This window comes from Aegilops tauschii, chromosome 2 (genome assembly GCF_002575655.3).
Source record: "Aegilops tauschii subsp. strangulata cultivar AL8/78 chromosome 2, Aet v6.0, whole genome shotgun sequence".
Lineage (NCBI taxonomy): Eukaryota > Viridiplantae > Streptophyta > Magnoliopsida > Poales > Poaceae > Aegilops > Aegilops tauschii.
In genome coordinates this window covers 620,167,751-620,239,839 of record NC_053036.3, presented here as the reverse complement: position 1 = coordinate 620,239,839, position 72,089 = coordinate 620,167,751, and the positions used below count along the sequence as shown (strand labels likewise).

General features: G+C 45.7%; 2 protein-coding genes and 1 pseudogene across 2 annotated transcripts in view; 1 reads left to right on the top strand and 2 right to left on the bottom strand.

Moving 5' to 3' along the window:
• The first annotated feature begins 47,292 nt into the window (after positions 1–47,292).
• LOC109753625 (uncharacterized) lies at positions 47,293–52,199 on the top strand. Its single transcript, XM_020312542.4, has 4 exons — positions 47,293–47,770; positions 47,853–47,992; positions 50,974–51,056; positions 51,252–52,199. The coding sequence occupies exons 2-4, from the start codon at positions 47,929–47,931 to the stop codon at positions 51,411–51,413; spliced, it is 309 nt and encodes a 102-aa protein (XP_020168131.1). The 5' UTR covers positions 47,293–47,770; positions 47,853–47,928; the 3' UTR covers positions 51,414–52,199.
• Positions 52,200–63,498: 11,299 nt separating this feature from the next.
• On the bottom strand, positions 63,499–65,343 carry LOC109753593 (cytochrome P450 81Q32-like; annotated as a pseudogene).
• Positions 65,344–66,532: 1,189 nt separating this feature from the next.
• The window catches only part of LOC109753592 (protein DETOXIFICATION 29), a 7,842-nt gene continuing 2,285 nt past the window's right edge, over positions 66,533–72,089 (bottom strand). The window contains exons 2-8 of the mRNA XM_020312515.3: positions 68,070–68,611; positions 67,883–67,969; positions 67,690–67,746; positions 67,331–67,569; positions 67,136–67,254; positions 66,942–67,028; positions 66,533–66,818 (exon numbers count right to left, since the gene is read on the bottom strand). Coding sequence (XP_020168104.1) covers positions 66,720–66,818; positions 66,942–67,028; positions 67,136–67,254; positions 67,331–67,569; positions 67,690–67,746; positions 67,883–67,969; positions 68,070–68,611 — 1,230 coding nt within the window. The 3' untranslated portion in view covers positions 66,533–66,719. The remainder of the gene's footprint in view (positions 66,819–66,941; positions 67,029–67,135; positions 67,255–67,330; positions 67,570–67,689; positions 67,747–67,882; positions 67,970–68,069; positions 68,612–72,089) is intronic.

Here is a 72,089-nt window from a genome sequence, read left to right as displayed (position 1 = left end):
GAGAGGATGGATGACCGGCCGGGAAGTTATATGATTTTGAATGATGAGGGATGATTAGAGATTAGAGGTTAAATTAAGCAGTGATGAGAGGTGATTAAAGATTAGAGGTTAAATTGAGCAGTGACGATGGGTAATTAGAGATTAAATTATAAAATAATTCAAAAATTTGAAAATCAAAAAAGAAAATCATTTTTTTGTAAAATTTATTTTAGTCCCGATCGTATAAGAACCGGGACTAAAGGGGGGAGGGGGCTTTAGTACCGATCCTTTAGTCCCGGTTCCAGAACCGAGATTAATGAGCCTTATTCTACTAGTGTGAATTCAGTGCCTACCTCCAGAGCTCCAACTACAGCATGGGCCAAGAGTACCACTATGAAGGTTATCTTATCAGGACGAACCCTGTTAGCCGCATGGTGTGAAACCTGGAAATGGCTTAATCTGAAAAGGAGGAAGGGAGATTTTCTGAATGATTAGATGTTTTGACTTGAATCTCCTGTGATTAGGTAGCCAAAATCAATCGTGTTTCTAGGTTGTTCGTGAACGTGGCAGAGACTAGTCAGATTAGCTAGAAGCCACCAGATTCTAACGCAGTTATTTCTTTTGTCATCTGAAAACTTTGTCTGTGATATTGATTCACCGAACATACTTTCGTAACATAAGTAATAAAATTATGTTCAAATAATTGTGTATTAAAAATACTATACATATGAACTATGATTACTAAATAAAAACATTTAAATATAAACATGTGTATTATATAAAAATATTTAGTTAATGAGGACATTGTTTTTTTAATTAAATAAATATATTTAATGAATCCAAAAACGATATACACTTGCGTCTTATATTTAAATTATTGAAAATGATGAATACAAATATTTACTAAACATTTAAGAATATTTACTTGTGTATAATTTTTTATCATGACTTACATTCAATTTTTTTCTTAAATATTAGCTATGATTGAACATTATACTAATAGTTTAAATATTATATTATGAATATTTTTAATTATACAAACATTGAACTATACAAATGTGTGTATAATTATTGAAATGTTTGTATAATTACAATAATTTAGAAAACCAAATTGTACTACACACATCCTATATACCTAAGAGATTCATCCCCACTATAGGATTTATCTCAACATGCAACACATCCACGTCATCATAGGTCCCACCTCAACGATTCAGTTGCAGCGTCATCCTTTTCTGCCCCTGCCGCCCCGCACGATGGAGGAGCCAAGGAGGAGTCGCTGGCTTTGCCTAAATATTTTTCCACACCGGCTCTATGAATCCCGACCCAATCATCTCCCCAATTAACTCCCCCACCCTTTCCCAATTAACCACCCCGCCAATTGATTTCCATAACTGATCCTATTCATCTTCTCTGCATATTTGCAGGAGTAACAAATGGAGCGATTCCTCTCCTATAAGCTTCCATCTTCGTCAGAGTTTGTTCTTCCCTTTAAGCTTCCGTCCACACCACATCAACTATTTAAGTAATCGGATTTCTCCCTTAGCATACTGGAGATGGCGAATTTGAAGTCCCGACGGTCCACGCCTTGATCCACGCCCATCACCTCCTGGTAAATCTCGAGGAGGAGGAGTGTGGAGGCTTCTATAACCAGTCGATGGGAGACGCTTGGCTCTGCCGCGCAGCCACCGTCCGCGTTGTCGCCCTCCTTCTCCTACCTGGCCGAGTTTGACAACTGTCCGCTCGTCGTCACCGTTCTTGGATCTCCATGGCCAGTTCATCAATTTCTTCACCACACGGTATGCCTCACCTGCCCTACCTTGGCATTTGCCGCCGGCTAGATCTGATACATGTGTGCATAGATTGATCCCATCCCTTGGCGCCACGAGCAATGAACAAACTCACGCTGCCACAAATCCCCACGAGGAATGACTACCTAAAGGGCTAGCTCCTGAAGGAATGAATAAGAGTACGTATTGTCGTTCATGTACTCATGTTTCCTTATTGTATTATATCAAATCTTTGCGTGCGTGCATATCCTTCCATGCAGGTTGATTCCCCAAATTGATTTTTTGTGTTTTTTAAAGTTCAAGTATCAACTTTGCTTTATTTAGATGGTAACCTCATTGCAAATTTGCTACTGATCTAATTTGCTTTAGCAGGTTACGTCTATCACTTACTGAAGAGATAGGCGATGCTGCCATTCACTGGAGATAAAACATGCTCCGTCATTCTGTTGGTAGATTTGGATCAATTTTGCACAGATTGTAGTATCGTCCATCGTAAAAATAACCTACGAATAAATTAACAAAGTACGCCAATGTTTTCTGATGGTATGACACCCCTAATCTTCTTTTGCTGTTCAACACATCTACTATTTGTAAATATTTGTGTGTGTTGAATGTATTTCTGAATAATCAAAATAACTTAATGTTTGCAGGTAACTCTTTTCTTATATCCTCGAGTTGTCTCCCAATCATTCTCGTATGTTAATGCCATGAGTTACTTCAGCATATATGCGGACCCGAGAATTTTGACAAGTATAGGTCTGAAAAGTTGAAGGCTGTGATAAAAAACAGTTGAAGGAATATCAACATATTTTTTCATGCATTCTCATTAGTCTTTCATGGACCTAAAGTTGTATTGTGAAACAAGATACAAATTCGTTGAAAATTGTCAAAACTGCAATGGATATGAATTAGTAGTGATCACTACTTATTTTTTTCTAAACTCTATTCAGTATTTTTCCAGTACGATTTTGTATTTGTTATCTACGATGACAACTTTGGTGGTTGTGCTCCCAAATGCTAATTTCCCTATCTATAGACAATCGAAGTAAGAATATGTCCTCCTATAATTTTCATTGCAGATTATTATTCTTTGATTGCTACTGAATTGTTTCAGTTCGACACCTTCAATTCGGCTTTGTGCAATTGGTAAGATTTATTTTACTAATTCATCTTCATTGTCATAGTTGTTCGACTTAACATGCATACCGTTGTTTTGGACATGTTATCCCGACTTACCAAACCATGACTGTTATGTTATTAATTGGAATAGAATAGACAAAATGCTTATGGAATGCCATGTTTAGTCATTATTACCTAAATTCTTCACCGTGGTAAATTTAACACTACTTTATTCCATTCCGAAACTTATTTTTCTAACTAATTTTCTATAATATTGCTTTCATGGAATGTAGTAGAGGTTGAATCCATACTACCAGAAATCATATGTTTCTGTTTTCACCATCATGCAACTCTTCGTACAAACTATATCTTTCCAATTTTCAAGTGTGAGCACTGCGTCATGCAGGTGGCTGTTTGTTATCCTCAGTAGATGAAGAGATAAAAGGTGAGCTATGATGCGGGCAACTGAGAAGACTCCACCACCAAAGCAAATCTGCAATGCTTATTTGAATTGTGGTATATTTATTTGATCTTTGTGCATGAAATGTTTGGGATGTACAGATGGATAGCGGGGTCACTATATTTAGTAAATGGAAACTGAAGCACTATCTGAAGTTCATATTTTATTAAAAGGAAATCGTTTGTAACATGGTTAACAAGTGTATTCAAATTGTTTTATTTACATTTCATTTGTCTAACATAGATCCATTTTTCCTTACTACAATTCCCGCAACAACGTGCGGGGTGTCATCTAGTTTATATAACACACAGGTTTATTAAATACTTCCAAAATATTATTTTAGCTTAAAATATATGTGCAAAAATATATAATACACACATTTATAGAAGACACGGGTTTTACAAATATCTTAAAGAAGCAATGCGTGCAAAATGGGACGCAGTATATGTAGCCCATTTAAGCTCCACATGCGTCACCTTCGAGTACATATCTGGTCGTTATTGATATTACACATTAAGACATGAAAGGTGGAGTGACTATGGCGTTCCCTGTCAGAACAGTTGCTTGTTCGTTCAAGTCCAAAAGGATATTTTTGTTGTTGTTAATTTTCATATATATATGTGCAGAACTAGGGTTCGTTCTGCAAAAAAAAACTATGAGGAGGTTTTGTGCAAAAAAAGTCGCTGTGTCTGACTTTTTCAATGAAAAAAATACAAGGGTGTTTTCTGTAAAAATACGTCGCATCTAGCACCATTACTCATTGACAGGTGGGGCCATACTCCCGATGATACTGTGATTGTATTTAAATGCTTGAGTCAAGTTAGATGACCACAAAACCAAACTGAACATGCGACACAACTCACACAAATTCTATAAATCCCAGTGATAGTACCTCAACTGATTAATGAACAGTGAAACAACCCATCTTTTCCACGTTGGCGCCGGCTCGAATGGACGCACCCAGCGGAAGAACCAGAGTCATCCTCTGTTCTTTAGAGCATCTCTAGCAGACCCCGTATATCGCCGACCCGCAAAACTCGTATACAGTTTGCGAAAAAACTGTTTTGCGGGCCGGCGCAGGCGCGGGCCGGTCGAGCAGACCCCGCATAGCGGAACTATAAAACAGAATATTCGCGGATATTTCGTTTTACAGTTCCGCTATGCGGTGTCTGCGCCCGCATATCGGATGCGGTTTTATCTTAATTTGACACATATGCACATATTCGGAATTACTAATTTTGCAGTATAAGAAAAAAAATGTCAATATTACAATACAACAAGCATCCAAATTACAATAGTTATTTAAATCACCAAAGCAAACTAAATAATTCAATACAAACTTGTCCCGAATACATATCACACATGGATTAAATGAAAATGAATGAAAAATTGGAATGTGTTATTGTCCAGCCCTTTGCCAATGGTGCTCAATGAGATCCTCCTGAAGCTGAAAGTCGGTGTTTGCATTTTCAATCTTCCTATAGGTCTGAAGGAAAGCTCTAATGCGGTTAGGGTCTCTAAATACTTTGACACGGCTACCCACATTGTCATAGAAGAACTTCCAAGTTCATGCCTCTCTCATCTTCGAGAATTATATTGTGAAGAATAACACAATATGTCATGATGTTTTTCAAGGATCGCTTGTCCCAAAAACGAGCAGGACCACGAACAATGGCAAACCTAGATTGCAAAACCTCGAATGCTCTTTCATTGTCTTTTAGGGTGCTTCTTGTACACTTGGGAGTTCACATTGTTTCCTAGTTTGGGGTGTTTGATACTCTTGACAACTGTGCACCAAGGAGGGTATATACCATCTGCAAGATAGTACCCCTTTGTGTATTCATGCCCATTGATAGTGTAGTTGCAAGCAGGAGCACCATCGCTAGCAAGCCTAGCAAACAAATGAGACGGTTGCAACACATTAATATCATTGAGACTACCTGGCATACCAAAAAAGCAATGCCAAATCCATAAATCCTCACATACTACGACCTCTAGTACAGTTGTTGCATCACGAGACTTGCCACAATACATTCCCTGCCATGCCTTCGGGCAATTTTTCTAAGTCCAATGCATACAATCAATGCTACCTAACATGCCAGGACAACCTCTTCTCTCATTAGATGCCATCAAATTTTTTTTGTGTCTTCCTCGTTGGGTGACCGAAGATATTCAGGACCAAAGACACGGATGATCACTTTGGCAAACCTACGCACTGACTCAATTGTAGTATCTTCACCAATGCGAAGGTACTCATCGGCATAGTTAGACGGAATGACGTATGCAATTACCCGCATAGCTGCCGAGATTTTTTTGATATGCACTAAATCCCTTCAAGCCCACGACATTTCTTCTTTGAGTAAAAACCGACAATTAGCCTCACAAGCTTGAACTATTTTTACAAAGAGGGTTCGGCGCATTCGGTACCTTATCCGGAAGAGGTGCGGCGGATATGTTGGATTGTCCGCGAAGTAGTCTTGCATCAACATCTTGTTCCCAAGATGGAGATTTCGAGGAATGCAAAGACGGCCGACGGTCGATCCTCGCTGTCTCTTTCGGTTCTTATCTTCGTGCTCCTTCACGGCAAGGGCCCACTAGTAGAAAAAGGACCTAATGTGAGACACATTAGTCCCAGTTCGATTTTGTCCCGGTACTAATGGTACCATTAGTACCGGTTTGAATGGCTATGCATTAATGCCGGTTCGTGCCACGAACCGGTACTAAAGGGGTGGTGGCAGGCTGGCGTTTGGCCGGGGCCCCACGAGCCCCTTTAGTCGCGGTTCGTGGCACAAACCGGTACTAAAGGGCAAACCTTTAGTACCGGTTCGTGCCACGAACCGGGACTAAAGGGGTCTGACCTATAGTCCCGGTTGGAAAGACAAACCGGGACTATATGGCAATTTTCAAACTCTACCCCACCCCCCCCCCCCGCGCGCGTGTATCGCCATTTTAGTTTTGAAAAATACAAAAGAAAATGATAAAAAATTCAAAAAATAAAATTCTTCGAGATGTGGTTATATTACTACATCTACTAGTTAGGAGAATTAAAAAACTTAAATTTGGACATGTTTTGCAAAAAGTGTAGGGAAAAATGTAAAACGGCTATAACTTTTGCATACGATGTCGGAAAAAGTATAATATATCAAAATGTTCAGCACGAAATTCCGCATCCGATTTTGACGGCCTACGGCCTGTTTGCAAATTTTTAAAATCCTCAAATTCTAAAAGGAAAAAAAAGATACACTCAAATTTCAGTTTTTTTGAATTTTGGTCAAACTATGGTCAAACTACTTATTCAAGAAATATTAGTGTTACTAAATAATTATTCAAGAATATTACTGTTACTAAATAATTATTTCAGTTTTTTGAATTTTGGTAAAATCTGGTCAAACTATGGTCAAACTGTGGTCAAATTATGGTCAAACTACTTATTCAAGAAATATTAGTGTTAGTAAATAATTATTGTTTTTTAGAATAATAGTTTCAAACTCAAGCGGTGAAATGTGTGACCTAATGCTCAAGCTAAACTCCTGAGGGTTAATAGCATTGACACCTTACATTTGTCAGGAAAACAACAAGTGCAGACTTGGAAAGTAGGGGGAATAGAACTATGAAGTTAAGCGTGCTCAGGCTGGGGTAGTGAGAGGATGGGTGACTGGCCAGGAAGTTAGACGATTTGGAATGAGTGATCCACACTTGAGCAGTTAAGAGGGGTGATTAGAGACTAAATCATCAAATAATTCAGAAAATAAAAAAAATTCCAAAATTTTCAAAAATAAAAAATAAAAAAACTTTTAGTACCGGTTGGTGTTACCAACCGGTACTAAAGGTCCCCCATACCACGGCGCGAGTTCACGCGACGTGGTGGGCCTTTAGTGGTGGTTCGTGTAGAACCGGTACTAAAGGGGGGGGCTTTAGTCTCCACCCTTTAGTGCCGGTTGCAGAACCGGCACTAAAGGCCCTTACGAACTGGTAATAAAGCTCCGTTTTCTACTAGTGGACATGACCAACGTCTGCTGCCAATAGTTGACAAGCGGCGTCTCAACATCCGAGTCGTCCGAATCAGACGAATCCTCGAGCAAAAACTTCTCGCACGGGCTCAATTCCATATAATTCATAAATACGCACACCGTGTTAACCAACTATGCATACCACTCGGCACAAGCACAAGTACAAGTACTCCCTTGTGGCTCGGGGCGGTGGATCCCGGGTCTGTGGAGCCGGTGAAGCGGCTCGGTGGAAGAGGGTAAGGGCGCCACCGCGGCGCGATTCCGCTCGCAGATTTGGCTGGAATCGCCTACGGCGGACAGGTGGAACCAATGGCGGGCGGCGGCGGAAGTGGGTGGGGAAAGAGCGCGGGCTGAAATGTCCCTCCCGCCAACCACTTTCCTGGGATACGGGGCACCGTCGGGGCGAGGTGGAAACCTGCGTTTTCGCAGGTTGGGGATGGGATATTACCGCGCCCCTCAAAAAAATTTACGGTTCGGATGCGTTTGCGGGGTTTGGTTGGGCAACATTTTACTCGTGGATCCATATTTTGACGGTTATTATGCAGATCGGTGCATTATACAGGGTCTGCTAGAGTTATTCTTAACTAGTCAACACAAAAGGAGTGATGAGAACATACGCAGCCCCTTCCCTTCCACGTTAGCCTCCCCATTCGAGTATTTGACCCCTTCCACCCAACACTCACCTCGAACTTCCATTCTCCACTACATACAGCTCCACACCCAACGCAGATAAACACAAAAAGACCATTTCCCTTTCTTCTCCAAGATATCTCGACCACCTCGAAATCACCTCAAATTTGGCACACATGATCTCTTGCACAAGCAAAGCTAGGTTTCCAAGGTTTTATATTTTTTGATTTTTTTTAAATTTATAATGCCCTCTAGACTGACTGGTCAAAACATCGGTCTATACCTCAAGGTGGCATTGTAAAATATTCTTTTTCCAAATTTTCTTTCATAGCCATGTTTGGCACATGTGGGTCACCATGTACAAGAAAATTTGGGTGATTTGGAGGTGGTGGGAAAAATCACCTTTGTTCAAAAACTGGCTTAAGTTAGACCAAATGGCCCCTCCGGAATGCGATGATTTTTCGACCACCTCCAAATCACCTCAAATTTGGCACACATGATCTATTGCACAAAAAAGCTAGGTTTTCAAGGTTTTATATTTTTTGAATTTTTTATTAATTTATAATGCCCTCTAGACTGACTGGTCAAAACATCGGTCTATACCTCAAGGGGGCATTGTAAAATATTATTTTTCCAAATTTTCTTTCATAGCCATGTTTGGCAGATGTGGGTCACCATGTACAAGAAAATTTGGGTGATTTGGAGGTGGTGGAAAAAATCACGTATGTTCAAAAACTGGCTTAAGTTAGACCAAATGATCCCTCCGGAAATGGGGCATTTTTTCGACCACCTCCAAATCACTTCAATTTTGGCACACATGATCTCTTGCACAAACAAAGCTAGGTTTCCAAGGTTTTATATTTTTTTTATTTTTTTAATTTATAATGCCCTCTAGACTGACTGATCAAAACATCGGTCTATACCTCAAGGGGGCATTGTAAAATATATTTTTTTCCAAACGGTCCATCCAAAATGAGGTCATTTTTTGGACATCCTCTAAATCACCTCAAAATTTGCACACATGTTCTCCTACTCAAACATAGATACGTTACCAAGGTTTCACAATTTTTGAATTTTTTATGCCCTGCCCAATGCCGGTTCGAAACATGCGGCTTCACGGAGCCACTATAAATTGTACAAAAGGAGATCTTTCATATTACAAATAATCAACTTGCATTTCATGAAAAAACCTCCTTCAAATTACAAATAATCATTACATCTTTATTCAAATGTTGTTTTTTGCACACACACACACACCATCTTTAACTACTTTATTATTATTATTTGATGAAATGATGGAATATGTGCTCAGTTATTGGAATATTTGATCCTATGGTGGAGTATTTACTATTTTTGCTTACTCAAATGATGGAAAGATGTCATATGTGTGGATGAACAATTTCCACTTACTTCACTAAACAACATTAATTAACTTAACGCAAAGTTTTACATTTGGTCCGATTTGCTTATGGGCAGAGCATCTCGCACATGGCCACAGCATGGGAATTTATTGCACCATTGCCACAGCATGTTCCACATGGCCACAGCATGGAAAGTGTTTGCAGCATGCCTGATCAGTGAAGCAACACTGATGTGGCATGTCTGATCATTGCATCAGGTAAATTCAAACAAATCATACATCCGAGGAACCATACATCTAAGGAACCATAATGGCAAATTTAAGGGACACAAATATAGATAGCAATATATATTACTACCATAGATAGCAGCATCCACACAGCAAAATTGCTGATGCAAACACCTCCAAGTTCAGACCACTAGCATATTAGATAAGTTTAGACCACACATCACAGTACTACACTTAGATAAAGTTCATACTACATTACCACTTCAAGTTTCCACCATCAGACTACCACATAAAGTTCACCAAAAGAACTGAGGCTTCCTCCATCATACGACAACCAGGGTCTAGGGTAACTACATGTTAGGGTTTCTCAGGACCTTGTGGAGGGCAGAATGCTGAGCCCTGATCTTGTACTCATCACTGCTGATGGATGTAGCCCGACAATGTTCCATCAGATGCTCCAGCAACCCAGACCTGGGCTTGGGCCTGCTGCAGTAGGGGCAGCGGTACTTGTCCGTCCTCCAGTTGTAGTACATACCAGATCCTTGGGCCCTGATCTTCTGCACCACCTTCTCTTCAAAGGACTCGACGTTCCCCTCGACCACATCATCTCTAGATTAATACTGCACACATTAATGACTGACATTAATACGTTATGCATTCAAATACTATAAACATCTAAAACTAACTCAATGCACAAATAACATTTCAACTAGGCCTTACCTCGTACGGCTCATCTTCATCACTGTCATAAGGGTAGTACCCAGATGAGTCCCACTTCCTCTTGTTGCCAACAAGATCCTCCTTCTGCTATATTGTCAACCAAGCAAGTCATTTACAAGGAATTGAATTGCAGTTCAAATAATGTCATTACAAACGAGTTGATTTTGCATAATGATGGAAAGCTCCTAACTATATTGAAAAGGTGCACATGTTACACATGGTATGTACATTTGGACAACTAATTCATAGACTATATATGAAGCTATATAGATACTAAACAATAGGGTTATGAACATACAAGTTCATTCATATGGACATACAAATCCAGATTTTGCTTTTGAACATGCATATGAAGGTATAAATGAATATCATTCCTCTCTTATTAACCAATGAAATAGCAGTTTTTGACAGACAATGCAAATAGGACCTTTATATATAACTTCACAAACATGTCAGGTTTTCATTTCATTTGTAAATATTAATAAATATTTAGTTCAGAGCAGTTCTCAAGGAGCACTCATATGTCAGAATAAGTGAAATGGTGAAGCCTAACTCCTACATCTAATTAAAATACCCTAACTCCAGCATCTAATTAAAAAACACTAACTCCTAGATCCACTAGAACATTGAATCACAAAGTTTACTTACACTAGTAGAAAAAGGCCCATTTGTCCCGGTTCATAAGGCCCATCTGTCCCGGTTGGGGAACCGGGACTAAAGGGTCGTTACTAATGCCTAGGCCTTTAGTCCCGGCTCTTATACTAATCGGGACAGATGGGCCTCCACGTGGCCGGTGCTGCGAGCCCAGTCAGGAGGCCCTTTAGTCCCGGTTGATGGCACCAACCGGGACCAATAGGCATCCACGCGTCAGCTATTCAGGGGCTAGGGTTTTTGTTTTTTTTCTGAAAGGGGGGTGGATTTGGGGGTTTTGTATGGTTAATTAAGGTGTTTCGTATATTGTGTTAGGTAGCTAATTAATTAATAGAGAGAAGTGTCCTCTCTTATCTTTGTGCTTGGTCGACGCTACGTACTATACGTATAGAGAGGCCCTCGACACGCTAGCTAGTAAGAAAATGAAGGAAACCATTAAGTACAGAAGTTCGTCATGCATACCGAGAGAAGTGATCGACCTCTCCTTCTCCGAGAGATTGGTCGAACAACAAGTTTTTGTATTATCTATCCGACGCTACTGGCTACATACATATACAATATGTAAGATCTCTTACAATCCCCTGGCATTTGAACTCAACTTCCACATGGTATTCTCCGGCTTTATCGATGACATGGTCAAGAAAGAATCCCGCCAATTCCTCTTGAATTGCTTTCATGCGATCTTGTGGTAGGAGTTCATTCCGCATCTGCCACGTCTAATTCGAAGAAGGGGGTTAATACATATATATGAATGAAACTCAACAGACATGATGGTGTAATAAAATGAAATTGTGAATATTATTGCTTACGCACTTCATATTGTCTTTTAGAGTAGCCCCGCTTATCTTTGCAAGTCGCTTTGTAGATGAACTTGCACACGTAGTATCCACAGTAATCATTCCCTTGTTCCTGCCACAAGCACTTTATGAGAAATAGAGGTCAATCAAACTGATAATGAAGCATTATAAATGGCATTGATGAAAGTAGCTAGAATCAACGGGAGATGCGCGCAACTAGCTAGCTAGTAGTACTTACTTTCGGGTATGTATATCGCAGCTCCTTCGGCAGTCCCGGAGCTTCTGCGGTGAACTGTTTCCAAACCCTGCAAGACAAAGAAAATACTTATTACTTGAGATATCAGGAAATGAACAAAAAGTTGCCGATATGGTGCGATAATGATTGATTGAACTTACTTGTTGAGAATTTTAGTCATGTCTGCATAGGTCTCGGGATCTTTTCGTCTCGAGTCTAAGACGGTTACTAGTCCCCGCTCAAGCTTAATCTCCAGAAGAATATAGTGGAAGCTGCGCACGCATGCATAACTCATCAATTACATTACTATAACCTCGCTCGAGTAATAAGGGAAGCCGAATATGCACATGACAGTAACACTCACTTGAAGTTGTAAGGAAAGAGTATTAAATCTTTGTTTTGATTTATTAACAATGATTTGAGCAAGTTGGCCTTGGCATCTTCGGCGTTCTTTTTAACCTGAAATTCATCTATGAGATTTGTGTTAATGAACCCAATATCATACATTTCTGCTTTTCTGCACTCGACGATCTTCAATCTGCATAATATAGTGAGGATAATTATAAATACATGCAATGAAAGAGCTGAGCTATATATAGAGACTTAATGACAGAAGTAGTACTTACAGACAGTAGCAAGTGACCGTTAATTTATCGAGGGCCTTTTGATTGAAGAACTGGAAGAACTCCTCAAATGGAACATGCAACAGATCAATTCCAACGAGGTCGTGCTCCTCTTTAACTCTCAGATACAAAGTATTCGTCCCCCTAGACTCTCTGCAGGTTTTCATGTACCAATTATGGAATCTTCGCATCATCGTTGTTAGAGATTTTTCTTCTTTGACGAGAGGCTTCCCGTACTCGTATCTGTGTTCGTCCACCTCCAAGAAATCATAATGTACATCGTCGGGCAGGTAATCTCCAAGATTGCTATAACCGGGCACCATCCTCGGAGCATTAGCGACGATGTCGCTAGACACATTGAGCGGGGGGCATGATTGGTTTGCTTGTTCACCGAGCTGGGCAATTTTTTCCCAGCTGCTCGTCGTTCTTTTAACCTTTGATCACTGACAGTACTTCCCGACCGCTCCACTTCGAGATATGCCTTTTCAGTAACGTGCTCATAGTTGGTTTTCGGCGGAGACTTTGGTGGTTTCCTCAGGGCATCGATAGTGCGCTTTGCTTTCACCGCATCTACCTTCTCCTCCGGAGGTGGATGTCTCTCTGCTTTCGCCCCTTCAAAGAAGTCCTTCACTTCTTTTTGCAAGATCTTCTTGTTTTCTTCCATAGTCATCTCGTACCGTAACTTCTCTAGAGGCTTGAGAGGTGGACCGTATCTGTATTGCCTCCCGCCTCTGGCTGTACTGCTAGACGCCGGAGCAGACGGAGCGGCTGCGGCTGTCTTCTTTCGTGCTTGCTTACGAAGCGGAGGAGAAGGATTACGACACGCCGGAGCAGCCGGGACGGCGACGGGTCTCTTCCGCCCTTGCTGGTGAGGCAGAGAAGGAGGAGGCTGGTGGCTGCTCGGGCGCACCGGCGCAGGCGGAGATGGAGGCGGAGTGCCGTCACGCGCCGGAGAAGGAGGCTGAGTGCCCTAATCGTCACTCGCCGGAGGAGGAGGCGGTGGAGGAGGCGGAGTGCCCTGACTCGCCGGAGGAGGAGGAGGAGGAGGCGGAGCAATCCAGTTCGGAAGGTTGATGAGCTCCTTCCGCCATAGGCATGGAGTCTTCAGACAAGAACCCAGCCGAGTCTCCCCTTCACCTGTAGGGTGGTCAAGCTGGAGGTCCTCAAATCCTTCTGTGATTTCATCCACCATCACCCTAGCATATCTTTCTGGAATCGGCCGGCAGTGAAAAGTTGCGCCAGGTTCAGGAGGTGCAACAGAGCCAAGAGCCGCCTTGACTTTCAATTCCATCCACTGCGTCATAAGGTGGCAATGCTGAGACTCCGTGATAGCATCTACGGGGTGGCTAGCAGGAGCCGTGAAGACAGGCTCCTGAAGCAGCTCCGTGGAAGCCACGCTGCTTCTCTGCTGAGATGGCGGGGTAGCTTCGGGTGTAGCTTCGGCAGGTCACGTGCTGCGAACTGCCTCTCGTTCCTCTAGCGCTTGTACCCTTGCGTGCAGCGCCTGTAGTTGGGTCAACTCCTTTTTCTTCTTCCTCTCCCGGCGTTTGTAACCGCCTGCGTCGGGAAATCCATCCTTCCACGAAAGGGAGCCTGGTGTGCCTCGTGTCCGTCCGCGGTGCTCAGGATTCCCGAGGGCCTCTGTGAGCTCGTCGTTCTCTCTGTCCGGAACGAAAGTACCTTGCTGCGCCTTTTCGATATACTCCTGAAGCTTCTCGATGGGTGTGTTCAGCTGCTTGTCGGTCCAACCGCACTTCCCTGTTACAGGGTCCAATTTTCCCCCAACCCCGAAGAACCAAGTCCTGCAACGGTCCGGCCAGCGTCGCGTCTCTGGTTCGATCCCTTTATCAATGAGGTCATTCTCAGCATTGTCCCACAACGGCCGGGCTTTTAGGTAGCCACCTGACCCCGTGCGATGGTGATGCTTCTTCTTTGCAGCATTTTTCTTGTTTGTCGCTGACATCTTCGCTGCTCTCTCTGATTTCTTTTTGGTGAAAAATTCGGGCCACTGATCTTTGATCTTCTCAAATCGGCCAATGAATTCTAGTGTCTTGTCTTGGTCGACAAACGATGATTTCAGCTCATTCTTCCACCTCCTGAATAGCTCAGCCATCTTCTTAAGAGCATAAGCCTTGATCATTGGCTTTTTAACTGGATTCTCCGAATCCTCCTCTGGCGGGAAGGTGAAATTTTCCTGCAGCGCGGTCCAAAGATCAGCTTTCTGCCTATCGCTGACATAAGACACCTGAGAGTCTGTGTCCTTAGGCTTCAACCATTGCTTGATGCTGATCGGGATCATGTCCCTCACTAGAACCCCGCACTGAGCATTAAATTTTTGCTTGGTCAGGAGGGGTTCAATCGGTTGGCCAGCGCGATCAATTTCGATGATCGTGTACCTTTCATCCACGCGCAACTTTCTCTTCGGGCCTCGTCTTGTTACCAAAGTGTTGCTCGATCCGGAGTGCTAGAAAAGAAGAAAAAGAAGAGAGTTAATATGTGTACATACCAAAAATAATTAATGCATCAATTAGCTATAGTCAGCACATGCTTAATTAATTAATATATATACCTGGCCGGACTCCGTTCGGTCACCGAAGCCGTCATCACGATGTCCTTCCCCCTCCATTCGCTCACCGGAGCCGTCATCACGATGTCCTTCCCCCTCCATTCGGTCACCGAAGCCGTCATCACGGTGTCCTTCCTCCTCCATTGTTTGATCATCGTCGTAGCCTGCTTCTTCATCATGTCTTTCCAGACCATCGGTGCATGTGTCATTGAGAAACGACAAGACGGCATCACTTCCGTGTGTGATTATCTCCCCCAACACCGCTTCTTTTGCTTCGTCTTGGGGGTGCGGATCCATAGTTTCTGCAAATATTTACAACATGGAAATTATTATTCAAACATGACAGGTGGATATATTAGGCAAACGTTGAACTAGCTAGCTAAGCACAAAGGAATCATATTAGTGGCCTGGCCTCGACGCTTCTCTAGGGTTTGGGGTGGCCTCCGCAACGCTTCAAGGGTTTTGGGTGGCCTCAACAACGCTTCAAGGGTTCGGGGTGGCCTTGACGACAATGCTCTTTTAACTTGGTAAATTTGGGTGGCCTCAAGAGAGTTTGTCGATCGGGTAGGGGCGCGGCGGGAGGGGGTAGGAGACCGACATTGTTTTTTCTAGGGTTTGGGTGTCCTCGAGAGTTTTGGTCGAGCGAGAGGGCCGGGGGGTGCTCCGGACGTCCCCCCTCACTTTAACAAAGAACAACCTTAAAAAAAGACTTGCTTCGCCGCGGGTCCTTCTTCATTTTTTCCTTTGTTTTTTCTTATATGTTTGTTTTCGTTTTCATTCTACATTTTCGTACATATGAAAAAAATAAAGTTTCTATACAAAAGTGCACAATTTTTATGAACAAATTACAACATCTAAATTAACTATACATCTAAATAAATATACCTATACATCTGAAATTTTCCTAATCTTAAAACTAAACTAAACATAAACTAAAATAATCTAAAAACATCTAAAAAATCTAAAAATAGCATATAAAAACATCTAAAAACATCTAAAAATCTAATAGCGCTAGCACCCGGCAGGGGCGGAGGGGCACGGCGGAGGGGCCGGCGCCGGCGGGGCAGGGCAGGGGCGCGGGACAGGGGAGGGGCGCGGGAGCAGGCTGGTGCTCACAGGGGGCGGCGGGGCACGATGGGCGGCGCGTCGGGGCCGGCAGGGGCGCGAGGATCGACGTCGTCGTCGGGGCAGAGGGCGTCAGCGGCGGCGGCGGCGACATTGAGCAGCCTGACGGCGTCGGTGGCGGCGGCGACGGCGACGTCGAGCAACCTGACGGCGTCAGTGGCGGCGGCGACGGCAAGGTGGAGCAGGGGCGTCGGGCGACGACGGCGAGGAGGAGCAGGGGAGTCGGGGGAAGAAGTGATGGATTTGGTCAAAACTGGTAAGTGTTTTCTTATATACCTAGGGCATTGGTCCCGGTTCATAGCAGCAACCGGGACCAAAGACCCCCTTTAGTCCCGTTGGTGCCACCAACCGGCACCAAAGGCCTCTTTTTAGCAGCCCAGAGGGCGGGAAGCGGCGGCTTTTGGTCCCGGTTGGTGGCACCAACCGGTACTAAAGGGGTGCATTGGTACGAACCAGTACCAATGCACCCCTTTAGTACCGGTTGGTGCCACCAACCGGGACCAAAGGCCTTGTGCTGCAGCGCCCGCGTCGAAAGTTTAGTCCCACCTCGTTAGTTGAGAGGGGCGCGCAGTGGTTTATAAGCCCCACTGCCGCACCCCTCTCAAGCTCCTCTCCATTGAAGGATTACGGGCCTAATTGTGATTGCTATGGCTGATGGGCCTACTGGGCCTTATGCGGGCCTGAATCCTGGCCCAGGGATGGGTTTCTAGTCGTATTCAGGCCATGGTGGCCCAGTAGGCTACAATTTTTTTATTTTTTCCTAGTTTTGTTGTTTTCTTTTTTGCTTTATTTTTTTGTTTTGTTTCTACTTACAACAAAATACTTATTTATTTTATTTTATTTTGCTTGTACTTATATATTTTCTATTAAAGTTTCTAACAACCAAAGTTCTTTATGAAAATTCTTTTTGCTTTTAATGATTTTGAAAATAAAATACTTTGATAATTTTAGTTGCATCAATTTTATATAATTTTAGTTTCATAAATTTTAGAGGTTGCTTATAATGTTTTGAACAGAAAATACTTTGATAATTTTAGTTTCATAAATTTTATTTATGTTATTAAAGTTTATTTTATTTTATTTTATTTTGTTTCTACTTATATATTTTATTAAAGTTTATATTATTTTGTTTCAAATTACTTATTTATTTTATTTTATGATAATTCTTTTTGCTATTAAATTTTCATGCATTTAATGATTATTTTATTTTGTTTCTCTTTCAAAGTATTAGGGTCTCACACGGAAACTCGTCTGTTAGAAAAGGATTTCATTTTTTTAAACTTATTTGAACTCCATAGTTTTTTATGTTCAAAATGCACCCTTCAAAGCCACATCATCAATTTTCAACCCTTTCTGACTTCATTTGTTATTTTTCATGCATTTACTGATTTTTCAGCTATAAGACCCTGAAATTGAAAAGCATTTCAAATGAACTCTGAAAAGGTTAAAAGTTGGCATGGTATCATCAATTCACCCACATAGCATGTGCAAGAAAGTAGAGAGGCTTACGGCAAAAAACTGGATGCACTTCGTGTACAAAACGGACAATCTCTTTCGAAGAATCAGGGTTTCATACGGAAACTCGTCTGTTACAAAAGGATTTCATTTTTTTGAACTTATTTGAACTCCGTAGTTTTTCTATGTTCAAAATGCACCATTCAAAGCCACATCATCACTTTTCAACCCTTTCCGACTTCATTTGTTATTTTTCATGCATTTACTGATTTGTTTTCAGCTATAAGACCCTCAAATTGAAAAGCATTTCAAATGAACTCTGAAAAGGTTAAAAGTTGGCATGGTATCATCATTTCACCCACATAGCATGTGCAAGAAAGTAGACAGGCTTACGGCAAAACTGGATGCACTTCGTGTACAAAACGGACAATCTCTTTCGAAGTATCAGGGTTTCATACGGAAACTCGTCTGTTACAAAAGGATTTCTTTTTTTTTTGAACTTATTTGAACTCCATAGTTTTTCTATGTTCAAAATGCATCATTCAAAGCCACATCATCAATTTTCAACCCTTTCTGACTTCATTTGTTATTTTTCATGCATTTATTGATTTTTTTCCAGCTATAAGACCTTGAAATTGAAAAGCATTTCAAATAAACTTTGAAAAGGTTAAAAGTTGGCATGGTATCATAATTTCACCCACATAGCATGTGCAAGAAAGTAGAGAGGCTTACGGGAAAAAATGGATGCACTTCATGTACGAAACGGACAATCTCTTTCGAAGTATCAGGGTTTCATATGGAAACTCGTCTGTTACAAAAGGATTTCATTTTTTGAACTTATTTGAACTCCATAGTTTTTATATGTTCAAAATGCACCATTCAAAGCAACATCATCAATTTTCAACCCTTTCTGACTTCATTTGTTATTTTTCATGCATTTACTAATTTTTTCCAGCTATAAGACACTGAAATTGAAAAGCATTTCAAATGAACTCTGAAAAGGTTGAAAGTTGGCATGGTATCATCATTTCACCCACATAGCATGTGCAAGAAAGTAGAGAGGCTTACGGCAAAAACTGGATGCACTTCGTGTACAAAACGGACAATCTCTTTCGAAGTATGAGGGTTTCGTACGGACACTCGTCTGTTACAAAAGGATTTCATTTTTTTGAACTTATTTGAACTCCATAGTTTTTCTATGTTCAAAATGCACCATTCAAAGCCACATCATCAATTTTCAACCCTTGCTGACTTCATTTGTTATTTTTCATGCATTTACTGAATTTTTCAGCTATATGTGACGCCCCCGATTTGACCGTACACTAATCATGCACGCAAATGTGTACGATCAAGATCAGGGACTCACGGGAAGATATCACAGCACAACTCTAAAACATAAATAAGTCATACAAGCATCATAATACAAGCCAGGGGCCTCGAGGGCTCGAATACAAGTGCTCGATCACAGACGAGTCAGCGGAAGCAACAATATCTGAGTACAGACATAAGTTAAACAAGTTTGCCTTAACAAGGCTAGCACAAACTGGGATACAGATCGAACGAGGCGCAGGCCTCCTGCCTGGGATCCTCCTAACTACTCCTGATCGTCGTCAGCGGGCTGCACGTAGTAGTAGGCACCTCCAGTGTCGTAGGAGTCGTCGTCGACGGTGGCGTCTGGCTCCTGGACTCCAACATCTGGTTGCGACAACCAGATAGAAAGGAAAGGGGGAAAAGAGGGAGAGAAGCAACCGTGAGTACTCATCCAAAGTACTCGCAAGCACGGAGCTATACTACATATGCATGGATATATGTGTAAAGGGGCATATCAGTGGACTGAACTGCAGAATGCCAGAATAAAAGGGGGATAGCTAGTCCTGTCGAAGACTACGCTTCTGGTCATCTCCATCTTGCAGCATGTAGAAGAGAGTAGATTGAAGTCCTCCAAGTAGCATCGCATAGCATAAATCCTACCCGGCGATCCCCTCCTCGTCGCCCTGTTAGAGAGCGATCACCGGGTTGTATCTGGCACTTGGAAGGGTGTATTTTATTCAGTATCCAGTTCTAGTTGTCATAAGGTCAAGGTGCAACTCCACGTCGTCCTTTTACCGAGGGACACGGCTATTCGAATAGATAAACTTCCCTGCAGGGGTGCACCACATAACCCAACACGCTCGATCCCATTTGGCCGGACACACTTTCCTGGGTCATGCCCGGCCTCGTAAGATCAACGCGTCGCAGCCCCACCTAAGCACAACAGAGAGGTCAGCACGCCGATCTAACCCTATGCGCGCAGGGTCTGGGCCCATCGCCCTATGCACACCTACACGTTGCGTACGCGGCCGGAAGCAGACCTAGCCTAGTGGCGTTCCAGTCCAATCCGGCGCGCGCCACTCAGTCGCTGACGTCAAGAAGGCTTCGGCTCATACCACGACGCCGGGATACCCATAACTACTCCCGCGTAGATGGCTAGTGCGTATAGACCAAATGGCCAGACTCAGATCAAATACCAAGATATCGTTAAGCGTGTTAAGTATCCGCGAACGCCGACCAGGGCCAGGCCCACCTCTCACCTAGGCGGTCTCAACCTGCCCTGTCGCTCCGCCACAAAGATTCACTTGCGGGTACTCCTACGAGCCGACCCGACTTTAGTCATCACATGTGTCATGTATATAGTATATAAGTATATACCCGTGATCACGGCCCGATAGTATAGCACAGCAGACGGACAAGAATGTAGGGCCACTGATGGAAAACTAGCATCCTATACTAAGCATGTAGGATAGCAGGTAAGGGTATCAACTGTAGCAACAATGACAGGCTATGCATCAGGATAGGATTAACGGAAAGCAGTAACATGCTACACTACTCTAATGCAAGCGGTATAGAGAAGAATAGGCGATATCTGGTGATCAAGGGGGGGGCTTGCCTGGTTGCTCTGGCAAGTAGGAGGGGTCGTCAACTCCGTAGTCGAACTGGGCAGCAGCAGTGTCGGTCTCGTAGTCTACCGGAGAGAAGAGGAGGAAGAAACAGTAAATACAATGCAAACATAAGCATGACGATGCGTGACATGACAATGAGCGGTGCTAGGTGTGTCCTAACGCGACAGTAGGTGGTACCGGCGAAGGGGCGGAACATCCGGGAAGTATTCCCGATGTTTCGCGTTTTCGGACAAACGGACCGAAGGGGGAAAGTTGCTAGTTCGGTAGGTTAGGGAGGTGTGGTGGACGAACGGACTGCGTATTCGGATTCATCTCGTCGTTCTGAGCAACTTTCATGTTGAAAATATTTTAATCCGAGTTACGGATTAAAAGATATGATTTTCTAAAGATTTTATTAATTTCTGGAATTTAATTAATTATTTAATTTAATTCGAAATTTGGATTTATGACATCAGCATGATGTCATGCTGACATCAGCAGTCAACAGGGGTTGACTAAGTCAAACTGACATGTGGTCCAGTGGGACCCACCTATCAATCACTGATTAGGTTAATTAGGATTTAGCTAATTAATTACTGTTTAATTAAATTAAACAGGATTAATTAACTTAATTAATTTAGTTATTTAATTAAAATTATTTTTATTTTTATTTTCTTTATTTATTTATTAATTATATTTTATTAATTAATTTATTATTATTATTAATTTATTTTATTTATTATTTTATTTTTATCTTTATTTTTATTTTATTTATTATTTTTATTAATTTATTAATTATTATTATTATTAATTTATTTTATTTATATTATTTATTATTATTATTTTATTATATTTTTTTAGTAAACGTTCTGGGGCGCTGGGGCCCGTTTGTCATTGGGCCAGGGGGGTCGGGCCTAGTGGCCAGTGGCTCAGGTGGGGCGAGGCCCACTAGGCAGTGGCCCATAGGCCAAAGTGGTTCGGGCGCAACGGGCGCCGGGCGTCGGGCGTCCGCCCGAACGGGACTGGCGAGGGGGCGCGGCGGACGAAGGCCGTCGGGGCGCGGCGAGGCGAGGCTCGCCGGCCGGCCACGGCAGGCGGAGGCGGGGGGGGCGAGCGACGGCGTGCGGCGGCTTGGCCGGAGCAGAGCCGCAGCAGGGGACGGGCAGCGGCGGCCACGCGCGGCCACGGGCGTGTACGGGGGCGAGGGTGCGGGGCAAAGCCAGAGGCCAACGCCGGTGGGGGGCAACGGCGGTGCGGTGCGCGCGCGCGGAGGAGAGGGGGCGGGCGACGGAGGCCGGTGGCCTCACCGTGGGTTGCAGGGTCACGGCAGTGGGGATCGAGGGGGATGGCGAGGACGGCGGCGTAGGGGAGGCAGTCCGGCAGGGGAGAGCGCTCCGGCGAGGCGCGACGAGGCGGAGGAGCTCCGGTCGTGGAGGAGGACGAAGACGGGCGGCGAGGCACCGTGGACGGAGTGCGCGCGGAGCTCGGGGAAGACGTCGCGGTGAACGAGGGAGAGGAAGGAGGCCGGGAGGTGCGACGCCGGCGAGGTGGCGCCGCGGTGGAGGACCGAGGCGCGGTGGGGCGGCGATGCACGTCGAGGGGAGGGGGGTCGGGGCGCCGTTTTCCCGATCCAGATCGGGGGCAGAGGGAGGAGTGAGTGGGGGGGCGAGTGGGGAATGGGTGCGGGGCTAGGGTTTCCTGGGCTGGGGATAGGGGAGGCCAGTTGGGCCAGGGTGGAGCTGGGCCTCGGCCGGGGGGGGGGGATGGTGCTGGCCGGCTGGGCCTGGGGTTGGCCCAGGTCCAGTGGGGGGGCTTTTTTGTTTCTTTTTGTTTTCTGTTTTGTTTTGCATTTTCTTTTATTTATTTTCTTTCACCTTTTAATCCATTTTAAAATACTTTGGCATTTTCTAAAAAGGAGTTTTCACCACAATAATTACCAGTGTATTATTTGGCACCCACCGAACATTTTTGTTTAAATTTTTGAAAATTTTTATTTTCCACTTTGATTTTAATTGAAGTTTGAACTAGGAGTTTGAAAAGAAATGTGATTCCAATGTGATCAAGCCCCGTTTAGCAACATGATTAGCTTAATCACAGAGAGTTACTGTAGCATGATTCTCGGGGTGTTACAAATCTCCTCCACTACAAGAAATCTCGTCCCGAGATTTAGGAGGTAGAAGGAAACAGTGCGGGGTATTCTTCGCGCAGACGATCCTCTCGTTCCCAAGTGGCCTCATCTTCAGAATGGTGCGACCACTGGACTTTGAGAAACTTGATCGCCTTCTGACGTGTGCGGCGTTCAGCTTGGTCGAGAATGCGGACCGGATGCTCCTTATAGGAGAGGTCTTGCTGCAATTCGAGCACTTCATGATCCACAGCTCGGATTGGGTCCTTGAAGCAACGGCGGAGCTGTGACACATGGAACACATCGTGAACCTGAGAAAGGTTCGGCGGTAGCTCCAGTTGGTATGCCACTTTTCCACGCCTTTCGAGAATAGTGAATGGGCCAATATAGCGAGGAGCTAGTTTGCCCTTGATCCCGAAGCGGTGAGCACCCTTCATAGGTGTGACTCGAAGATAAACCTTTTCGCCAGGTTGATAGACCATGTCTTTATGATGACGGTCATACTGACTCTTCTGACGTGACTGAGCAGTCTTGAGATTCTCACGGATAATGCGGACTTGTTCTTCGGCATCTTGGATAATATCCGGACCGAAGAGTGGACGTTCCCCAGTTTCTGACCAGTTCAGAGGGGTTCGGCACTTTCGTCCATATAACACTTCGAAGGGGGCCATCTTCAGACTAGCTTGATAGCTATTATTATAAGAGAACTCAGCATACGGGAGAGATTCCTCCCATTTCTTGCCGAAGGAAATAACACAAGCTCGGAGCATGTCTTCGAGAACTTGGTTGACGCGTTCAACTTGTCCTTGCGACTGAGGATGAAATGCAGTACTGAATGACAGATGAGTTCCCATGGCTTCTTGGAAACTTGCCCAGAATCTTGAAGTGAATAAGCTGCCACGGTCTGAACTGATAACCAATGGAATACCGTGGAGTGAAACAATCCTTGACATATAGAGCGTTGCCAACTGGCTAGCAGTGATCGTTTCTTTGACTGCCAGAAAATGTGCAACCTTGGAAAGCCGGTCAATGACGACAAGAATAGCATCATTACCTTTCTGTGATTTGGGAAATCCAGTGACGAAGTCCATCTCAACGTGGTCCCATTTCCATTCAGGAATAGAGATAGGTTGCAGAGTTCCAGCAGGCCTTTGGTGTTCTGCTTTGATACGACGGCAAACGTCACATTCAGCAACATAACGAGCAATGTCTTGCTTCATATTAGACCACCAGAATCTCTGACGGATGTCTTGGTACATCTTTGTACTACCAGGATGGATACATAGAGGCGTATCATGAGCTTCTTTCATAACTTCCTGTGTCATATCCAGGTTTTTCTCTGCACATGGCACCACTAGGCGGCCCTTGAAGTATAGGGTGCCATCTTCAGCAATGGTGAAGAATGAGGGCTTTCCTTCTGCGAGGTAGCGCTTAATCTTGTGGGCTTCAGAGTCATACTTCTGTAGCCTTTTGATGCTGTCCTCGAGATCTGGTTTAGCAACTAGGGTATTGAGGGAACCCTGGGTAACAACGTGGAGGTTCACCTTGCCAAACTCCTTAGGAGGGGGAGCGAGTGCACCCGGAGGAACAATATGGAGGTTCAGCTTCCTGAATTCTTCAACAAGCGAGGGCTGAACTTTATGAACCTGGAGGTGGTTGCAGTAAGACTTGCGGCTCAAGGCATCAGCCATTACATTAGCCTTGCCTGGCATATAGGAAATACCGAAGTCAAAGTATGCAACAAGCTCCATCCATCTCTGCTGACGGAGGTTCAGATCTGGCTGAGTAAACAGATACTTCAGACTTTGGTGGTCAGTGAAGATCTCGCAACGATTACCGAGAAGGTAATGTCGCCACTGCTTCAGCGCATGAATGACAGCAGCAAGTTCGAGGTCGTGAACTGGGTAGTTCTCTTCGTGAGGGCGCAATTGCCGAGAGGCATAAGCAATCACTTTGCGGTCTTGCATTAGGACACAGCCTAATCCTTGACGGGAAGAGTCGCAGTAAATGACGAAGTCCTTCTTAGTATCAGGTGGAGCTAGAACTGGGACAGAAGTCAACTTGTCTTTGAGTGCCTGGAAACTTTCCTGACACTTGTCTGTCCATTGGAACTTGACGCCCTTATGCAACAGGTCAGTCAGAGGCCTGGCGATCTTGGAGAAGTTCTCGACGAATCGACGGCAATAGCTGGCGAGACCGAGAAAACTTCTGACTTGCTTAACGTTCTTGGGAGGAGTCCAATCAAGAATAGCCTGAACTCGCTCGGGGTTGACGGCAATACCATCCTTAGAGATGACATGCCCAAGATAGGTTACTTCCGGTAGCCAGAATTCACATTTGGAGAACTTGGCATGTAGTTGTTGCTCTCGTAGCTTTTCCAGCACAAGTCGAAGATGTTCAGCATGTTCTTCTTCGTTCTTGGAAAATACCAGGATATCATCCAGATAAACCACGACGAACTTGTCGAGGTAATCCATGAATATATAGTTCATCAGACGAGAGAAGGTGGCTGGAGCATTGGTTAAACCGAAAGACATGACGGTTTACTCGTATGAACCATAGCGAGTCACGAAGGCGGTCTTTGGGATATCCTCTTCGCGAACACGGATCTGGTGGTAGCCCAACCTCAAGTCGAGCTTAGAGAACACTGACGAACCCGCCAGTTGATCATACAGATCATTGATCCGAGGAAGGGGGTATTTATTCTGAATGGTAGCTTGGTTTATAGGACGGTAGTCTTGAACCAATCGGTTAGTCCCATCCTTCTTCTTGACAAAGAGAGAAGGTGCTCCCCAAGGAGAGCAACTTGGGCGAATGAATCCTTTGCGAAGAGATTTGTCGATTTCCTCCTTAAGCTCAAGGAGTTCATGCGGCGGCATTTTGTAGGGTCGCTTGGCTATAGGAGTGGTGCCTGGTTTCAAGTCGATGATGAATTCGACAGCTCTAGCAGGGGGAATCCCTGGAAGTTCTTCAGGGAAGACGTCGAGGAATTCACGCACGACGGGAATGTTTTCAATGCCCTCGAGTGGTGCAGCGTTCAATGCATTCAATGCATAGAGCCTTGCCTCGGCATTTTGCACCAGATGAGCTTGGTAAGCAACTATTTCATCTGAAGGGTGTAGCAGATGGACGGTTTTAGTGGCGCAAACTATAGAAGTAGTATGCGCTTTCAACCAATCCATACCCAAAATGAGGTCGATGTTAGACGACTTCAGGATAATGGGAGAGGCATAGAATTCCAGCCCTTCGATTTCCACGGGGACATCGATGCCAACCAAGGAGGTTTGACACTGTCCCACGGGGGTTTTGACCAGTACCGAAGTGTTCATCTCCTCACATTTAACGTCGTGCTTGTATGCAAAATCTTCTGACATGAATGAATGCGATGCACCTGTATCAAATAAAACGGATGCTGGTACTGAATTTACGAGGAGGGTACCCATCACAGTAGCAGGCTGGTCTTGAGCTTCGTTGAGATCAACGTGGTTGGCATGAGCACGACCATAAGACTTAGCATTGTTGTTGCGGGGCTGATTGTTACCACGGCCAGTTGCTGGAAGGGCCAGTTGATTCTGGTTCTGGTTGCATTCTTTAGCACGGTGTCCTGGTTGACCACACCTGAAGCACAAGCCATTATTCGGAGTGGGAACACGAGCTTGGGATGGTGGAGCTGGAAGTCTTGACTGCCTAGATGGTGGTGGAGGCAGACGAGGTGCAGCATAGGTCTGCCTTGGGGCAGATGCATTTGGACGGTACATGCTGTTCGGGATCCATATCTTACGCTTCTGTGAGGGCGGGTCCGAAGATGAGCCCGTGTCACGGTTGCGCCTGTGAGAGCTCTGGTATTCCTGCAGACCAGTTTCGACATTGATGGCCTTGTTCACCAAGGTGGAGAAATCAGCAAAGTCATGCACTAGAAGTGCGAGCTTGATGTCAGCTTGAAGGCCATCACGGAACTTCTCCTGTCTGCGTGCATCAGTTGCAATGTCTTCTTCAGCATAGCGGGACAAGTCCAGAAACTCCCGCTGATAAGCTTCGACAGTTTTGTTGCCTTGGGTGAGGTTGCGGAACTCACGCTTCTTCCGGTCCATGACTCCTTGAGGAATGAAGCGGGCACGGAAAGCTGCTTGGAAGTCCGGCCATGTGATGATTGTTCCAGCTGGCAGAGTATGCCTGTGGCTGTCCCACCATTGAGCTGCGGGTCCCTTCAAGAAGAAGGAAGCAAGGTGACATAGCTGGCAGGGGCTACATCAGCAGACTCCATCTCATAGGTGATGTCACGGAGCCAGTCATCAGCATCTAGAGGCTGAGTTGAGCTGCGGTAGATGGTTGGGTTGAGGCGTATGAAATCTTGAAGAGTCACTTGGGCTGGCTGCTGGTTCATATTGGGGCGAGGAAACTGAGCCATCATATTTTCCATGAACTGGCGGTTCAGTTCAAACTGTTGGATCATACCCGCCATGTACTCAGGTGGTGGTGGGGCATTGCCACCACGACCACGACCACCTGGTCTAACCATCCTGCTAATATATAACAGAGGTAGTTCAGCATTGGAAAATATTTGCAAAGACAAGAATCATTCATGATGAAACATGCATAATGAAAGGAGCACGATAGCTACTACATAGTAGTCGGCATAACTTACAAAAGGGGTCATGCATAGAGTTCAGTACATAGAATAAAACATCATAGGCGGCACACAGGCTCGCGGCGAATGCATCTAACACTACAAGCAAGCCTACATCAGTCCCAAGAGGTACTGTGGAGGTAATCATAGCCCGACAGCTGGTAGTGAGGCAACGGATAGCCCTCCACGTCAGCAGACTGGGGGCCGCGGATACTCAGGTGTAGATCCCGACGCTCAGGTGGCAGAAGAGGACCAAGTGCGGGAGAGTAGCCTCCCACCTCTGGCCAACCGACACCGTGGGGCATCACGGTCCTGGCTGGGTAGATCGCAGTACGCGGTACCTGTCGAGATCGGACAAAGGGGTGCAGCAGCGTCAGAGCACGGTAAAGGTGCTGACGGGTGGTGTACATCTCGTGGCGAAGAGCTCGGTTAGCTCGATCCAGCCCATCAGCATGCAGAACCAGGTGCTGATGGTAGAAGGGCTCTCGGGTGACAGTGGAGTAGGCAGCAGTATAGTATCCCTCCGCACCAACATCAGATGCGATAGCAATATGCCTGAAAGGGGAGGTGTCCAACTCCCGATACTCTCCACGAAGACGTGTCAGAGCAGCATAGGCAGCATCGTGGACAGCCATATCGATGGTCACACCAACACCATGTGCGGTGTGCAGCACAGTAGTGGAGTCATACTCCCGAGAGTAGAGGTGGACGATGGCACGGTACTGCTCCTGGTTAAAGTCCTGGTACTCCTCGTAGACGGTGTACTCAGGGTGCCAGCGATAACCCAAATAGGTCATCATCTCAGCTAGCACCGTAGGTGATCCCGAGGCACCAATGGCCATCGTGTGGCGAACGACCTGCCTCGTGGGTTCCATCTGAAAGCAAAGACGTTTCAAAGGAGTCAAATGACAGTGTGTGAATTGTTCAAAATACTACTCTAAGAAACAACTATGGCTTATCCAACTTTGGGGTGAATGCGGTCACGGGATCCTAGTGTTAGAGTTAGTAAATTCGTTTAACCCGAGTAGAAGAGAGTTCAGAGTCCCAGAGTAAAGGTCGAGGAGTAAAAGATCCTAGTACCACCCAATGGCGACGTGGGCCCGTAAGACACACAGCCATGTTAGTAAAAGTTTTTTAATGTCTAGACTCGACTTCGGCCAAGGAGTGTGGGAAGGGGGATTCCTACAGGCAGTCGGCTCTGATACCAACTTGTGACGCCCCCGATTTGACCGTACACTAATCATGCACGCAAATGTGTACGATCAAGATCAGGGACTCACGGGAAGATATCACAACACAACTCTAAAACATAAATAAGTCATACAAGCATCATAATACAAGCCAGGGGCCTCGAGGGCTCGAATACAAGTGCTCGATCACAGACGAGTCAGCGGAAGCAACAATATCTGAGTACAGACATAAGTTAAACAAGTTTGCCTTAAGAAGGCTAGCACAAACTGGGATACAGATCGAACGAGGCGCAGGCCTCCTGCCTGGGATCCTCCTAACTACTCCTGATCGTCGTCAGCGGGCTGCACGTAGTAGTAGGCACCTCCAGTGTCGTAGGAGTCGTCGTCGACGGTGGCGCCTGGCTCCTGGACTCCAACATCTGGTTGCGACAACCAGATAGAAAGGAAAGGGGGGAAAAGAGGGAGAGAAGCAACCGTGAGTACTCATCCAAAGTACTCGCAAGCACGGAGCTATACTACATATGCATGGATATATGTGTAAAGGGGCATATCAGTGGACTGAACTGCAGAATGCCAGAATAAAAGGGGGATAGCTAGTCCTGTCGAAGACTACGCTTCTGGTCATCTCCATCTTGCAGCATGTAGAAGAGAGTAGATTGAAGTCCTCCAAGTAGCATCGCATAGCATAAATCCTACCCGGCGATCCCCTCCTCGTCGCCCTGTTAGAGAGCGATCACCGGGTTGTATCTGGCACTTGGAAGGGTGTATTTTATTCAGTATCCAGTTCTAGTTGTCATATGGTCAAGGTACAACTCCAGGTCGTCCTTTTACCGAGGGACACGGCTATTCGAATAGATAAACTTCCCTGCAGGGGTGCACCACATAACCCAACACGCTCGATCCCATTTGGCCGGACACACTTTCCTGGGTCATGCCCGGCCTCGTAAGATCAACGCGTCGCAGCCCCACCTAAGCACAACAGAGAGGTCAGCACGCCGATCTAACCCTATGCGCGCAGGGGTCTGGGCCCATCGCCCTATGCACACCTACACGTTGCGTACGCGGCCGGAAGCAGACCTAGCCTAGTGGCGTTCCAGTCCAATCCGGCGCGCGCCACTCAGTCGCTGACGTCAAGAAGGCTTCGGCTCATACCACGACGCCGGGATACCCATAACTACTCCCGCGTAGATGGCTAGTGCGTATAGACCAAATGGCCAGACTCAGATCAAATACCAAGATCTCGTTAAGCGTGTTAAGTATCCGCGAACGCCGACCAGGGCCAGGCCCACCTCTCACCTAGGCGGTCTCAACCTGCCCTGTCGCTCCGCCACAAAGATTCACTTGCGGGTACTCCTACGAGCCGACCCGACTTTAGTCATCACATGTGTCATGTATATAGTATATAAGTATATACCCGTGATCACCGCCCAGGTGATCACGGCCCGATAGTATAGCACAGCAGACGGACAAGAATGTAGGGCCACTGATGGAAAACTAGCATCCTATACTAAGCATGTAGGATAGCAGGTAAGGGTATCAACTGTAGCAACAATGACAGGCTATGCATCAGGATAGGATTAACGGAAAGCAGTAACATGCTACACTACTCTAATGCAAGCGGTATAGAGAAGAATAGGCGATATCTAGTGATCAAGGCGGGGGGGGCTTGCCTGGTTGCTCTGGCAAGTAGGAGGGGTCGTCAACTCCGTAGTCGAACTGGGCAGCAGCAGTGTCGGTCTCGTAGTCTACCGGAGAGAAGAGGGGGAAGAAACAGTAAATACAATGCAAACATAAGAATGACGATGCGTGACATGACAATGAGCGGTGCTAGGTGTGTCCTAACGCGACAGTAGGTGGTACCGGCGAAGGGGGGGAACATCCGGGAAGTATTCCCGATGTTTCGCGTTTTCGGACAGACGGACCGGAGGGGGAAAGTTGCTAGTTCGATAGGTTAGGGAGGTGTGGTGGACGAACGAACTGCGTATTCGGATTCGTCTCGTCGTTCTGAGCAACTTTCATGTTGAAAATATTTTAATCCGAGTTACGGATTAAAAGATATGATTTTCTAAAGATTTTATGCCGTGAAGTGAAGCTCCTACAATTTCAGTTTATGGATAATGAAGTGAAGCTCCTAACTATTTTGAAATTGTGCACTAGTTAAACGTACCGTGTTCATTTCAACAATTTATTGGTAGACTTCAAATGAACGAAGTAGGATTTTAACCTCATTTGTACAATATCAACTTTAATAGATACACTGGGTGGCGGCTCAGCCCCTACCGTGGCCCACTGAGGGAATATGCAAAACAAACCTAACAACATATACAGCACAGAACAAAATCTGAGCACATGAGGCAATCTAGATTCTAATATAAAAAACCTAACTCTCATTATGATCTCTCTAGCATTCAACCATGAATCAACTACAAAAAACTCTAACTCTCAAATGGGGTTCCCCATTCAATCAAAAAACCCTAACAAGCAGAAGGGGGTGCCGCATTCAATCACAAATCTACAATAAAAACCCTATCTACTAAATCTTCTGCTTATCAACTACAACTATGAGAGGAGGGGAACGAAAAAGCATTACCACATCCACCACCTGCTTGTCGCTCGCCTCCGCACCTACATCCACTGTGCCGCCAGACGCCGTCACCACCAGGTCCGGCACGACGGAGTCCGATCCCACCACCCCCCGCTCCTTTAGATCCGCCGCCGCTGCGACCGATCCAGCGACTGCGGGTGCAGCATCTCCCGCACCACCGACGGCGGCCACTTCTTGGACGGCATCTGCCGCGGTGTTCACGGCCTCGACCGCAACTCCGTGCGGAGCGGCGGCAGCGCCACGACCTTGCGCCATCGAAGCCTAAGAGAACCCACCGGAGAGAGGGAGGCAGTGGGGTTGAGCGAGTAGGTGCGGTGGCGGGGCGATGGATACGAGGGGGAGACGATGCGGCAAGGAGAGAGGGAGTGAGCTGATTTGGGGGGAAATGGTGGGGCGATGCGGCCGGTGGTGGTTACCCTCCCTCTTTATAGGATGTGACATTTTTGGAAGTTTTTGTGCGCCGCGTGGCCGCGTGGCTAGCCCACGACCGCCGCACGTGACAAGGGAAAACGATACGCCCACGTACAATACATGTATACCCTCAGTGTACAAAAGTAATCGGGCCGGTGCGGGCTCGTACAGGGCTGTACGCGCGCTCTCCGCGGGCATAAAAAGACGATCGTGCCCCTCTTCACGAATCGTTTTTGACAGATCTCAGCCGTCCTTGTGTTCCCCCCCTCGCGTTCAGCCCAGGAGGGGAGCACCGGAGCGGAAACGTACCCCCAAATATTATACCTGCATTCTTTCATTTGGCCCTTGAAGTATTTGTTGATTGGAAGAGTTATATCTTGATCCATTTTGATCGATTCTTCGAACAATTGAATGTTCACATCATAGTCACTGATTCAAGATGCTACTGGATCTAAGAATACCCCTGACCACCCCATCCCCCCCCCCCCCCGGCCCACAAATCCGGGTCCGGACATGGCAAGCTTTGTTACTCCGTCAATGGATGCTGGGCAGCTGCCCGATTGGTGGAAGATGCCCACATGAATTGCAGATTTGCAGTCTGTGTTTCAAGTATAAAACTAAAGACACGTGGATGTTGCCAAGCCATGTGGAGTACATCCGGCCAAAGAATTCATTAATAACTAGATATTCCAGGATGTGTGACATGTGGATGTTGTCAAGCCATGTGGAGTACATCCAGCCAAAGAATCCATTAATAACTAGATATTCCAGATTGTGTAGAAAGATTATGCTGAAAGATCTTCTCAATATTATCAGCATCTTCTGAATGTGATTCATATGTGAGATATTTTTTTGCCTGTTAGCAATGAGACAGTAGTGCAAGGAGGTGCTCTTTCCAATTTGATCACTACAAGCTGCCTTAGCAGTGAGAGACTGAGAGATCTTCCAACCCTTCGAACTTCCATCTTGTGTCTTTTTCCATTATCACTTCCCCCACTAATAGGTGTGAAAAGACTCGGAGGTATGATTCAAGAGGCCTATACGTGGTAGAATGACCCTGAAATCCACTGGTACTATCGTGAAAATTGACCCATGGACCTCGGCTCTTGGAACCAAAGGGATCATGGAGAAAGCATGGATCAAGGTTAGTAATGTCCCCTTAGAAAAAAGAAATGAAAGAATCTTGGCATTTGTTTCCTCTCTGGTTGGAGTTCCCTTGGAAATTGATGGTGCTACCCTTCATTGTCCTGAATCTATGCGTGTAAAGATTGGATGCAGGAATGTGGATGAAATCCCACCTGTAGCTGAGGCAGTGTTGGGTGATCATTTCTTTGACTTCTTTTATGAGCTGGATCAGGTGCTGGTCAAAGACTCGGACCGTGGGAAAATACCAGTGACAAATCTTTTTAACACTGGAAACCATATGTTTAAGAAGATGAAAACGCAAAATTCTAATGGGAAGAATGATGTGGGAACTTCCTCTACTGCTGCTGGTATAGCTAGTGGTGCTCAATTCAAGGGCCAGGAAAAACACCAAGATACTCCTGAAGATGATGGATCGGATGAGTGATACGTCTCCAACGTATCTATAATTTTTTATTGTTCCATGCTATATTATATTCTGTTTTGGACGTTAATGGGCTTTATTATACACTTTTATATTATTTTTGGGACTAACCTATTAACCGGAGGCCCAACCCAGAATTGTTGTTTTTTGCCTATTTTAGGGTTTCGCAGAAAAGGAATATCAAACGAAGTCCAAACGGAATGAAACCTTCGGGAACGTGATTTTCGGAACGAACGTGATCCAGAGGACTTGGAGTCTACGTCAAGAAAGCAACCAGGAGGGCACGAGGTAGGGGGGCGCCTACCCCCCTGGGCGCACCCTCCACCCTCGTGGGGCCCATGTTGCTCCACCGACGTACTTCTTCCTCCTATATATACCTACGTACCCCCAAACTACCAGATACGGAGCCAAAAACCTAATTCCACCGCCGAAACCTTCTGTACACGTGAGATCCCATCTTGGGGCCTTTTGAGCTCCGCCGGAGGGGGAATCGATCACGGAGGGCTTCTACATCAACACCATAGCCTCTCCGATGATGTGTGAGTAGTTCACCTCAGACCTTCGGGTCCATAGTTATTAGCTAGATGCCTTCTTCTCTCTCTTTGGATCTCAATACAATGTTCTCCCCCTCTCTTGTGGAGATCTATTCGATGTAATCTTCTTTTGCGGTGTGTTTGTTGAGACCGATGAATTGTGGGTTTATGATCAAGTTTATCTATGAGCAATATTTGAATCTTCTCTGAATTCTTTTATGTATGATTGGTTATCTTTGCAAGTCTCTTCGAATTATCAGTTTGGTGTGGCCTACTAGATTGATCTTTCTTGCAATGGGAGAAGTGCTTAGCTTTGGGTTCAATCTTGCGGTGTCCTTTCCCAGTGACAGTAGGGGCAGCAAGGCACGTATTGTATTGTTGCCATCGAGGCTAACAAGATGGGGTTTATATCATATTGCATGAGTTTATCCCTCTACATCATGTCATCTTGCTTAAAGCGTTACTCTGTTCTTATGAACTTAATACTCTAGATGCATGCTGGATAGCGGTCGATGTGTGGAGTAATAGTAGTAGATGCAGGCAGGAGTCGGTCTACTTGTCTCGGACGTGATGCCTATATACATGATCATACCTAGATATCCTCATAACTATGCTCAATTCTGTCAATTGCTCAACAGTAATTTGTTTACCCACCGTAATACTTATGCTCTCGAGAGAAGCCACTAGTGAAACCTATGGCCCCCGGGTCTATTTTCCATCATATTAATCTTCCATCACTTAGCTATTTTCATTGCCTTTTATTTTACTTTGCATCTTTATCATAAAAGTACCAAAAATATTATTTTATCATGTCTATCAAATCTCACTCTCGTAGGTGACCGCGAAGGGATTGACAACCCCTTTATTGCATTGGTTGCGAGGATTTATTTGTTTTGTGTAGGTGCGAGGGACTCCTGCGTGGTCTCCTACTGGATTGATACCTTGGTTCTCAAAAACTGAGGGAAATACTTACGCTACTGAAAGATCGTGGATGTCGCCTAGAGGGGGGGTGAATAGGCGCTTTAAAATAATTACGGTTTAGGCTTGAACAAATGCGGAATAAACTTAGCGGTTAATTTGTCAAGCACAAAACCTACAACAACTAGGCTCACCTATGTGCACCAACAACTTATGCTAAGCAAGATAAACTACTAGGTGATAGCAAGATATATGACAAGAAGCAATATGGCTATCACAAAGTAAAGTGCATAAGTAAAGAGCTCGGATAAGAGATAACCGAGGCACGCGGAGACGACGATGTATCCCGAAGTTCACACCCTTGCGGATGCTAATCTCCGTTTGGAGCGGTGTGGAGGCACAATGCTCCCCAAGAAGCCACTAGGGCCACCGTAATCTCCTCACGCCCTCGCACAATGCAAGATGCCGTGATTCCACTAAGGGACCCTTGAGGGCGGTCACCGAACCCGTACAAATGGCAACCCTTGGGGGCGGTCACCGAACCCGTACACTTTGGCAACCCTTGGGGGCGGTCACCGGTACCCGTCAAATTGCTCGGGGCGATCTCCACAACCTAATTGGAGACCCCGACGCTTGCCTGGAGCTTTACACCACAATGATTGAGCTCCGAACACCACCAACCGTCTAGGGCGCCCAAGCACCCAAGAGGAACAAGCTCAAGGGCACCAAGCACCCAAGAGTAATAAGCTTCTCAACTTGTAACTTCCACGTATCACCGTGGAGAACTCAAACCGATGCACCAAATGCAATGGCAAGGGCACACGGAGTGCCCAAGTCCTTCTCTCTCAAATCCCACCGAAGCAACTAATGCTAGGGAGGAAAATGAGAGGAAGAACAAGAAGGAGAACACCAAGAACTCCAAGATCTAGATCCAATGGGTTCCCCTCACATAGAGGAGAAAGTGATTGGTGGAAATGTGGATCTAGATCTCCTCTCTCTTTTCCCTCAAAAACTAGCAAGAATCCATGGAGGGATTGAGAGTTAGCAAGCTCGAAGAAGGTCAACAATGGGGGAAGAACACGAGCTCAAGAGATAAGGTTCATTGGGGAAGAAGACCTCCTTATATAGTGGGGGGAACAATCTAACCGTTACCCCCACTTCAGCCCCGCACAGAGCGGTACTACCGCTTGGCCAGTGCCCCTATAAGCGGTACTACTGCTCCCCCTCGCGGTACTGCCGCTGGGCCCAGAGCGGTACTACCGCGGTGGCAGGGCGGTACTACCGCAAACGAGCGGTACTACGGCCCCCACTGCCGCGGCTAGTACCGTAAAACCCGACACGAAAAAGACCCCTCGAATCGAGGCAGTACTAGTACGAGACCGCAGCGGTACTACGGCTGGGGGCTACCAGCGGTACTACCGCTCTGGAGCGGTACTACCGCTTGTAGCACCCAAGCGGTACTACCGCTCGGGCGCGCGGTACTACCGCCGGGACCAAAACTGCCATAACTTCTGCATATGAGCTCCGAATTGAGGTATGCCAACAAATAGAGGAGTGAAACCTCCAACCGAGAAGAACCGGCATAACCTCCAACATCGAAAACATCATAGAAGATGCGAGTGAACTCCGTTTTCGATGAACTCGAGCTTATCATCAAGATGACCATAAGCTCCAAAACTCACAAAGAAAAGAACCAAACAAGAACCAATAAAGATGATGCAAGGAAGCAATGGTTTGACCTCTCTATGGATGATACGATCAAGCTACTCATCGAGAGCCCCCCTTGATAGTACGGCAATCGATCCTATAACCCGGTCTCCCAACTACCATCATGAGACCGGTAAAATAGAAAACCTATCAAGGGCAAACCTTTGCCTTGCACATGGTCCACTTGAGCTAGATGATGACGATCTTGACTCCCGCAAGTTGGACCACCTTTCTTGGTTGCGTTGGCTCGATGAAGACTAGTTGATTGCTCCCCCATGCTCCACTATGGGTGAGCCACTCTTCCGCACATCTTCACAAGTCCATTGTCACCACAATGGACGGCAAGCTTCAAGCATTTGATCTCTTCATGATGCTTCACTTGAACTTGCACATCGCAACATCTTCACAAGTCCATTGTCACCACAATGGACGACAAGCTTCAAGCATTTGATCTCTTCATGATGCTTCACTTGAACTTGCACACCGCAACCTAACCCCACAAAGAACTCTCACGAAGATCATGGGTTAGTACACAAAGCGTAATTGACAATGCTCACCACACCATGGGATCGCTTGATCCCTCTCGGTACATCTTCTACGCTTTGTGAGTTGATCAAGTTGATTCACTCTTGACTTAGTCTTGATCAACCATGAATCTTTTCAACTCTCTTCATTTGGATGATGTCTTGAAGATATACATGAATGATCACACAATCTTATTCTCCAAGACATGCTTGCAGTAAGCTCAACTCTCACATGACCAATCTTTGGATAATTCCTTAATAACACCTTGGTCACCACATAAACTCCTTGAAACCAACACATGAACTTCAAGAAATGCCTATGGACAAATCCTTCAAATATAACTCAAGGCAACCATTAGTCCATAGAGATTGTCATCAATTACCAGAACCAAACATGGGGGCACCGCATGTTCTTTCAATCTCCCCCATTTTGGTAATTGATGACAATCACTTTCAAGAGAGTTTATATAAGGAATTATGCATCACCATGTAATGCAACAACCAATAATGCATGCGTATGAGATGCATATGCTTAGGAACAAAACCAAAGCAAGGAGAAAACTCTGAAGACTTCTCCACAAAACTCTCTGAAACTTCTCCCCCATTGGCAGATTGCCAAAATGGGCGAAAAGCTTAGAAGGCCAATATAAAAAGTGTTCCTCCATAAATTGTGTATTTCTCAACAAGATAGTGGAATGCAATACACATGTCCAACGGTAAATACATGGAGGAAGACAAACTATATTGAGGCCCAAAGATTGCACAAGATTGATATGCCACAAAGACATAACAAAGAAAGAAACAAGCAATCAAGCAATCAAAAGATACCAACTGAAGCAAGCAATCAACGGATATCAATTGAGCCAACTTGACCAATGATCCTACATGCCACATGAATGAAATAAATTATGATATGAGAAAAGGAGTGTTCTAGAGAAACTAGAGAAGCTCCCCATGCTTTGTGCACAATTTAGTTTTGTAATTGGATACAACGAGCACAAAATAGGATCGTCACTCCCCTAAGATCAATAGAACCTCACGACCAGTGCAAGATAGCAACATAGTGTTATAAAGACACTAGTGAAGCTCTCCATGATTTGTGCACTCCTTACAATATTTGCATTAGGATACCAAGTGCACAAAATCGGATCATCACTCCCCGAAAATCAATAGAAACACACAACAAGTGCAAGTGAGCATGTAGGAAACAAAGCCTAACACTTGCAACAAACAAATGGTTGAGCAACATATAAAAGAGGCAACTTAAGAGTAGGCTCAACCAAAATGATGTGTGTGAGTCATGGCAAAGCACTTGAGAAGACTAATATACGAATGAGCATTAAGCATTAACATAGTCTTGGATAGTGGAGATACAAGGTGCATGACATGTCCTCCCCACACACACCAAACTAGCAAAAGGGTTCACAAGCACACTAAAAATGAAAAATGAATAACCAACACTTGTGACAACCCATGGTGAAGATAGAAGATGAAAGCCTCATCAAGACGAGGGATACCAATTAAGATGGCAAAAGCCTCGTAGAGATAAGCATGAGGAAAATAATCTTCACCACACAGGAGTGCATCAAGATGCAACGAGATAAGACATGCACTCAAGGCAAAAGCTTTCACGGAGCCACCAAAGAAATAACAAGAAAGACAAGGTGGACGTGAAAGAAAGGATATCATCTAGAGATGTAATTTCTCTCAAGTGTATAAGGTTCTAGGTAGACGAGATCATGATGATATATATCTACAAAGAAGGATGTACACCCGAAATAGTTACAACACAAAGGAACAAGATATCCAAAAGGAAGTCATAGATATACCAATAAGATATTTGCTTGGAAGCATAGCACATGGCTAGATATGGTCTTATTGTACATAAATGAATTCCTACCACACAACCATCAAAGATATCACAACTAGCAACAAGAGATCATTGTTGGGATGCTTTGAGAAAGGAAACAAGTATCACAAGAGAGAATGAATAACATGCCATGATGCAACCTACAAAAGGTTGACTCAAGAAATGTGTGCTTGAAGTATATGAAGATACTTGTTACCGAGTTAACATTGGAAGGATGTAGTAGATACCAATTGAAGGTACAAAGTAGTTCATTGATCATCCTAGCTTGACTCTAAAAAGCACATGGTGACAACACCTTCCTTGTGAGTGAGTCGAGCATCCAATGCATCTCCAATTGTTCCTAGAACAACAACACAAACAAAATGGTACCCAAACTCATTGGGACCAAAGAGTTAGAAACACCAACAATACATAGGACAAACTCCACATAATTATGTGCATATAGATATGGAAATGAAATTCATTCACATCTCATCCAATTTGAGACTTGGTGGAGTTTTCCCTATATATTGGGTGAAAGAGAGAAAGCATGCCAAGAAAACTACATGAAGTTAATATGCATGCTCAAGACTTTCAAGAACCGATACCAAAATACAAGGAAATACCAAGTGAAAAGAATACCAAATGGAGAAATCATCACTTGGAAGATATCAATAAAAGATACATCAAGGAATGAGATATCCATTGGAACCCACAAAATGATATCAAACTCCCAAAAGAGAGGATGGTTCCAAACAAACCAAGCTCTCTACAAAGTTTCATGATGGCACAAGTACCAAAAAGAAACGGCTTGCCGTCCACCAACACACACTTAAAATGGATCACAAGTTTAGTGTTTTATAGAAAATAGGATAGCTCCCCCACGAGTTGTGCATTATAGAAAATTTGCATTTGAATACAAAATGCACAAGGTAGGATCACCACGTTCACTATATCAAGGAAAACACTAGACAAGATCAAGAAAACAACAAGATCCTCAAGTGGCACGGAAGGCAATGGGAGTTGACACCAACTTGGCAAGATATAAGGCAAATAAAAAGCAAACGCCAACATGAAGATGATCAATAATTTCTACCACACATAAGTGAGTACCAATTGTCAAAAGACAAGAAGTATTTGGAAATAATTCCCGTTGGTAAATGGCAATGATATCCAACATCATCTTCACACCAAACACAAGCAAATTGCAACTTGTAGAGCTAACATGCCACCTAGGAATAAGATAATTTACAATATCAACTCTAGGTGACAATATCTCAAATGTACACATTTTCTAGGCTAGTAATATACACATAGCATATTACTCCCCCATAATGTGATACGAATTAAGGATAAACAAGAGGCAAATAAAAGGATCCAACAAGAGATAATTAATGGACTATTTAGAATTTGAATTTCTCATGAGAAGACATACCACATAGCGACTAGATAATCTTGAAATATCAATACTAGATGGTATTACTCATGTACACACATTTATAGGATTGTGAGGTGCACAAAGCACACCACTCCTCCATAATGGGATATTCCATTAATCTCTCACAAGAGCCAACTAAGATACAAACAAGATGCACAACGGCTCAACGAACGACATACATGTACATGAAGTGCAAACCAACATACCTATACTTGATTACTCAAGATAAGCAATTTGGAGACACAATCATATACAACCACATGCAAGGAACAAAACCAAAACATGCAACGGGGGCAAGTAACTTTCAATGTGAGCAATTTAAGTACAAGTTACCGCAAGGAGGCACATTGGATATAAGATAGAAACTTGATAGCCCAATTGACTTGGCTTGAGACAAGAAGAACGATGAAGTCCCCTTAATTCTTCATAATGTAGCCAAGTCTCCAATGACCTCCAATTGCACCTATTGATCAAGTATGAGCTAGTTGGTCCCCAACCAAGTTGGGTCCTAAGAGGTTAGTCACAATAGGCTTGGCTACCCAAATGGTTCTTTTCTTGACACCACTTTGAGTACCAACAAATTTGGCAAACACATTGCCAACCTTATCCTTCCCAAGAGAATAGACATCATCAATGATAATTGGGTTGGATAAGTTACCACTAGTGCATGAAGACGCGAGGTGACCTTTCTCACGACATAAGTAGCAACGTCTACTCTTCACTTTCTTCTCACTTGATTTCTCAACTTGAGAAGCATTAGCTTGAGGATTCTTGGGAAGAGGACTTTCTTCAACTTGTGGTTGAGCATGAGATCGAACTTGTGGCCGCTTCCCTTGTTGCTTGTCACTAGTGGCCTTCTTCTTCAATGGGCAAGATCTAACATGGTGCCCTTCAATTTTACACTTGAAGCAAATAATCTTGGCCAAATTCTTTTTGTTCATCTTGGACTTCTTCTTCTTGTTGGAGTTGAATCCAAGTCCACCTTTGTCATTGGGGGATTTTTGCACTCTCAAGATGTTGTTGAGTGTAAATTTCCCTTCATGACTCTTTTCCAAGTCTTTCTTCAAAGAAGTGACTTGGGCCTTGAGCTCTTTGATTTCCTCTACATGGTTAGTCTCAACACAAGTACTAGAGGAAGTATAAGCTTCATCGTTAGAGCAACAAGGCAAGGAAAGCAATTCATCACTAGATGTACCAACATTGTGAGTAGATGAATTACAAGGACTAACACATGGCAATATAGCATTTTGACTAGAAGTAGTGCTAGTATCCACATAAGGCTCACTAGATGTTACCTTAGCAAGCATGGCCTCATGAGCTATCTTTAGCACATTATGGGATACTAGAAGATCATCATGAGAGCTTGTGAGCTTTACATGATTTTCTTCCAACATCCCATAATTGCTAGATAGCAACTCAAGTTGAGCCCTCAGCTCAACATTCTCCTTCAATATGGATGCTTCACAAGAGATAGAGTTAGTAGCACAAGCATCATCATTAGCAATAAGAGGAGAAGACAACTTGGCAAGCTCTTTTGAATATGTAGCTTTAAGTTGAGCATGAGACTCGGTGAGTTTGATGAGCTCACTCTTAATGACCCTTGAGCCATTTTCGAGGTGCTCAAAGTCCTCAAGGAGTTTAGCATGCGCAACTTCAAGCTCCTCATTTTTAGTTTCAAAATCATTGGCCACCTCAAGAGCTCTATCACGAGATTCCCTCACTCTAGATAACTCTAGAGCAAAAGTCTCCTCAAGAGATTCCTTGGTGGTTTGTTCAAGTTCAAGAGCTTGAGAGAGGTTCGCAATCTCATTAGCGTAATCACGCTCATGACCTTCCATTTTCTCAATGGTGACCTCATGCTCCTCGAGATGAGATTCCAACTCCTCAATATATTTCTTGCCCTCAATGGCAATGGACATAATTTCCATGAAGTTGGAACGAGCAATTTTATTTTTATAAAGAGCTTTAAAAATTATTCTCCAAGACATGCTTGCAATAAGCTCAACTCTCACATGACCAATCTTTGGATAATTCCTTAATAACACCTTGGTCACCACATAAACTCCTTGAAACCAACACATGAACTTCAAGAAATGCCTATGGACAAATCCTTCAAATATAACTCAAGGCAACCATTAGTCCATAGAGATTGTCATCAATTACCAAAACCAAACATGGGGGCACCGCATGTTCTTTCAGCTACTTTACTGCATCACCCTTTGCTCTTCAAGGGAAAACCAACGCAGTGCTCAAGAGGTAGCAATGAGTCGCTTGATAACACCCTTCTGATTGATACTCTGGCTAGGGAACATGGTGAGGCTGAAAGAAAGAAAGAAAAATGGGCTCTATCCTCTGGCAAGCATGCTGTATCTGAAAGTGAGACCGGTGTCCTCGAAGGTCAAGGCCCGAGCAAGTATCTGGTCCAGTCCCCTGACTCTTCGATGGACAATGAGAATGAGGTGATTCCCACTCCACCTCTTGTTACGGAAGAGAACCTCCGCTTCAGTCTGCGCAATGCTCAAACTAACTTGATGCGAATTGATGAAAAGGCAGCAGCGGTGGCAAAGAAGCGTGATCTGGAAGGTAACAACTAACAACAACAGTAGTAATACCTTTGATGTCCTTTCTGATCCGGAGTTGATTTTGCGTGCTGTGAAAATGGGTGTTAATATTCCTGACACAGATTTTGCAAGTATAGATATCCTCCGTGAACTTAAAAAATCTAGAGCTAATATTTTGAAAATTAATACTGAAAATGCTCGGGATGATAACAAGAGCGGCAACCTTTTCTTAATTAATGCCAAAGGGGATAAGACTCCTTTGAATATGGAATGGGGGGATGAGCGCGATCTTGAATCTGATACTAATGAATATACTCTGGTGAAATCCAGGAAGAAAAGAACAAGGAAACCTACGGTGAATGTCAATAGACCTATCACTAGGAGTAAAAAAAAATAAGGATGCGTCCTTGATCAAAATTGGTAACCTTGTCTAGCCTCCTAACAAGGTTACCAGGGAGAGAAAAAAATGCTACGGTTATTAAATGTTTGGTGTCTTTTGGAATTGTAGGGGGCAGGGAAAAAAGGAATGTCCACCTGCTTCTCTGATCTCATTAAGGACTACCCCCTTGATTTCTTGGCGTTACAAGAAACGATGAAAAAGAACTTTCATAATAGCTATTTTAGAAAAATTGACCCCTATGATCTCTTCGCTTGGCGTTGGTCCCCTTGATAGGTAAATCTGGTGGTATCCTTTATGGGATAAAAAAAAGAAAAATATGAGGTTGTTTCCTAGAAAGTGGGTAAGTTTATCTTACAAGCCACTGTGCATGCCTTTTGGTAGTTTATGGAGCGGCTCAAGAGGAATTCAAAGAGGATCTTCTTGTCAAAATGGCTTCCTTCTGCTCTCATATCGACATCCCCTATATTATAGGTGGTGACTTCAATATGCTGAGAGGGGGAGATGATAAGAACAAAGATATGAGACGTAATCCTTATGTTGACAAGTTCAACTCTGTGATCAACGCTTTTAACCTTAGAGAGATCCATCTGACCGGTGGTAAGTATACTTGGTCAAACCATCAAGCACATCCTACTCTTGAGAAGTTGGATAGGGTGCTTATGAGTTATACTTGGGAGGATTTATTCCCCTTGGTGTCGGTCTGCAAACTTGTTAGAGACATTTCCGACCATAACCCCCTTCTGCTTTCTCTGAAAGTTGTTAGACCTGAATTACGTAAGAAAAAAGAGTTCCGGTTTGAACTTAGTTGGCTGAGCAATGAGCTTTTCTTGCCTAAGCCAGAGAAATTTGGGAGCAGCCTGTCAATTCGAACGACCCCATAGACATCCTTAATATCAAACTGAAAAGATTCAAGAGATATTTTAAAGGATGGGGATCTCATATTTTTCGCCACGAGAGGAAAAGGAAAAAAGAAATTCGTATAGATCTTGAGGAGATCAAAAAGATAGAGGAAGAAGGTACTATTGATGCAGAGATGTGTTGCCGTAGGGCTTCCCTTTTGGTTGAGCTCAATGTGATCCTCACCAATGAAGGACTCTTTAGACTTCAACAATCCAGGGAGAGGTGGCTTCTGAAAGGTGATCAAAATACTGCATATTATCACCGCATTGCCAATGGCAGAAAACATAAGAATACTATTCAATCCTTTATTGATGGGGATAGTGTGATTGAGGGCACCAAAAACCTTCTTGATCACGCTACCACCTATTATAAAGAGTTGTTTGGGGCTGCCCCAGGCAACCTTTTCCACCTTTCCCCTGACACCTAGGGAGGGCATGAGAAACTTAATAATGAAGATAATGAATTTTTGACCCGTACTTTCTCTGAGGAAGAGGTTAAGGTAGCCTTGTTTGGTATGGAGAGTAATAGGGCTCCTGGTCCTGATAACATTCCAGCATAGTTTTATAAAGCTTGCTGGGACTTTGTGAAGGTGGATATCATGCGTATCTTTGAGGCTTTCCATGCGGGAACGCTGGATGTAGCCCGGCTGAATTATGGTGTGACCACTCTGATCCCTAAAATGGCAGGGGCCAAAAAGATCCAGCAATTCCGTCCTATATGCCTCCTCCTTTGTCCCTATAAACTGATTACAAAGGTGTTGGATAACCGTGTAGCTGTCTACACGGATAAACTGATCAGCCGTCACCAGAATGCTTTTTTTTAAACAGAAATAGTATGGACGGGGTTCTATCTTTGCATGAGGTGCTGCACCATACTCATGTTAAGAAAAAAATTGGAGTGGTTTTGAAACTAGATTTTGAAAAAGCCTACGACAAGATCAATTGGGACTTCCTTTTTGGAATGTCATAGGATGAGGGGCTTTAATGATAAGTGGTGTGAGTGGATTAACAATATCCTGAACAATGGCACGGTTAGCATCAAACTGAATAATGAGATTGGGCCATACTTTATGAGCCGCAAAGGGGTTCGCCAAGGCGACCCCCATTCACCTTTCTTGTTTAACCTTGCCGTTGAGTACCTTTCGAAGATGATCTTTAATCCTCAAAAAGAAAAGTTAATTACTGGTCTAGCCCTTGATCTGATTGAAGGGGGTGTAGTTGTGTTGCAATATGCGGATGATACGGTGCTATGTTTGGAGCATGACACTTCTGCTGCATTAAACCTCAAACTGCTCCTTTATATGTTTCAGCTTATGTCGGGCCTTAAAATCAACTATCTTAAGAGTGAAATTTTGTGTGTGGGAGGTGACAACAGCATCCTAGATTACTATGCGGAGCTCTTCAATTGCCAAATAGGGCATTTTCCTATGCGATACCTTGGGGTACCAGTCAATTTTTCCTCTCTTAGATGCCTTGAGTGGATCTTTGTTGATGAAAAACTTGGCAAATGCTGTGAATCCTGGATAGGTAACGCTGCTTCCTCGGGTGGATGGCTCACTTTATTGAACTCCTCCCTTTCTAGCATAGTGTATTATTATATGGCTATGTTTCTTCTCCCTAAAACTTTCACTGAGAAACTTGAGAAGTTGCCGGCGAAAAATTAATCCCGGAGGTAAAAAAATATTCACTCGTTGCCCTTCCCACGCACGTACCGCCATCACCACCACGCGAACCGCCCAAGTGGCTAGCGGAGCCGGACGTGGCGAGCCGGCGAGCGGGGTGGTGAGCAGACCCGGCCGGGGGCGAAGCAGCGCCCGCGCGGACGAAGCCGCGGGAGGGCGAGCGGGCGGAGCCGGCCGGCGCGTGCCAACCAGCCGGCGTGCGAGAGGCAGCGGCGTAGAGCCGGCCGTCGATGCAAGCGCTGGTGCTTCTCCATCCGGTGACCATGCAATCGAGCGTTGCCACCGTTGACCACTTGTCCGTCTCCGGCGTGTACACCTGGCCGAGCACCTGCCGCCCCGCGACGAGTCCTTGACGTACCACCTCCCGCCGTGCACCACGCTGACAAATGGCACTAGCGCCCGGGCCATGTCGGACACGAAAGACCACCAGTTCTTGGCCAGGTCGAAGACCTCCGCGGACCTGAGGCCGCCCCCGCCGCTCTCTCCTCCAGCGACGTACACGCCGAAGCAGTGGCGCCGGCGCAGCATGTCCGGCACGCCGAAGCTGTAGAACACTACCCGCCGCATGTTGGTGACTCCGAGCAGGTACAGGTGGCAGCCACCGAGCACGGCGCAGCTAAACCCGGCGGCGGCCGCGTATTCAGCGGGCACGGGCGGCGTCGCGCGCCATGCTGCGGCTGGTGGAGCCGGCCGCGGCAACTCGGCAGAGGAAGGTGGACGGGCGGCGAGCCGGTCAGCGGACGGGGCCGGACCCGGCGCCGCGGCCCGCCGCTGCTGGAGTCTAGGCCGTGCTCATGCGTCGGCGAGCCCTCGCGCCGCGTAGGGAGCCAGGCCCGCCTCTGCGCACCGGCTACCGCGCGCCGTCGCGTCGCGCCTCCGCGTACCAGCTCCTGCGCGCCATCGCTTCGCGCCTCCGTGCACCGGCTCCCGCCGCCGTCGCGTCGCGCCTGCGCTCACCGGCTCCCGCGCGCCGCCGCGTCGCCCCTCGCGGCCGGGTGCTCCTCACCTCCGAGCTCCCGTGCTGCTCCTCTCCTTGCGGCGACCCGCCTCCACGCGTCTGCGACGCCCGCGCCGGCTGCTTCGCCGCCCGCCCCCTTCCCCGGCACGATGTGGAGGACGGCGACGAGGTAGACGGGGGCGCCGGAGCCGACTTGCTGGGCGTAGCGGCGAGGCAGCGCCCGATGCGTGCGGCCGACGGGCTTGTGTGAGAGAGACAGGATGGGCGTGGGTGGACGGGAGCACGTGGTGGGCCAGGGAAGGAAAGGAAAGAGAGAGGAGAGAGACACTGGCAGATGGGCCAGCACCTGCAAAACGGCGAAAATAGCCTCCCAGCTCCTTGGGTTTGCGTTGGGATCGCCGGCTCTATATTCGGCCAAATTCGACGCTAATCAGACACGTGGGGGCGTGAGTGAAACTTTTTTTGTCGGCCGGCGATGAAAAAGTGTTTCTGAGAGCCTTCGTGGGGGACGGGTGGAGATGCTCTCATACCCAGTCTTGCTGGTCATGGACTACAGATGATCATGTCACGTTAGGTGTAAACTTGATAGTATGTATATGTCTTTGTGTTGTGCATGAGATGGTTTGGCATGTACTCCCTCTGTACCGAAATGTAAGTCGTTTAAGCATTCGACGTGCAAATTTTGTTACGCTACGAATATTTTCCACTTTCCAGAAATGCCCTCTCGTTCGTTCACCTCACCAACTCGAGCTCACTCTCTCTGGTTCCCCTCTCACCCACCCCCTTCTCGATCCCCTCCAGATCCCCGTCGTCGCCGGCCTCTCCTCGTCGTCGTTCGCCGGCCTCTCCTCGCCACCACCGCGCACTCTGTTTCCTCCCACCGCGCACCCTGTTTCCTCCGGCCGCGCACACCGCACCGTAGGTCAAAAGCTTGCTTTTTTAGGCGCCGTCGACGAGCTTCTGGGCGGCGGAGGATGGATCCGCGTGCACTGAAGTTGGATCCGCGCGTCTCGACGCCGTAGCAGCGCCGTCCTCCTCCACGACCACACAACCGCGTCGGCGGAGGACCCGAATCCCTAGCCAGCGAGCTCAGGCAGCCATGGATCCATGGTTACAAATCCTTCCTCTTATCTCTCTCTGACCCACCCCCGTCTCTTCTCCCTCCCTCTCTGACCCCCGTCTCCATGACCAGGTCGATGCCATGGAAGAGCCACCAACAGCAGCAGCTAAGATATGGACATGCAGGCCGCTGCGCTCCCTGATGCATCATGCGTGCTGCCCTCCCTAACCACCGCTTCTCGGACTCTACTTCTTCCTTGGTCACCATGGAAGGTACTCCATGTTATGCTCTGCTATGCTCCATGTTATGCTTGCTGCAACTTAAGATAAAACTGCAAAAATCTCAAATGTTATGCTTCCATGTTATGCTCCCGTGCATAATTCAGTCAAGATAAAACTGCAGAACTCTCAGACTTTAGCATGGACTGAATAATGCTGGTGCATATAATTCAGTCAAATGCAGTTAAGGATTTTGTTAGGATTGTTACTACTCCTAAGATCATTCATGGACTGAATAATTCAATCAGATTCAGCTAAGATATCCAGTCAAATTCAGATGTCCCTTCAGTTTGCAATCATTCATGGACTGAATAATGCTGGTGCAAACTTTAGTGATCTCATAATTTTGGAGTAGCTTCCTTAAATGAATGCTTGAGTTGGAGTAGACTGCTACGGTTAATGAATGCTTATTTATCTTACTGGAGCTGTTAATTTGCATATGAAGCATGGAGTAGTTTCTCTAGTTTTGTTAAAGTATGGATATTGAACTTTCCTTGTGGATGGAGAGCCTGTAGGAGAGCACCAACAACAGAATTATGCAGAGCCTTGTCAAATGTTGTTGCACTGAACAGAGGCATGGGTAAAGCCCTCAATTTCAGTATGCAAATGTATGCAGTAGTCAATTTAATTAAAATGTGTTTCTGTAGGCATCTGTATGGAGTACTAGTCCATTTAAGTGTAGCAGTAGTGCTTGCTTGATTGCTTGCAATAGTTTAGTTGCTCATAACCGAAAAAGGCTTTCGCCCCGCTTTATATATAAAGCAACGATCGACATACATGATGCAAACCACCCGACACCACACACACCCAAGGCAGATACAAGGGAGCTGACGAACAACAACGCTACTCTAAACACCCCAAAGCAAACAACAAGTAGGCAGAAGAGCATAGCTAAGGGCCTAAAGAGCTCTCCACCGTGAACGAGTCACCGCGAGGAGACGAAGCCGCAACTCGACGAACCAGGGACTCCAAAGCGGTGCTTCCAAGAAAGAAAAGGCACCGAAGAGCCGCCACCGCCCGATCCAGGGAATCTAGGTTTTCACCCGGAGTAACACGAAGGATGCAGGGTCACCACGATGGAGCCTTCAAGAAGGGAACGACGCATGGACGCCGCCGCCATCGGTCTGGCTCCAAGCCAGACGAGGTTTTCACCCCGGCCACCACCCTCAGCCTCCGTCCAAGGTACAGCCCTAGATGAGAGCGTCGGCCGCACCACCACCGAGATCGTCGAAGGCCCACCCCCATGCCGCCCACGCAGCCATGACAGCAAGCCCGAGCCACGAGCTCCGCCCACGAGCCAGCAGCTCCCGCCACCAAGGCCGCCGCCTTGCATCCAGACACTCCGGAGACCATCAAAGGCACGAGCTTTGAGCCGACCGGCAAACCCCTAGCACCATCGGAACCGCCGGTGACCGACCCGCCCCGAACAATTGTCCGCGGCAAGGAGGCACTAGGCCAGGAAAAGGGGAGGGGGGAGCGGAGCTCGTCCGGACCGGGTGTGCGCCGGTGACAGGTAGTCGATCTACCCGTCCCTCCAGCAGCCTCCCCTGCGTCACCCCTGACGCCCTACCACGGCCTCCGGCCAGAACCTGCGAGGAAGAGGCAGCCACCCGTCCGCCGGCGAGGGCCGCCGGATCGACCGCACCCAGCCGCCGAAGAAGGCCGCCAAGAGCGTCAACCACCACCACACCACCTGCGCCTCCACGCCCTGGCCAGGAACAGCCGATGCCCCGCCACCCCACCGGAGTAGAACGAGGACTAGTTGCAGCGCCGCCACCTTGGAAGGGCCACCGGCCACCCCTGACGCCGCCAACCACCACCACCAGCCGAATCTGGGCAAGGGTTGCCAGATCCGCCGCCAGCACGCCCCCGGGCCTCCAGCCCCCACGAGCCAAGGAGGAGGGGGAGGAGGGAAGGAGGGAGCGCCGGCAGTCCACCAGGACGCCAGGAGGAGGGAGGAAAACAGAGCAGCGGCCGACTGGCGCCCGGCGCCACCGAGCAGGGGAGGGCGCCCCGCGTCGCCCGTCACCTGCGCGTGGGAGGAAGACGCCCCGCCGCCTCCTGCGCCACGCGGCCTATGGCCGGCGACGCCACCGGCGGCAGCGAGGGATGGGGTGCGGGGCGAGGAGACGGGGGCGGCGGCGCTAGGGTTGCCTCCCGGGGACGCCTGCGGGAGCGCCTCGGGAGGGGAGGGGAGGGGCGGCTCTCGTCGCTCTAGTTGCTCATAATTAAGTGTAGGAGTATCTTCTTCTCTGTTCTTGCTGTCATCTTCTCTTAGCTGCTCATAATTAAGTGTAGGATTTTCTCTTTTCTTTTCTCTTCTCGTCTTTCTCTCTTCTTCTCTTGTCTTGCAAATACTCCTCTTGTGCCCTCCTTGATTTAATTTTCTTTAATTAAAATTAAACTGAGTAGCAGTAGCATTTTGCTTGCCGGAGTAGAGTATTGCAATGCATGCATTTGATTCAGTTTCTTCTCTTTTGAGCATGTTTGCTTGTAGTGCTTACGATTAAACCTTTTGAATTAATTTTCTTGGATTACTTGGAGTACTGATGGTGATTGCTGCTGTTAAGTTAGGACCTGCAAGCAGTAGTGCTTGCTTAGTGTAGGACTTGCAAGAAGAGGATTGCAAGCTACTGTAGTGTACTCCTCTTGCAAGTAATTTAACTAAAAAAATTTAGTGAACTGAAATATTCGGTTAAAGTTAACTAAAAACGTTCCATGTCAAATTGTGTACTCCCATTGCTTTATTTGATCATTTGAGTTAACAGAGTATTTAACTTTAACTTTAACTGATCATTGTTTTATTTGATCCTCATTGTGTACTTCCATTGTTCTACTCCTGCATTTAGTACTATATCTGCATTGTTCTACTCCCATTCAGTTAACAGAGTAGTTCATGTCAAACAAATTCTGAAATATACCTGCATTTAGTATATCTCCATCTCCTGCATCTTCAATCATCTCATCTTCTTCAGGTGGAGTGTTGTTGAGGTCTGGGAGAACCATCTTCTACAGGCGAGACGACGAGGCCGTTGTCAGTGGTGAGCTGGTACTACAGGTAAAGCATGTTCTCCAGAACCTTCCGCTGCTCCTTATGTGTTGCTGATCTGCTACAACTATTGTTGCTAATCTGATGATGCTGCTGTTGTGAAACTACTGCTGCTGTCATACTCCACCTACAGAAGAACCCAGCAGCTGTTGTTGCTGCTACTGATCAGTATGACTATAATCTCTGTTGTTGCTGTTGTTGCAGGAGAAGGAACATGCCCAAGAGAAGAAGGATCACGCCCAGGACAACAAGAAGGAGCAGGATAAGGCCCTAAGGACCTGGGATCGCTGCTGCTGGACCTGGGACCTGGGATCGCTGCTGCTGGAGCTGGGACCTAGGATTGCTGCTGCTGGACCTGGGAACTAGGATCGCTGCTACTGTGTGCCTCCTTGGCACCCCTGGATTTGGGATCGCCGCTGGAGACAAGGACCTGGGATCGCTGTTGGAGGCGAGGACCTGGGAGCGCATGGGACCTGGGCGCATGGAGGAGAAGCAGGGGCAGGCGGAGGAGAAGCAGGGGCGGGCGGGCGGACGATGTCCTGGTGAACAGGCGGGCTATGGCCTAGCGGATGGAGGAAGAAGATGATGGGGATACCGATTCAAACTAGGGGCAACGATGTAAATTCCACCGTTTTCACCTGGTCGGAACGAATCCTCCAGCGACTTACATTTCGGAACGGAGGGAGTATTTAAAATTATGTTCCTCTCAGTGTGCTGCTTCCGGCGATCTCATCAAGACGACTGCATGCACGGTTGATCGGGAGAGCAGGTGTCTTCGGAACCCTGTCGTTCTAGATCCTGCCTGGAAGAATGACAATAAGGATTTTGGGGAGCGTCTCGACGCGACTGCTCCCGATCCGTCCGCGTCTCCATCCTCCTCTGCTTCCACTACTTCTCCTGCATTGACCCCATGACCGACAACGCCGAGGTTGCTGTTGCCGCCGCCGCATTGGCCTGACCAACCGGAGGGTATGATTCGCTCATCCCCTATTTGCTCGTTCATGTGCTAGCCGTATATGTTGTGTTCATAGAGTTTCGGTTCTATGTATTGTACATGCTCACATTCTTAGGTATCAGTATAAGTTGCACACTATGATAGCCATATTTACTGTTTACTGTAGGATTAGTCTAATAGAAAAGGTGTTGATATTTCCAACAGTGGCTTTGGCCAGCGACTTGACGTCTTAATCCCCAGATCGTGATCCGACGGCTTTGGGATTGCTCAGACTCAAGACAGGGCGAAATCCCAAATCGGCTTGCCGATGCTGGCAGCCGCGACACCCGATGTGCCGTCCGCATCTTGGTAGCCCTGTCATGGATTTTATCGGTACCCCTCCTCAAGCACCGAGGGAAACACTAGATCCAGTTCTACAGATCGGACGATGTCGACGGTGTCATTCCTCTTCTTGAAGGTGATGCCTTATTCGCTCACGGCATCCCCGTGTTGGATTGAAGATCTTGGTTGTCGTGTTGGTTCGAGCTGCTTCTCAAGACGCGCCGACGCGGGCATCCGAGGTCATGTACGACTTCGCCAATGCTCCCCCATTGCTTCCGCCTCCGTCTCGATGGGTCCTACAAGCTTTGCGTACTAAAAAAAATCAATGGACAAAGGCTTATCTTTCTTTTTCGGAAAAAACACCGAGTCTACAAGAAGAGATAGTATGTCGTGTTCACTTGGCAGACTAGCAGGCTAGCACGCACCGTCGCCTCACCGACGTACGTACGCACGCGGAGCGTTTGACGAAATGCGCGGCGAGCCACCGACGTACGTGAGCGAGGCGGAGCGGAGCCGCGTATTCCACCTGCTCCCTCCATCGGACGGGACTCGGAGGGAGCATGGAAGGAACGCGTCCAACGACTCTCGATCGGTACTCACTCAAGTCGCAGTCGCCCGTACCAACGACCGGCCCTTCCGCTGGCCGCCCGTTTCCACATTTTCCAGCAGTAGCGTCCGCCGCTGCCTACGTGCCACAATTAGTCTCGAGTCTAAAATACCTAGTGTTCTCCTGGACGCCTAGCTAGCTACTTTCTTCGTAAAGAATTATAAGAGCGTTTAGATCGTTAAAAATAGCTGCTCACAAGACAAACGAGTTAGGTACGTGCGCTGAATACATAATAACCAAAGCTCAACTAATTAATGGATCGGATGAGTTGCTTTCATCAAAAGATAAACAGCTACTTGTACAACTTTACATGGATCCCACCCATCTTTTCCACGTTGTCGTCGGCTCAAATGAACGCAGCCCCTGCTCTCGAGTGGTCTAAATTTCCACCAGAGCAGAAGAAAGGAGAGTCCTCCTCTGTTCTCTAACCAAGTCAACACAAGAGGAGTGATGAGAACATTCCCAGCCCCTTCCACCTGACCTCACTCAGCCAGCCCGTTTGACCCGTCTCATCCAACACTCCCCACCACCCATCGCTATATATCAACACCACAGATAAACACAAAAAGCAGACCATCTCCCTTTCTTCTCCAAGAAACATCTCTCCTTGCTCAGCAGCTCAGGCCTCAAGCTTACTGCAAAGTTCCCTCCATCGATCCTCTGCTCGTGTCTTAGTTTGCAAGAAAAAACAATGGCTTCTTCTTCCAGCGCCCGAAGCAGTCGCGTGGCCACATGCCTCGTGCTGCTTCTCTTGGTCGTCAGCCTGCGAGAAGCCTCCGCGGCGCGTCCACTCCGGCCGGCCGGCGACGTGTCCAGCGAGGTGAAGGACCAGGCGATCGTCGACAAGTACGCGCCGCTTCTGCTAGCCATGCTGCCAAGGGCCCCGGCGCCGCCGTCCGCCCCGAGCGGTGGCACGAACGAGGCTGGGAACTGATGAAGCAACCATAGGGTTTTCCACTAGGACAGAGAAATCGCTAGGCATACGTATGCCGAGTAGTTGATGGTTTGGTTACAAGATGGTTGTACAGAACTGTAAGAGTGAGAAGCGTAGGATACTAGGATATACCCCAAAATTATACCTTCATTCTTTCGTTTATCCCTTCAAGTATTTGTTGATTGAAAGAGTTCTGTCGTGATCCATTCTTTGAATAATTGGTTGTTAATTATCACCTATGCAAGATGATACTGGCAGCAAGAATTAATGTCCCAGCTCCTCACAGTATATCAAGGGGGAAAAAACAGTAACGCCACCATTCTTACCTGAATAATTTACCCAAAAGAAAATTCTAGTACTCCCTCTGATTCATATGAATTGTCGCTGATTTAGTACAAAGTTGTACTAAATTAGTTAATATGGATCGGAGGGAGTACTAGAATGCTGACTTGGAGCAAACGTAGCTCCTCTGGATCCCATCTCCACTCCACCTGGAATCCTATTATCCCCAAAATTCCAACATTAGGCAGGTGCCAGTTCATTTTTCTTTTAGGCCAGAGTCCTTATGCTCAGCCAGCAGCTGAAGCAAGTAAGCATGCTGCCATAATTCAAAGATCTTTGGTGATGGGTGATTCAAAACAGACCTGGTTCGATCTTGGTATCCAGTCATAGAGAACGAATGCAAAGCAACGTTCCATCTTGGACATCCACGGCATTTATATTCAGTATTTCAGGTGATGTTTCTGCTCCTCTGACAAAAAACAACAGTCGCCCACCTCCTTTCTTTCACGCATGACAGCATCCTTGACATGAATACCAACCTAGAAAGCAAATAGTAAGACTGCAATCCTGAAGTTGATCTGCATCTGCTCGCGTTAAAAAACCAGATCAAGATTTGGAACATATATATCCCTCCAGTCTCATCTCATAAACAAGAATGTTGAGGAGTTGGCACATATCCTCCGTGTCGTGCTGTGGTTCTCCCCTGCATAGAATTCAAGAACTCTGCCGCTAACCTCAATCCAGCGGCATGATTCGAACTCAAGACCTCTTGGTACAAGAAGAACCACCCTAACCAATTAGGACATCATAATGCTTGTGACTATTCACTTTTTTTTTTTCCTTCTTCGGTTCAAGGCTAGGTCGGCCCATTGTTGAACAGGTCATTTTATCACTATTTCTTTTTCATTTTTTCTATTGTTTTTTTTCCTTTTTCTTTTGCAAAAAATGCTCACACTTATAAAATTTTGTTCAAAATTTCAAAAATGTTTGCTTTTTAGATTTTAGTTCATAAAGTATGAATGTTCACATTACAAAAAATTGTACAGATATATCAAAAAAATGTTTGCTTAAATAAAAAATGCTCACACCTATACAATTAAATCTCTGAACATCTATTAAATAGAAAATTTGTTTGTTTCTTGTTTGTTTAAACAAAAATGTTTGTTTATTGTTCCTTTAGATATAAATATGCTCACATCAAAAAATTAAACACTTTTAAAATTTCTGAAGACCTATATAATAGAAAAATGAAAATATATCAATTAGTGACCGGTTTATTGTTCATTTTTTGTTTTTTTCATTCATGTTGTTTTTCGCTTTTCCTTTTTTGTTCTTTTTATTTTTTTAAATGCTCACATCAATAAAATGGACCCAAATTTTCCACACCTTAGCATCACCATGCCAAGCATTCATGATAAATTTCATTGAGTCTTGTCATTTTATGCATTTTCTAAAGTTTACCAGGTGAAAAAAAAAACATAACACACTTGTCGAACGTGACGCAACATGTGTTCGGTATCCGAATTCCTTCAAATTTTGCATAGAGACCCGCCATGAGTATGCCCACATGCTAGAAAATTTTGTTTCCTTGTCATGCATGGAAAAAAGCACACCATGTTCAAAGTGGTGCTTCGGGTAGGCCGGTAGACAACTCTGCATGCACTTTTTCACATAAATAAAATGGATCAAAATTTTTTCCACACACTAGCATCACCATGCCAAGCATCCATGATAAATTTTATTGAGTTCTGACATTTTATTCATTTTTTAGGGTTTTCCCGGTGGAAAAACCCTAAAACACTAGCGGAACATAACACAACGTGCTTTAGGTGTCTGAATTCCTTTAAATTTTGCATGGAGGCCTGCCATGAGGATGCCCACATGCTGGCAAAATTTAGTGTTATTTCATACATGGCAAGAAGCATACCATGTTCAAAAGTGATGGTTCGGGTAGGCCGGTAGGGCAAGTCTGGATCCAATTTTTTTCCACACACTAGCATCACCATGCCAAGCATTCATGATAAATTTTATTGAGTTATGACGTGTTATGCATTTTCTAGGGTTTTCCCGATGGAAAAACCCTAAAACACTTGCCGAACATGACGCGGCGTGTGTTAGGTGTCCGAATTCCTTCAAATTTTGCATGGAGGCCTACCATGAGCATGCCTAGATGCTGCCAAATTGTAGTGTCATTTCATGCATGGCAAGAAGCACACCATGTTCAAAGGTGGTGGTTCGGGTAGGCCGATAGTGTAAGTTTGGATGAACTTTTTTTTTCACATCACTAAAACGCACCTAATTTTTTTTCCGCACACTAGGATCACCATGCCAAGCATCCATGATAAATTTCATCGAGTTCAAACATTTTATGTATTTTCTAAGGTTTTCTTGGTGAAAAACCATAGAACACTAGCCGGACGTGATGCAATGGTCATTAGGTGTCTGAATTCCTTCAAATTTTGCATGGAGGCCTGCCATGAGCATGCCCACATGCTGGCAAAATTTAGTGTCATTCAATGCATGGCAAGAAGCAAACCATTTTCAAAGGTGGTCATTCGGGTAGGCCGGTAGGGTAAGTCTAGATGAAATTCTCTTTCAATCACTAAAATGGACCCAAATTTTTTCCACACACTAGCATCATGATGCCAAGCATCCATGACAAATTTCATTGAGTTCTTACATTGTATGAATTTTCTATGGTTTTCTCGCTGAAAAAACCCTAAAACACTAACCGAACGTGACGCAGCGTGTGTTCGGTGTCCGAATTCCTTTAAATTTTCCATGGAGGCCTGCCATGAAAATGTCCACATGCTGGCAAAATTTTGTGTCATTTCATGCACGACAAGAAGCACACCACTTTCAAAGGTGGTGGTTCGAGCAGGCCTTTAGGGCAAGTCTGGATGCATCTTTTTCACATTAGTAAACTTGACCCGAATTCTTTCCACACAATAGCATCACCATGCTAAGCATCCACAATAAATTTTATTGAGTTTTGACATTTTATGCATTTTCTAGGGTTTTTCGGGCACCATGCTAGGTGAACGTAACACAATGTGTGTTAGGTGCCCGAATTCCTTCAAATTTTGCATGGGGGCCTATCATGAGCATGCCCACGTGCTGGAAAAATTTGGTGTCATTTTATGCATGGCAAGAAGCACACCATGTTCAAAGGTGGTGGTTCCAGTAGGCAGTAGGGCAAGTCTGGATGCACTTTTTTCACATCAATAAAATGGACCCAATTTATTTCACACACTAGCATCACCATTCCAAGCATCAATGATAAATTTAATTTAATTCTGACATTTTATGCATTTTTAGGGTTTTCCCTGGGAAAAAAACCATAAACACTAGCCGAACGTGATGCAACGTGCGTTAGGTGTCCGAATTCCTTCCAATTTGGTGTCATTTCATGCATGTCAAGAAGCACACCATGTTCAAAGATGGTGATTCGGGTACGGCAATTCTGCCTACACTTTTTATATTCCCAAATGTTAATGTTGTACACAAATTGCAAACCACGTCCTTTTTTAAAATTTATCAACATTTTTAAAACACAAACATCTATTAATTCTAGGAACAAAAATTTCAATAGTGGGAACATTTTTTTTGAAATTCCAGAACATTTTAATCATTTGTAAAAGATATTAGAAAACAATAACATATTTTGGTATTGCAAAAAATATTTCAAATTTTAAAAATGTTTTAAAATGAATAATAAAGTTCAAAAGTAGAAAAAGAAAAGAAAAACAAAAAATACGCTCAGGCCTTGCCCAACCGGGCGACAACCTCGTTTCTGTCGGGTGTCTGTGGGGCCGGCCCAAGTATTATCCAATTTGAATAAAGTTCATCTATTTTGAAAAGGAATGTTGTGATTTTATTTTTCTTTTTCTATTAGTAGATGTTTAGAAATTTAAATGTGTTTAATTTTTATGCAAGCACTTGTCTATTTAAATGAACGATAAATGACCAATTTTGTTTGAACGAACAACAAACGAACAATCTTTCTATTTAATAGATGTTCACAACTTTAATTATATTGATGTGAGCATTATTCTATTTTTTTGTGGGTGAGCATTATTCTATTTAAACGAACAATTTTTTGACATATCTGTATAATTTTTTAAAAATGCGAATATTTGTACTTTATGAACAAAATATGAAAAGGTGAACATTTTGTTTTTGAAATTTTGAACAAAATATGGAAAGGTGAACATTTTTTTGAAATTTTGAACAAAGTTTTATAAGTGTGAGCATTTTTTGAAAAAAAAAGGAAAAAAGGAAATAGTGAGAAAAAGAGTCGTTCAATAATGGGCCGGCCTAGCCGCGAAATGAAGAAGACAAACAAAAAAGAAGTAAAATGTCCTAATTGATTAGTGTGGTTCTCCTTAGGCCAAGAGGTCTTGAGTTCGATTCACGTCGCCCACTTTATTTTTGTCTTTTGAAAAGAAAGTGAGAAAAAGCTGAGGGCGCCGCGTATATGTATGCAATCCGCGTATCGAAGCGGGTGAAAAGATCATCCTATCCTTTTACGAAGGGGTATAAAAAGATCTCAGCCGTTAATGTGTTTAGGGAGGGTGTACCGAAACAAAAATGCTTGGATAAAACCACGTTGTTCCACAAGTTTGAAGGCTCCAGCAACATGATCCTGTTGATGACCCTAGCACGGACCACAACATTTTTGCATTTCTGGCAAGTGGCAAGCAAAGCCCACAACATCACCGCACCTGCCTTACCAGGGTTCTTCTCGGTGAAATCCTATGCTTCTTCCAAGTGTCCGGCACGTGCCAATAAATCAACCATGCTGGAGTAGGGCTCGACCTTAGGAATGATTTGGAACTCAGATGTCATGGAATTGAACCAATGCTGGACATCTGTCGGCAACCCTGCATGCACACAAACAGAAAGTACTCCCATGAAAGTGATGTCATCCAGCCAGAGTCCTTCCTCATTTCTCATAATTTGAAACTGCCAAATAGCTTCATGGCCTCGCCCATTAAAGGCAAGACCACAAATCAAGGCGTTCCATGAGGCAACACTTGTATGGCTCTGGTGAGATTTCCGCACTTCGAGTGCATATCCACCAAAGCTTACAAGCATCTCTAAACATCTTACATGGTCTGATTCTACCTCGATCGGATCGGTTAATCCCGCGGGGAATCTAGCTCCGCCTCCAAGAGGAAGGTGGCGGCGTTATATACTTGTCTATGGCGGAGGTTGCGGCATCACATGGAGGTCACTGTTCTGGCTGGCGGCGGTCGGCGGGAGGCCGTCGTAGTCAAAGTTATGCGTGGTGAAGGCAGCTAGTCATTTGGCATGGGTCAAGGCCCTACTACCGTATCGCCATGCTCAACGGTGATCAGGTGTCCCAGTGGCGGAGCTGGGGTCTTCCTGGGAATTCCCTGGAATACCCAAGAATTTCGGCCCAAAGATATTATTACATGTATTATACGGTAATATGAAGACTTGGCCCACGAACTAAGTGCAGTCCAATCACCCACGACAGCCACGCACGGTACCAGACACGAGAGGCTGGGTGTCTGGTTAGGTGCGCGAGTAGCCGAGCGCCAGCCCCAGCGCTAGCTGAAGGCGGCGGCGGCGAGCGATTCCAACTCCGGCGGTCGGTCCTCTCCTGCCTCTCCCTCGGTCCCTACCCTCTGGCCCTCCCCTCCAGCCGGTCCTCTCCCTCAACCCTCGGCCTCCGCCTCCAGCCGGCCCTCTCCCTCAACCCTCGGCCTCCGCCTCCTGCCCTCCCCTCCAGCCGGCCCTCTCCCTCAACCCTTGGCCTCCGTGGCATCGCCAGTCCGCCTCCGGCGTCCCCAACGCGGTGGCAGTGCACTCTAGCCACCGACATCGGGCCTCCCCGGCTGCCTGGCGCGGCGGCAGCACCTGAGCAGTGAGCAACCTCCCTCGGGCAATCCGGCGGCCTCCGTCCATTCTGCATCCATCCACATCGTATTGCATCTATTCATTCCGTGTGTCTAAAAAAATCTGAAGATTATTCAGCGATTGCTTGTAAATTGAAATTGAACTACTTCCTATATGGTCATAAATGTTTACTACTTACTGTATGATTCCTTTGGTGCTTACTATGTAAATTGAAATTGTTTGTCCAATGTACATCAGTCCATGCCACATTGCCACTGCCACTGATTTCTATTTGTTTATGTGATTGGGATGTAGATGAAGAAGAAAGATGTTAACATTTGAAATGTGGGACATCCCTGTCGCTTTTTCCCTACTTGGTGTAAGGAGCACAAGTAGATTGTTAGAAACATCGCCACAATGATATTTTGCTACAATTATCGATGTATGGTCATTGAGTCATTGATATTGCCTTCTTACTTTACATTTATTGTTCTATTATATTGCTTTGACCAATTTTTTTACAAGAATACCAACCACCGAATTCCGGTGGCATATACAAGAAGACCATCTCCTATGAAACGGTTGGGAGCACAGGTAATGGGTTTTATTATATAGACATCGTCTCGGACAAATCACCGTACGTACACCTTATGATCGACTACATGGGCATGTTGAGGACTCTTAGCTGGAATAATCGCTAATCATGGACAATTATCTTTGCGCGCCTAGCTAGTAGCTATGACAGCTACACCTTACGTGGCCCATTCAGCTATGTCGACTACATGGATACTGAACCTTCATGCCATTGCATCGATGGGTTTGATCCCGCTAGTATTAACTTTTCTAGCAAATGTGGAAGAACAATGCTGCTGAAATGTGGCAAGCAAAGCCATTTTGTGACCTTGCCTAGAATGAAGGTTCAAGACAAATTTTTACCTATCCTAAATAGAAGCTTTGAAGAGTGCATGGCTCAGGTCCAGGTATTCCATACTTTAAGAACATACAACGAAGTAGCACACTTACAGGCCCAAAAAGAAATTCACCAGAATCCGGTAGTTTCTAATGCCTTTAGTTGTCACAATCCTGATCATTTTGGTAGAGACCATCCCCTAAAACATTGTGTTACAGATCTAGACCTTCAGGGATTTGTAATCCATGATGTATACTGTGAGTGATCTAAACACATGGCGCCTTTGGTGTCTTTAGCTTGTTAAAAAAAGAGTGCATGGCTGAGTGCAACAACAATTGCTCTTGTATGGCACATGCTTACACCAACTCCGGTATTAATAGCATTATGGCAGACCAATCAAGGTGCTTGATTTGGATAGGGTAGCTTGTTGACAGTGAGAAGTATAACCAATGATGGCAAGAACATATACCTCCTGCTTGCCGACTCTCCTGGTATGCACAACCGCCTTCTAGCCTTATTTTGTCACCACACTAGATGTGTCATGTGATTGTATTTAACTATTTTTCACTTAATTAGTATAGGTATGAAATCAACACCAACATTTATACATGGGGTATCTACTAAATATATGGACTCAAAAGTGTGACAGTAATCACCGATACTCTTCGACCTGCAACCAATTATTTTGCTGCATACCAAATTGTAAATTATATTTTATAAATTTTCTCTATGAGCATAATGCTACATAAATCTCAATTTACCATAAGCCTAGCAGTTACTATGGAACTCGGCCCATGGATTAGTCTTGCTGCTTTGTGCAGGTAACTTAAAACTATTACAAGTAAGGCTTGATGCAGGAAATTATGTTTGTTTAAGAAAACTTGATGTACTAAACTTTTGTTAGATTCATTTTGTAGTTCAAATGAATCGCAGATTGGTAAGGATTGTGCTTCCGACCATAGCATGCGTATTAATGCTCACATGCATAGTCCTTATGAGGATAGGCAGATGCCAAGGTAGAGTAAATAATGTCCCTTGTTTTAAATTCATCTTCATTGTTTGAGTGTTAATAACAAAGTATTTATCTGTAGCACGCAACCGACGAAAAGAAGGAAATCCAGAGAGACTAATGGTAGGTTGTCTTGGCTCTTCCAGTTATTTTGGAGGTGAAAATCAAAATTTCCCATTTGTTAGCTTTGAAGAATGGACACCAAAATGGATAACTTCTTTGGCTAGATACAAATTGGAAGGGGAGGTTTTGGCAAAGTTTACAAGGTAAAAAATCACATACAAAGCTATAGTGGTGCATGCTCTCCTCGTTAATTCAATTTGGCGCTTGGGCTCATCTACACCGGACGGTCAAATGTGATTCACCATCCAACATGGTACCCATCGGTCAATGGACCGGTCTGGACATCCGTTTTCCCGCAAACCGAAAGCAAACAAGGGGGCTTTGCGAGCGTCGGGACCGTTACCACGCATGCGTCCGACAACCTGGTCCCACTCGAATAGCCTCCCGCCCAAACAAACGCCCCGCATCAAGTGGTTCCCACACATTCATGCCAGCCAGCAACACTCTAGAGCGAACTTGACGGACCGATATTGATGCCAGTTAGAACGACACGACCAGACGAGCGGGCGCGTCCTCTACTACCACAGTGGCCACGGCGCGGCTCCTCGTCGTCGTGGGCAATCGTGTTGGCTGAGGATATGGCGGCGAGGCAGGTGGCGGTAGGTGCGGCACAACATGGTGCGTCGCTCCGCGTTCGCCAAGTCGGACGAGGCATAGGCATGGGTCTGCGACAACCACAACCTGGCCTGAGCTCTCAACCGATCTTTCACCACCATAGAGACGGTTGCGCGCCGCCGCGGTTTCCTCAACAGGGAGCTCGACAAGATCGGCAAGGAGTGGTTCCTAAGCGAATCTTTGCCGGAGGCGGCGGGAGCAAGGTCGCTGCCAAGGCAACGCAGCTAGGGTCAGCATTGGTCGCGGCGGCCCTCCGAATGGCACAGGAGGATGCAGAGCGGCTCCTCCACGAGCGCCAGACAGCAGCCAGGCAAGGATGCCTGGCCCCGCGCCCTTCCGCCGCTAAAAGGACCACTCTAAAAGCATAGACGGCGACGGGGGCCACGCCGACGAGGTCATCGTCCGCTACAAGTTAGCCCTTTTCTTACTTTTAGTTAAACAGACAAAATATAGTTCGTTTTATGTAAATTATGTCTGAACTGAACTAGTCCGCGAGTAGTGATACGGGAGCCGACCATCCGGACCTAGGAGCCGTCCATCCAACCGTGCAGGCCGTGGACGAACACCGTGTCCGTTTTGGAAGTCAGGGTCGGAGATGCCCTTGGATGTTTAAGATATGTTGTATTTTCTTTCCTTTATGAGTAACTGTAAGATATAGTTTTAGTGCATCTTTTCTCCTATGTGGGCAGTGAGTGTTTTGGTAGGTGGAAACTGGAAAGGTTGTCACAGTGTTGCAAAACAATTCGCTTTGAACCACTTGCTTTGACCTGACCAGAAAAGTACAAGCGACTGCTTGAAAGAAATTGACTCTGAAGGCATAAACAACATCAGAATTTGTAGCGTATTTTGGTATCTGCAGAAGTTCAAATAAAACAAGATCGCAAATTTGCAATACCTGCATATATTCCTGAAAGGTACAGCTATGCAATGCGTAGTAAACAGAACATCCACATTTATACGTATCTCTTTGTGCCGATTATTCCTTCTATCGTACTCCTACAGTAGTACAGTACCATTTAAGTTTACATCTTCTGAAGAAGAGTATCCATGCCGGCACGCGGTGTGCAGAGAGCTTCCAGAGGGACGGCCTTGAACATGACGGTCCCGGAACTCGCGGCCATGTCGACCTCTTCGTCCCCGACCTTTCTCCAATCGAAGCACTGGATCAGCGTGCCAAGAACCAAGCCCATGGTCCTCATGGCCAGGCTCTCCCCGGGGCACTTGCGCCTGCCCATCCCGAACGGCATCATGACCTTCCCCTCGGCGCTGCCATGCTCGAACCTCTCCGGCCTGAACTCCTCGGGCGCCGGTCCCCACGCCGCCGGGTCGCGGTGGATGGCGTATGCGTTGACGAGCACGATCGTGCCCGCGGCGACGTCGTACCCGTGGAGCTGGCAGTCGGCGGCGGCCTCGTGCGGCAGCAGCAGCGGCGCGGCGGGGCACAGCCGCAGCGTCTCGCTGATGATGCAGTGGAGGTAAGGAAGGTGGGGCAGGTCCTTCTTGTCTAGGAGGCGGCTCGGCTCGCCGATGAGGCTGAGGTGCGTGTCGATCTCTTCCTGTGCCTCCTTTAGCACCGCCGGGTGGTTCAGCAGCAGCGCCATCGCCCATTCCGTCGTCGTCGACGTCGTCTCTGTCCCGGCGCCAAGAAGATTCTTCCGTCCAATTTCAAACACCAAAAAATTACAGTAGTGTCAAATAATCACGAGAGCTTGAATGGTAAACATGGATGCTGCGAGAGAGACTCACGGCGACGAGGGCGGCGATGAAAGTGTCCGTGTACAGGTCGGGCTCTGACTTCTGCAGCGAGAGCATGACGCCGATCATGCTCTGCTCCTCCTCCTCCTGCTGCTTGTCGGCGGCATCCGCAGCAGCGTTCAACCGCTTCTGCCTCTCCCCGTCGATGAGCTTGTAGATGAAGGCGTTCCTCCGGCTCGTTGCGTCCGCCAGCCGCCGCCTGACGCCTCGCCAGTCGAGCCAGCGCAGCACCGGAAGGTAGTCCCACAGGTTGGCGACACCGACGAGCGGCACGATGGCGTCCACGATGTCCTTCATCTCCCGCGCCTCCTGGGACATGTCCGCTCCGTCGTCGGAGTAGGTGTTCCTGCTCCGCGCGATGGCCTCCATGAGGACGCTGTGGGAGAGGTCGAACAGCCGCCGCTTCAGCTCCACCCTCGCGGCGCCACCCGCGGCAACGCGCGCGAGGCGGCGCACCAGGGCGCGCAGCTCCCGGGCGACGACGGCGTCGGACATGAGGTCGACGCGGCGCGCGGAGAGGAGGTGCACGACGGCGACGCGGCGCGCGGCGCGCCAGTGAGCGCCCTGTAGTCGAAGGAGACCTCCTGCAAGGACGGGAAGCGCGGCCGGTTGGCGAGCGTAGCGTCGAGCTCGGAGGAGAAGCACTCCCTGGCGACCTCTGCCGACGCAACGACGACGGCGGGGCGCGAGCCGAGGCGGAGGGAGAAGACCGGGCCATGGCGCGCGGCGAGGCGCGCGAGCGTGGCGTGGAGCGGCTGCTTGAGGAAGGGGAGGTGGCCAAGGAACGGCAGCGCCAGCGCCGGGCCAGGCGGCAACCGTCGCCGCGGCCGCTTTTTGGTGGGGAGGAAGGAGTGGAGCAAATAGACGGTGAGAAAGGTGATGGCGGCGACGTAGAAGAAGTGGAAGCTACCCAACTCCATTGTTGTATCTGCGGCGAAGCTGATCAGGACTCGTGAGATGTTCGCAACTTTAAAGCGGTGCATGGTGAAACTGACGCCCGCGGTGATGTCATAGCTCAGCTGCGTGTGTGGAACGCTGTCATTTTGAAAATTTGTGCAGAGTGAGAAGACTGAAGATTAGATCAGCCATCAGCACCGTCAGTCAAGATATATAAGAAAATCTCAGTCGTTAAACATAGATGAATTCTTTTTGAAAATCTAAATATGTTACGAAAGTATGTTCCATGTATCAATATCACAGACAAAGTTCTCAGATGACAAAAGGAGTAACTCCGTTAGAATCTGGTGGCTTCTAGCTAATCTGACTAATCTCTGCCACGGTTCACGAACAACCTAGAAATAGATTGATTTTGGTTACACTGTGGGCCCCAATCTCAGGAAATTCACGTCAAAACGTCTAATCATTCAGAAAAATCTCTCTTCCTCCTTTTCAGATTAAAGCACCCTTCTTTCTGCGGTTGTGGCTTTGTGAACAAAGAATCAGTGAAAGAATAATGTGAAACACAAGATAATCCAGCATCTTGCATTTCATCCCCTATTGAGCTCACATGGTGAGTTTCACCATAGCCTAGGGGTTGTTCTGGGGGCATTTTATTTAGCGTAAACACAGGGACTATGGATATTGTGGCTAGTTCGGATGCATGGTGAGTTTCACATTACACTCCATATTTGTAACATGGCCGACAACTTCTCATGGACTCTCGTCGCCGTGTATGTGGGATAGCCCAGGATGAGTTCAACGTCGACTTTCTCCGTGAATTGGTTAAGTTGGCGAAAGATAATCCATACCCCATTCTTATTGGTGGTGATTTCATTTTGCTACGATTTCCAAATGAGAAAAGCCGTGGTAGGTTTTATGATCATTGGCCTTCCCTTTTCAACGTTGTCATCAACAGTCTAGATCTGCGAGAGCTTTCCATCGATAGAATTTTTCATTGATTCTAGGCTAATTTTTATTATTCTATGGAATGCGTAGGATAAAAAGAATTCCTCCATAGAAATAGGATTCTATTCCTACAAACTAAAGGGCCATGAAGGAACTTTTTCTATGAAAATTTAATCCTATGCAATTCCTACAAAATTCCTTCAAACCAAAGGAGGCCGTAGAGGGTTCCGCCAGGACGAGAGACGAAAAAACCAGAGTGGAAATCTGGAACAGGGTTCGATTGGGAAAAAAATCGATAGGGGTGGGCCGAGCAAATGAAACGAAACGAAACGGGGACAGACTCCCCTTTAACAGTACAGATACAGATATAGTCATACAGATAATCTATCTACCTTTGTTTTTCATGTACATATACATAGCATTGTCCAATCTGCATGCAGGAACCATCTGATTATTGATCTATGATATTGTTTGTCGCAGTTGTTGTGGCCGCCGGCAATGTTTCACTGCTTCCTCCCCACTTCTTTATCCTCTCCTCGGCCAACATAGCCTGCACCGTAAAAAGTCCAGACATTTCTTAAAATAAAGATATGCTCAACTACGATCGAGTCATTATATATCTATATAGGAAAGAAAGAATGAGAACGAGTGATATTAGTGTAGTACTGCACACCTGATTCTCCCACTTGGCTCGGAAGCAAATTATGATAAGTATAGCAGTCTGCAGCAGCGTGCCAATTGACATGCCCACCCAAATCCCCTGCAGATATACATTGTTGTATAATCAGAGCAGGTTAGAATCAGATTGGCCGTTCTAATTAATTATGTATCCATAAATATTTGAAGTTGATTTGGTTTTGCTCTTACCAATGCACCAAGTTTTAGCTTGAAGCCAAAGAGGACTCCCAGTGGGATGCCAAACAAGTAGTAGCACACAATGTTTATGAACGCCACAAGCGTCTGCCACCCTGCTCCTATCGCCACACCTGCAAAGCGACATGTTCCAATTGTCATTGGGATCACTGGTTTAATTTGGTAACTGATTGGCGTAGTGGTACGTGCCTGAGAGCACAGGCTGGATGCTGTTGAGGAAGATGGATGCTGCAAGAAGGTAGCCAAGCTTTGCAGCTCCCCCCACGACCCTGTCGTTGTCGCTGAAGAACCGTGGCAGCTCGGTCCTCCAGATGAGGAACACGGCCAGGAAGACCGCCCCGATGGCGGCGGACGTCAACACTGCTATGATCATCGAGAACTTGGCCGCCTTAGGCCTGTTCGCGCCCAGCTCGTTCGACACCCTAACGCTGCATCTCGAGAACTTTCGCATTAGCAAAAATACTGATGAATTTTATACTTCTTTTTTTTATACAGTTGCAGTCTTGTGTGGAGTACTATTTGTGTTGTTGCGTGCATTATCTATATACCTCACTGCTGCATTGAAGCCTATTGCCACCATAAGGGTCCAGAGCTGGTAATTGATGCTGTAAAAAAAAAATTAGACACGTTGATGTAAAAAAAAGAGTCAGACATGGAATACCGTTTAATCTTCGTGAGACAAACACTATTGTCTGTGCGCGCATAGTTAGGTTGCTGGTTCGTCAGATAAAAACTGCTTACCAAACGGACATGACGTCTACCTGGAGTTGAGCATTCTTCAGGAGACCCACAAGGATGAGCACTGCACTGTAGTACCACAGCTCCAAGCTAGATAAGAACCCATCGTGCATATACACAATTTAAATTAATCTGCTTGGTGATTGAATTATAATCATATAGCAAGCTAAGAATTGAAACATGTACCAACCAGAGCATCACGGCGGAGGCGAGGGACAACTTGACGAAGGCGGTGAGATTATTGAAGGCCAGCACGGAGAACCCCTTCCACGCCTCTGGGAAGCAGCCGGAGACGAGGTAGGCGAACTGCGCAACGATGATGATCCACCAGGTGACATTCCCGATCATGGCGGCGCCGAAGAGGCCGTGGCCGAGGCGTGTGACGAAGAGGTAGTTGAGCGCGATGTGGAGGGCGAGCCCTGCGCCGGAGATGAAGGTCATGGCCCAGACCTTGCTCTGCGCCTGGAAGAACTTCTGCAGCGGGAAGTTGGCGGCGTAGGCGAACAACTGCGGGACGACCAACCGTGTGTACCGCCCGGCAACGGCAGAGATGGCAGTGGGCTGGTGGAGCGCCCGCAGGATTGGCGCCGTGAAGACATAGGTCGGCGCGAGTGCCAGCGCGGTGGCGCCGCAGATGATCCAGGAACGCTGGATGTAGACGCCGAGCATGTCAACCTGTCCGGCACCCACCGCCTGCCCGCATAGCGTCTCCAGCGCGCTGCCCATGCCAACCTGCAAATGCACCCCCTAGCATCATCCGCTAGCGCGTGGTTTGTAGTTGAAACATATGCATGCGCGGGAAAGAGTGAAATTCAAACGTGTCCATGACTCGTGGTGGGCTTTAGCCAGAAGCCCAGAACACACCGACATATCGGGACATCACATGGTGCACATATTGTGTGTGGAAGGCAATAGACAAAGTTTGCGTGGAAAAAAAATCCATTCTAGTCACTCCTCTTTTGCTGTCGAGGCGTGCGGTAAATATTAATGTATTTCACCCAAAACCTCTCTTGATTCTCCCTTTCCCCACATGACCAAGCCACCGGTCCACCATCGTCGACATCTTGTTCTTTGGTGGCTACCGTCATTGGGTCTGACCGCCAATTGAGCGTCTTCCCAATTAACCACTCATCTACACAGAAGGTCTTGAGTTTGATCCCTCGTCATGCCATGTGCAGTCAAACGGGTGCCTGGTTCAAGGTGGGCTCTGTCCATTTGTTTTTTAGTTTGTTATCCTTTTTACCCCACGTTTTCTGCAAAATGCCTTCAAAGATCTAGGCATGCGGCTCGAGATAACCATGAGGTTGTCATTCACCGTCGTGATTTTCTCTGGCCATTTAAAGGAACACCTCGTTATCTATATGTTAGCGTTCTATGAACCTTTGGAGGCGTTTTTTAACATATTTGAATAACTACCGTGTTGTAGTGACACCGTCACACCACACGGTGCACGTACTCTGTGTGTGGATCTCACTAGACAAGTTTGCCTGGAAAAACAATCCACTCTACCCACTCCTCTTTTACTGTTAAAAAAACTCTCTCAGCGATCAACGCTAAACCTCTCTTCATTCTCTCTCTCTCTCTCTCTCTCTCAAAAGCCACCGTTCCACCACCCTCAACATCTTTATCTTCGGTGGCTACCGCCATTGGACCGGCCTCCAATCGAGCATCTTCTCAATTAACCACTCATCTACGTGACTTTTTATGACGTCCTTGCCACCCCACAATTCCCACCCCTCATATTGACATACAACCCCTCACACACAGGTTGCCCAAATCTCCCTGGTCATGGGTAACCAACAAACATATATGTCATTTTAAGAAAAATCTTAAATATAGTATAGAAATATATTTAAAATGATAAAGTAGTATATACGCTAGAGATAATACAGTGGGAGTCTTAGAACTTGCATGTGACGGTCAGCTCGATGCACAAACTTGTAAAATACGTGATTGTGGTCATCAAAATTGCGTGGACGTGCAAATACGGCCACATATCAATATAGTATATGAATCTATTTAAAATGATAAGGTAGTATATATATTAGAGAATACAACAGGAGTCCTAGAACTTGCATGTGTCGGTCAGTTTGGTGCACGAACTTGCACAATGCGTGATTGTGGTCATCAAACTTGCGTTGGCGTGCAAATACGGTCACATATCCAGTACGCGGGCGAATCCGCTGCTCGCACGGCACGCTACCGTGGACGGGGCCCACTGTCAGTGACAGATTGCGCTCCGTGTAACGTGTTTTTACATAAATACCCCTCGCCTTTTTATTTGCGAAAAAGCCCCTAGTTTGCAGAAAAAAAAGGCTCCTGTTGGACCGAACACACCACCTCAAGCAACCCGATGCAGGACCAAAATTGTGCACCAGGCACATTCACGTTACTAGGGTGACATACAACTTGATTTATCCTGGAAACGTCGGGGATTATCAACTATATTTTTTTGCATGGATTATCAACTAAATATCTGCCGTCTACATGATTGGACTAAATACAGGTAAAATGTACAGGCAACTCTTTATTAAATATACACTTTTATATTACATAAAAATATATTTATTTAATACGTACATTTAAAATATTTATTAAATAAAAATATTCAATGAATACAAAAAGAATTATACAGTCGCTGCTTATATATTTTAGTTATAAAAAATGATGAAGACAAACATTAATAAATATTTATGAATATTCACTTGTGTATATTTTTTACTAATGACTTGTATATAAAAAATTATATAATTTACGTATTAAACATGATGAAATATGCATACCAAGAGTTTAGATTTTAAATTATGAATGTATTCAATTGTACAAACATTGAACTAGACAAACGTGCTTATAATCATTGAAGTGCTTGTATAATTTTAATTTTAAAAACATTTGTATTACAATTAATACAACCATTTCTTTATAATGCATAAATATTATTATAAAATACATGATTTTTTTATGCGACATGAATTTCTAAAAAAAAGAACATGTGCAATTATACTAATATTTTTAGTTATAAATATTTGAAAAATATTCCCTGAATTTCTAAATAAAAAGCACATTTTTATAATTATGATTTAAAAAAATTGTATTATAATTATACAAACATTCTTTATAAGTAGTTCATAAGTATTATCTAAAAATATGATATGAACAATATTTGAAATTTATATTTATTACTGAGATTATAATTTCCATACTATCTTTTTAGCAAAATTAACATAGTATCTACAATTTTTTTTAATGAACAGGTGCAAAATGGGGCGCACAAACTGTAGCGCATTTTGCTCCACGAGCGCCTCTGTTCACGCAAATTAGGGAGTAGTTTTCCTATCGGTAGACACCTACAATGGTGCGTTGTACTCCCTCCGTTTCTAAATATAAGCCTTTTTAGAGATTTTAATACAAACTACATACTAATGTAGATAAACATATTTTATAGTGTAGAATCATTCATTTTGCTCCGTATGTAGAATCTTTAAAAAAGGCTTTTTATATTAATAAACGGAGGGAGTAGTTGTTAGACGGTTTGTCTGCTAACCTTGGGTTATGGGTTCGAGAGGCTTTGCACCCACACTTTTTCATGTTAATTTTTGCTCATTGGCAAAACCCATCAGTGGTTCCTTTTTTGCAAATAAAAAAGGTGAGGGGGTTTTGCGCAAAAACACGTCACACCAAGGACCACCTATCACTGACATTGGACCATGTCCGCACTGGCATGCTGCGCAAGCATAAGATACGCCCGTGTATGGGATATGTGACTGTATTTTGCACGTCCGTGCAAATTCGATGATCACAATCACGTATTTTACAAGTTTATGCATCAAACTGACCGTCGCATGCAAGTTCTAAGACTCCGAGTGTGTTTACCTCTATACTACCACATGGTCGTATGTAAGACGTGGGTGTAACAACACCAAATGGTAGGATGTGAAATTGAAGTTCTAGGTTTGTCCCGAGTCAAACTTTTTTAAGTTCCACCAACTCTATAAAAAATATGATATGATCTAGTACAATCCCAAATACACATAGTACAAAATTATTTCATAAATAATTTCTTGAAATTTAATTTGATGAATATTATATGACTTTGCATAACATAAACAAAATTGACTTAGGACAAACTGAGAAGTTCAATTATTTTGAAATGGAGTTAGTAAGTAGGAATGCGCGCTAGCATATGCGTGTTAATTGGCGTGCCTGCCTG

Coding starts and splice junctions, on each gene's coding strand:
- LOC109753625 (XM_020312542.4), top strand. CDS start 47,929: ATGCGTGCTGCCCTCCCTAACCACCGCTTCTCGGACTCTACTTCTTCC. Junction 47,993..50,973: donor TTCCTTGGTCACCATGGAAG/GTACTCCATGTT, acceptor CATCTTCTTCAG/GTGGAGTGTTGTTGAGGTCT. Junction 51,057..51,251: donor GTGGTGAGCTGGTACTACAG/GTAAAGCATGTT, acceptor CTGTTGTTGCAG/GAGAAGGAACATGCCCAAGA.